Source organism: Oryza sativa, chromosome 8, assembly GCF_034140825.1.
Source record: "Oryza sativa Japonica Group chromosome 8, ASM3414082v1".
Taxonomy (NCBI): Eukaryota; Viridiplantae; Streptophyta; class Magnoliopsida; order Poales; family Poaceae; genus Oryza; species Oryza sativa.
Genome location: NC_089042.1, coordinates 22517490 through 22580603, shown reverse-complemented (window position 1 = coordinate 22580603; position 63114 = coordinate 22517490). Strand labels below are relative to the sequence as shown.

General features: G+C 45.1%; 5 protein-coding genes across 5 annotated transcripts; 1 reads left to right on the top strand and 4 right to left on the bottom strand.

Moving 5' to 3' along the window:
• Positions 1-23097: 23097 nt before the first annotated feature.
• On the top strand, positions 23098-26036 carry LOC4345755 (serine/threonine-protein kinase RIPK). The gene is made up of 4 exons (XM_015793059.3): positions 23098-23794; positions 23896-24031; positions 24255-24391; positions 24961-26036. Exons 1-4 carry the CDS (start codon positions 23357-23359, stop codon positions 25684-25686), a joined length of 1437 nt encoding a protein of 478 aa, XP_015648545.1. The 5' UTR covers positions 23098-23356; the 3' UTR covers positions 25687-26036.
• A 683-nt stretch (positions 26037-26719) lies between these two features.
• Positions 26720-27819, bottom strand: LOC107277966 (uncharacterized). Its single transcript, XM_015793061.3, has one exon. It carries the CDS (start codon positions 27363-27365, stop codon positions 26904-26906), a length of 462 nt encoding a protein of 153 aa, XP_015648547.1. The 5' UTR covers positions 27366-27819; the 3' UTR covers positions 26720-26903.
• A 4818-nt stretch (positions 27820-32637) lies between these two features.
• LOC4345754 (uncharacterized) lies at positions 32638-33413 on the bottom strand. Its single transcript, XM_015794155.3, has one exon. It carries the CDS (start codon positions 33277-33279, stop codon positions 32887-32889), a length of 393 nt encoding a protein of 130 aa, XP_015649641.1. The 5' UTR covers positions 33280-33413; the 3' UTR covers positions 32638-32886.
• Positions 33414-37708: 4295 nt separating this feature from the next.
• LOC4345753 (uncharacterized) lies at positions 37709-42652 on the bottom strand. The gene has a single exon (XM_015794042.3). The coding sequence runs from the start codon at positions 38289-38291 to the stop codon at positions 37857-37859; it is 435 nt and encodes a 144-aa protein (XP_015649528.1). The 5' UTR covers positions 38292-42652; the 3' UTR covers positions 37709-37856.
• Positions 42653-57598: 14946 nt separating this feature from the next.
• On the bottom strand, positions 57599-61220 carry LOC4345752 (guanine nucleotide-binding protein subunit gamma 4-like). The gene is made up of 5 exons (XM_015794106.3): positions 60648-61220; positions 59842-59894; positions 59213-59257; positions 59077-59121; positions 57599-58464 (listed from the first exon to the last, which is right to left on the bottom strand). The coding sequence occupies exons 1-5, from the start codon at positions 60756-60758 to the stop codon at positions 57711-57713; spliced, it is 1008 nt and encodes a 335-aa protein (XP_015649592.1). The 5' UTR covers positions 60759-61220; the 3' UTR covers positions 57599-57710.
• Between the last annotated feature and the right edge of the window lie 1894 nt (positions 61221-63114).

Below are 63114 nucleotides of genomic sequence, written 5' to 3'. Positions count from 1 at the left end.
AAATAACAAAAGTTACAGATGTAACTACAGTACATTTGAACAGTAACTGGGTTATAACTGGAATCATCCTTTGATTTTTTTTTAAAAAAAATTCAGTACTCATGCACTAACTTTTTTTTTGCCTATGACAAAATGTTCTAAATTATATTACAAATAACCTAATCATGTAGGGTCAGGTATATTGCAATCTCAAAAATCAGGAGATACACAATCAGATGGATATGAAATGAGAAGCAAAATTGTGTCTGAAGAAATGAGAAGCAAGAAGACAGTTAAAGGTGAGAATCATTCTCACCTAGCATTATGGACCATTTTTTATCTTGTCAGAAAATGTCATGTAGCAAAAATTTATATACAACAAATTAGAGATAGTAGCATGATAAATTTTTAAAGAACTATATATCTATATCCAGTTACAGTGAGAAATAACAGAAATTACATATGTAACTACAGTACATATTGACTGTAATTGGGCTTTAACTGCAATCATGCTTGAATTTCTTCAAAAAATTCAGTACTCATGCAATAGCATTAACATTTTTTTACTATTATGACTTGTTCTAAATTGTACTACAAATGATTGAAACATGCAACGCCTGATAGATTAGAAGCTCAAGCAACAGTGAATACAGAGTCAAATAGATGTCAAAGTGACAAAATTTTCTCAGAAAAATTAATAAGCAAGAAGACACTTGAAGGTCAGAACAATGGACAGATAGCATTATGCACCAAATTTGATCTTGTCAGTCATAAAATCTAGCACAATTTTGTATACATGAAAGCATGATTTTTTTTTGAAAAACTATCTATCTCCAGTTACAGTGAGAAGTAACAGAAGTTACATATGTAACTACAGTACATATTGACTGTAACTGGGATGTAACTACAATCATGCTTGAATTTCTTCAAAAAAATTTTGTCTAATATACATTATCTAAATTATATTACAAATAACCTATCTATGCAGGTTCTGTTACAATTCGATCTCAAGTAACAGTGGATACATAATCAGAGAGATCTGAAAGAGATAACATTAATTTCGTCTGATGAAAAAAGAAGCAAGAAGACAACTAAAGGTCATAATCATGATAACCTAGCATTATGGTCCATATTTGACCTTGACAGACAATTTAATCTAGCACATATATTAGAGATGGCGGCTTTGAAAAATCTAAAGACCTATCTATCTATAGTCAGTTACAGTGAGAAATAAGAAAAGTTACATATGTAACTACATTACATCTGAACTGTAACTAGGCTATAACAGCTTTCATGCTTGAATTTCTTCAAAAAAATTCAGTACTCATGCAGCAGCATTAAATATTTTCCCCTATTATAACAAGTTCTAAATTATGTTACAAATAATATAAACATGCAGGGTCTGATGGGTTACAGTCTGAAAAATCAGGGGATATGCAATCGGAGAGATATGAAAGTGACAAAATTTTGTCCAGAGAAATAAGAAGCAAGAAAACATTGAAAGGTCAGTTATCATGCTCACCTAGCATTATGCACCATAAAATGATCTTGGCAGACAATATAATCTAGCATAAAATTATATACAACAAATTAGAGATTGTAGCGTTGATAAATTTTCAAGGACTATATATCTATAGTTAGTTACAGTGAGAAATAACAAAAGTTACATATGTAACTACAATACATATAGACTGTAACTGGGCTAAAACTGCAAGCATGCTTGAATTTCTTCAAAAAATAAAGAATTTCTTCAGAAAAGGAGTCACTTTGTCACAATGGACTGAAGATTTTCCTCAAGTGAAAATCATCTTCAGACAGTGGTGTTTAACAAAGCACAACAATTAGATTAGAGCCTAGGATAAAAAAAAACAGAGCATTGTGGTCCAAACGGTCATATCTCCAGTTGTGTACAAATTTGCCCATATATTAAATTTTGTACATAATTTGCACATATCTCAAACTTCTGTGCACATATATTAAAATCACTCGACAACAAGATGTGACAAGTTAGCTGATGCAGAAGGGAATGGACCAGACAGGGTGTTGTTGTTGAGCCTCCCGATTAAATTTCACAGCAAATGAGTTAACTGACTAACAAGCTCCACACATAATTAACATGGGAACAATATTGGGATGGGACGATGGGTCATTCAGAATAAAGAAGAAAAAAAATCATACAGATATTTCAGGCATGTGAATACCTCCAGGCACCCAAGTGACCTTGGTTTTGCTACCATTGAAATGCATTAGATCAACATTAGACTGAAACCCTCCAAATTATTTTTCAGTTTGCTGAAGTATGAGATTTTAAAAAGCTCATGTCGACTGAAACTGTGCAATAGCCTGCTCCAAGATTCAAAAAATACTGACAATTCAAATAGATTTACGAGCGTGCTATCCCCTGTTCCCAATTCAGAAATAGTGCCAATTATGTTCCCAAGTTCAGAAATAGCGCCAATTCAAACAGATTTACGATTTACGAGCGATTGACAATGAACAAAAGTTCAGAAGAGAAGAAAGAGCAGATGCAACCAATAGCCCATAATTTCTCAAAGCAACAGGGACCAAGTTCAGGTATTGGCTTGCTGCTAACTCATTTAGATCAGCACTGAAAAGTTCAGAACATGTACAGGAATTTTATAAACCAAATAGTACAGTAGAATACAATCTGAAGAAAGCAGAACGCATGTAGGGGTTTGGGTTTAATTTAACCAAGCAACTCAGCATACTGGGAAATCAAACCGTACATCTCTGAAACGAAATGATTCATATGCTGCAGAAGGCAACACAAAACATACTTGGGGTTCAGTTAGCATGCATATGTAAAACGAAATTCTTCAGATGCATAAGAATTCAGATATATGCAGGGAGTTGACAGATAAATCATCTCTGAAACGAAATGCTTCACATGCAGAAAAATTCAGACTTATGCAAGGAGTTTAACAGATCAGTCAACTAATCACTGAAAGTGAAATGCAACATTCAGATAAAGTTGCAATGATGCTTCCCTACTATATTCAAATCACACATAAATCAAAGCAAAAATAATCAACTCATGAATCTGACCCCCTCCCTGAAGAAAATTCATGCAGGGATCCAAAAAATGATCAACTATCTGGGTGATTAGAAAAAACCCCTAAATCCACCTCGAATTAAACCTTTAACTCCATCAAATACCCCTGAATCCAACCCCCAACATGAACACCCCTGAAGAAAAATCGAACCAAAAATACAAAAACCCTCGTGGATTAGAAAAAAAAACATAGAACACCATCGAATCTGGTCGTTTGCAAACAATGGACTAGTAACAAAACACCCTAGACTGAACTGAATCAAACTATAACTAAAAACTTAGGGAATCCAAAACCTAAACGGATTCCAAAACTAAAACAAGTGATTATGAATCAGATCCATACGTTGGGAGCAAAAAAAATCGTCATGTATTGACCCGAATCTTCTAAACCTAGCCCTATTGACATTGAAAAAACCAAAACACAAGCTAATGATGCCAGCAAATCAGGGAAGAAACTCAAAAAACACTCTCTCTCGAGTTGTCTCCCCCAGCGAGCGCGCGCGCTCTCTCTCTCCCGCCGGGGAGCTGCTCGTGCTCTCTCTCGCCGGCGAGCTCTCTCTCTCTCGACGGAGAAAACGAGAAGAGAAAAGAAAGAGGAGAAAGAGATGTAGAGAAAGAGCGAGAATAAAGAAAGAGAGCGAGGAAACAACCAACGGTTACGGACATAATAGCGCGGAATCCAAAATTTAACATGGGTTGGCCCACATTGACTCCTAGGCCATCTGCTCACAGGCCACACGGTCTCATCCACACAGGGAAATGCACGAATCATGGCGCAAATCCTACGGATAGAAAAACGACAAATATTGGGGGTGAAAATCTGTTGACAAAGATCTAGCAAAATCGTTTGCGTTTTGATTGACGAAGATGGATTAGTTACGGGCCTGCTGCTGCGGAGGCTGAAATTTTATTCGGCCCTGGACTAATACCTATCAGCCCAAGTAAATTACCTGGAAATTGGGCCTACATAATACTGGAAGTGGGCCCTTGGTGTTTGTGCTCTAGGAGCTGCAGGCCCATATATAATTTCTCAATCCTTTTAGGCAATTAATTTCCTCCATTTGTAGCACATAACTACATGAGAAGATATGTCACGTGAACTCTATATTTAGCATAAACCTGAAAACTACCACTGAAAAAAAGTAAACGTTTAAGTTTTATTTATCTAGGATTTAAAAGTTTTACTCATAGTGACGTGAATACATTTTAGACGTTCATTTCTGTCTTCTAATATAAGGGATTTTGACATTCTGCTTGTACTGCTTGACCACACGTTTTATTTAAAAAAATTGTGCAAATATAAAAAACAAAAAAAATATGCTTAAAGTACTTTGGATAATAAAGTAAGTCACAAATAAAATAAATAATAATTTCAAAATTTTTTGAATAAGACGAATGGTTAAACAATGCAAGGAAAATACCAAAATCTCTTATATTAAGGAGCGGAGGGAGTAGTAGTTTTCAAGTTTGCGGGACATATGAAGTCTGCACTACATATTTTCCCTTGCTACATTGGTGCATATCCTGAACACACATCTTCTTTGTTTATGGCTTATTAGATTAATCTGAAAAAAATTTGGAAGGGATTATTTCCACGTGTACCATTATTTTTCTCCAAACTCTTTCAATCTCGTCAGCAATCTCTTTAGGAACGGGATTAACCGAGCAAAGCTCAGTAGGATACATTCTGCCTAGCCTAGCTATTGAGATTGACTATGTCCGTTTTCACCAATAAGAGTGTTCGATCCTATAATTGCCTACCATAATATCTTTACAAAGCTTGATTAAATTAAAGAGAGTGCAGTGATGCAAGGCCATAAAACCCAAAATGTGACCCGGCGAAAAATAAAACCCAAAATGTACATAGGCTGCAAAACCATGGAAAGGGGAGGGCACCCGGATTAAATTTACTCAAAAAGAAATATCTGTCACCATAGGATGACTGTCCCATACCTTTTCATTCCATGATGCTAATTAAGCAACTAGCTAGTTGCTATCTCGATATGTCTTGGTAGTTGGTTATCCATGCATCCAACATCACCTCTGCTAGCAGAGGCAACTTTTGAACATAAGACTGCTTTCATCACTCATCACAATTATACAATGATGGCAAAACAAAATGTTTACGTAGCAAAGGTCGTAGGAGTCTAGAAGACATGGACAGTTCTCTCATGATCTCCTTGGATAATTTTCACCGCCACCAACTTGTACTTTTAATAAGCCCTAGAGTTGATGCCATATCTGATTATCTGATGCCCCTTGAGAGTGATTTACTCGGAAATTAAGGCCAACCCATAGCAAACCTACTCTATAGACCAATTTGCAATTATTTATAGCCTGTTATCAAGATGAAGGTGTTGACACCTCATAGTTAATTAATTAGCTTGTGCAGAAGATCAACAGCACCTCAATTTTTTTCAGCTAAGTTGCTGTTTCAGAACGTTCCCTGTGCTATCAGCTCTTCTAAAAATAATCATCATTTAGCATTATTGGCTTATTGCCGCAGAACATTTTTCACGATCTCATCCTCTCTGTACGTTCCACATACACTAGCTACTAATCGCTGTCCACAGATCATTTAGACCATAATTAACCATCATTTGATAAAACATGCAACCCAGCATTTCTCTATCAACGATTATTATGCATTTCTAACAGACGGCACAGGAGACATGCCTGTCTGGATATTGTCTGAAAAATTATCACCCCCTGATTTTGTCTGACAATTATCACCACTGATTATCATTCTCACACTCCATTATTTGGATTGATAGATACGGATCCTAATAACTACAATCTACTGAGCATATTAGCTGTTCCTGTTGGTCAGGAAACTGCACGTGTAACTGCATAAGCTAAGTACGTGTGTACGTCTGTCTGTTCCAACCTGCAAATCAGCAGCTTGCTGAATTATTAACTGCAGGTGTATCTGCATAAACAAAGTGTACATTTATCTGATTCATTAACCGTTTCAGTTGCACGGGACGCTGCAATGTCGGGCAAAACACAGGCAAAGCAGAGGTAGCAGGCTTGCCGGCCATCATGGTCAGAGCTCGGAATTCTGAAGTCTGAAGATAAATAAGCATGTACGTGTCTGCAATTAACTCTTCGAGCGTGTGACCATGACTTTTTTTTTAAGTACTTGTATTTTCCATTCAGAAGATTAACTAACCTGCCTCCTGCTGAAATGTCAAAGGCAGCAGCTAGCTAGATATAGATTAATTACTCGCTGCTTTGCTTGCGTGCTACTCATTTCCAAACCAGATTAACATACAGAATAGTATATACAAGTAAGCAACAGATGCGTACGTGCTCATTATAACCTGTAATTAACCAAGCAAATTGTGAACTTCGAATATCGGTATGAAGCTGTACGTGAGAGTATGATAATCTAAGCGTGTAAGTGGTGGCAGCCAACTAACTCGCCGAGCTCTCAGCTGCGTACGATTTGACATGAAAACCACGGCCACTTATGCTCCAAACAAACCGCAGCACACATGCAAAACGAGCAGCGTGTACAAGACACTACGATGCATATGCTGATCAGCTGATATGTGTAAAATGTGTTCGTATTTAAATTTGGCAATTTGGTCTGAATATTTCTTTTTGGCAAGTTGGCAGTATAACTTGGAGATATGTTACTTCTTCAGTTCTGAAAAAACAAAGAGATGTGTACTTCAGTGTACTGCTTCGTATACATCATTTTTTAGGGTCTGTAGTTGTTGGTGACCAAGTTGCACAAAACTCTGAAACAAAAGCAAACAATTCTTAATGGGTTATCCATGCTATGGAACAACGCTAAAACCAGCCGAGAATAAGAATGAGCCATACTGATTCATATAAAATTCTGCTTAATCTGAAAGGGGAGAAGCCGTACATGCGTGTCCCACACAGAATAACTTGAGGATGGAAGAACTTTAGCCATAAGTTTCACATACATAATGCATTGCCATTCTTAATTTCAAACTGGTTTCAGATTCGTATGGTCGTCCAGTACAGTTCTCTATCGCATGGCCCTGGCGAAAGCATGAGGTATAGTTTCAAAAAAGAAAGCATGAGGTAAGTATGACCGTCAGAATGAGAGATAAAAAGATAAGTAAAATCATGGACTCCATTGACCACTCCCATCCAGTAGTTCATCTACTCCCTCCGTCCCTTAATATAAAGAATATTCACTAGTATTATTTCTCTTAATATAAAGAATATTCACTAGTATTATTGTAATGTTTGACTACTCATCATATTAAAAAAATAGTGCAAATATAAAAAACAAAACGTTGTGCTTAAAATACTTTTAGATAATAAAGTAAGTCACAAATAAAATAAATAATAATTTTAATTTTTTTTAATAAGACGAATTGTCAAACAATCGAGCATTACAAAATCTTTTATATATCTTTATATCATAGAGACGGAGAGAGTATCTCGAACGTGTTGCGTTGCCAGTTTACGTAGCATTACAAAAGGCTGACATGCATTTTTGTTGCAAAATTACTTGAACAAGAAGAATAAAAAATGCTGTCAAATCTTACGTCAGAAATGATGCATAGGTGACCTCCCTTAATACTACTTTTCAGTAGTTTTTGGACGGTTATGTTCAGGTCATTGATGACATAATTCACGTATCAATGCCATTTTTTTTATGAACCAGCATAAGTCGATGTTAATTTTATTGAATAGAGTAGAATTAAATACAATGGCCTATACAAAACTCAGAAAAACTATACAGGGATTTTAAAGGATATTTTAAAGGATAAGCTCTGAGAGACGCTTAGCGCTTGTAAGACCGTCGATGATATTTTGTTGTGCTCAAAAGACTATGGTTTCTCTTCCGCCAAATCTCCAATGATATCATGAGGATGATTAAGCGTGCTCTAGCTTGGATAAGCCTTGACAGGTGGCTAGCACTTCCCACCACATTGATGAAATACGCGTAGGCTACGATAGTATAAATAAAAATTTTCTATCGCGTAAACCAGGAACCATGCAAGTATTAGATCATAGATCGTTACCACTCGACGCGCTGCGCAGCGGAAGAAGGCGCTAAGAAGTCGAATGAACTCTCACGAAGTAGCGCGCGTCGATGTAGAGGAAGTAGTCGATCGCACCGGCTCGACCTTCTCCTCCTCGTGCATTCTTCTCGCCGTATTCCCACACCGATTAGCACCGCAAAGCAGCGGCGCCTCTACCAGTATCCACACGTACAGAGACGAAACGCCACGCGCAGATGTGCTAGCACCCGCGCGCGGCTAGGGTTTTGCTCGGGGAGGGGAGTGACGGCTAGGGTTTCTCACGTAATGCGATTCCTTAGCCAATCACACCCCTCACGAATATATAGGATCCATGACTCGGGCCTCCAAGGTCCATAGGACTCCTATTTGGATCCCTATCCGAATTAAGCTCATATTGGATCTCCATCCAATCCCCTTATTCCGGCCCATTAAACGTGCGACCCTGTAGATTCATGTACACTCTGCTGTAACCCGAAAACTACCTTTTGTTCCACGAGTCAACAGCGGCCCCTAGCAGAACGTATTGACCCACCGGGCATACATAAATATCAAATCGGTTGAACCTCTAGAGTATACTTGTATGAACCCCTTTGTCTCACGATATCGATTAAGCTCAAAGCTATATATGTGCCATCCTCTAATAGCTCAATCATTCACTCGAACCTGTGATAGTTATATAACTTGTGATTGACTCCTCAATCACCTTTGGTATGGCCATGCACTTCCATAACCTACAATATCGAAGGGCCCAGAGATATCTCTCCATAGGAGGAGCAAATCATATCTTGATTATTCATATCCCACTACATGTTTTATAGCATACCCGAAAACTACTTTTATAACTACCCAATTACGAAGTAGCGTTTATCTGTCCCTAAGTAAGCTACTACACATATTGGGAACCATAATAATCTCAGATGTAAGGATTCAACACCAACACTAAATGAGATCACTGATGACACAACACATATGGCTCTTGCAGTGTCTCATGTTGGGTCTATCCAACAACATGTGTCCACATTATTAATTTGGTATCTCTATACTATGATCCATGAGACATGATCATCAATTAATACATGTGTTCATCACTTAAATATATTTATTCCACATATGATATTTGATCGGGGATACTTTAAAAATAGTAACAAACAACATAAAGAGTCTCATGAAAGAGTCATATATTCATTAACCAATGATGAGTTATCTATTTCAAGGAACAAATCGGATAAATATGTAAACATAGTATGTGATACAATCATCTCTATGATTGCCTTTAGGGCATATCACTAACACACATATGTGTCATCGTGCTTGTTTTCTAGACAACATGATTGAGCAGTTCTCATGAGATCTAGGTCGCTAACATGTATTAGATTCTTTTTGTGTATTTGCACTCGATAAACAGGTAGAATGAGATTTCAAGGACATACCTGCATAGAGGGTAGTAGATGTTTGGTTATTTGTGGGCTGCTAGCATGTCAGAAATCCTCACTCTGTTTTGTATGACGAGCTATGCAAGTGATTTACATTTTCTTGGGGGTCTAGGGTTTCTAGATGATTGGGTCGTAGTTTGTGTTGGTGGAGCCAAAGAAATAGGCTTTGTAAGCATAATCAACCGAATACTTATCGGGGTTTGATTGTTTTCATGTTACTACCTCTGTCCCAAAATATAACAACTTTTGGCTATGAATCTGAATACATAGTTGTCTAGATTTATAGATAAAAATGCTTATATTTTAGAACGGAGGGAGTAATTATTTGGTCCGCTTGGTTTGGAATGAGTTGCACTTGCACTTGCTGGTCCAAATGTCCAATCCATTGTGAGGCCCTCGTCATTTGCAAAGTCAAGGTATTGTAGCTACCGGTTGTCTTTTACAGAGTCCTATTCTTCTTTTTATAGGCCGTGTTTAGATTTATTTTTTTACCAAAAATATCACATCGAATATTTGGACACATGCATGGAGTATTAAATGTGGATGAAAAAAAATCAGTTACACAGTTTGCATGTAAATTACGAGACAAATCTTTTGAGCCTAATTACGTCATGATTTGACAATGTGAAATTACAGTAAATATTTACTAATGATAGATTAATTAGGCTTAATAGATTCATCTCGCAATTTACATTTGGAATATGTAATTTGTTTTGTTATTAGTCTACGTTTAATACTTTAAATGTGTGTCCATATACTTAAAAAAAATTGGTCAAGAAACTAAACATAACCATAGTAGTAGAGAAATAATACGAGTTGGATTTCCATTTCTTCGGCTCCCAATTATTTTGTTTGATTGCTGGACAAGAAAATAATGGCATACGTATTACGAAAGCATACATACATTGAAAAAAGTATTTAAGCAGCTTATCTATATCGATTTATATGTACAAGTTCACATATCAGGTGACTGTAGAAATACCTGTTACTTGCACAAACATCATAGATTATGGAATTTATTTAATTTCATTCCGAAATGAGAAATTTGGTTAGGTATTAATTAATCTGCACGCTGTATTCTGACATCAGCTCTGACATGGCTGAATTACCATTAGGTCAAGCTTGTGAAAAACTCCGTGTGCCTTCTAAAAGAGGATGATTTCGACAGCTAAAACGTCCTTTCAATTCAAGGTGATGCCTTGATTATATGCAGCCGTAGAATTTGGCTCCACCAACTCGCGAATTTCTGTCCCCCTTATCCATCTTTTTCATCGGCTATTTTAGTATTTTTTTATGCCTTGTGACTTGTGAGCTGTGACTTTAATTTCCTAGTCCAGAATGCTCTAGATTTTTTTTGCTATTTGATTGTGAAGTGCGAAGACAATGACGCTAGTTAATTAGCCGCTGTCCGATGGAAATACTCTCAAGTTTTGTCCAATTAATGTCCCAACAATGGAAAAAAGTTCATTTAACAGTACGTTTCTCACCTACGTGCAGTAAAAGGTACAGCATGGAGAAACATTGGGTTTTGCTGCAGTAGTGCTAGTATTTTGTTCAGGAAAAAAAAGTCATTAATTTGTTGTCTTTGCACACCATGAAGAATGTTTAATTGGATATTACATGGTGAAATTTACCAAAATGATTTTAAAAAGCTGATATAGTTGTATGCATTAATTAAGGTTGCTAACATCTGTTGCTATTAGGAGAATGCAAAACAGGGAAGAAATCGAAATGGATCAAAATTTAATGAAGTGCCATACTCACTACTTAGGGCATGAACATGGTATGTCGTTCCAAAAGATGCCATGTAGGATTTTTAATGATGTGGAGGAAAAAGAAAGAGGATAAAGAGAATATTGTTGTTTGTTAATTAACATAAAGTCTAATAGACAACTTAATATTTAATGTGATTACCGTTTATACCACTCTAGAAGTTGTCTGTCTGTAGAATCGAATCATTAGCTATACGAATCTATTTGAGATAACTAATACGGACTATTGTGTGGATTATTTATATGTGTTTTTTATCACATGGAAAAATTATTACATCCGTTCTAAAATGTATGATGCTGTTAAGTTTTTACATAATGTTTGACCATTTCACCCTATTAAAAAAATCACTTATGTTGTTGTGACTTGTTTATCACCAAAGAAACTAGTGTAATCTTAACTTATACTTTTACATATTTATACTAAACTTTTTAATAAAATAAATTGTCAAAGGTTATATGAAAAATCAACAACGCCATATGTTTTGGAAAGAAAGGAGTATATATATTTACAACATTCATCTTAAACCACTTTCTAAGATCATGAATATGCTTTTTTCTTTTCTTGCATCTCCACTGTCCATGTTCTAAGATCATGAATATGCTTTTTTCTTTTCTTGCATCTACATAATAACTGTGGTCAATTGCTGATTTCTTCATTCTACAGGGAGTTTTACAGTTTGTGATACTAGCATTACAGTCAATCTGTAAACGAGCACAGGATAAGAAGGCTGCGTCACACGCATATATAGAAGTTTGTTTAACACACAAGTGTGCTTCACAATTAGCATCAGTAAATCAGTATGAACAAAAAATATAGGACCTCTAGTAAATACTCCTGCAAAAGCTCCTCTTAGTCTTCTATGCGTATCATGCTGTAAATTATGGTGATTTTTTTTCTTAATCAAGTGGCTGAAAGAGAACAGGGTGAATTACTACTTGGTGAATTGAGTTTGCTCTCACACCAGTAATTCAGGTTGCACTAATCTGCAAAGTTCAACAAGCATGGCAAATAGCACAGTCCACCGTATGCTGGACTATATAATATAATATTAATGGTATTATCAATGTTCGTGTCAGCATATGCTATGACATCATGGATTAGTTAGTAGCTCTCGGCCTGTAAATTAATGTTTATTCAGTATATAACTCAGAATTGTTCGCCCAACCAACCCTGAAGATCATGCATAAAGAAAATTTGGCATCTGAAGATAGAAGAAACATTCCTAAAGGAACATGGTTGATTGATGATTCTTGTTTGCTTCAAACCTTCAACAGTTCAACAAAATGAAAAACATGGTGAGACATGGTTTCTTCAGTTCTTAGGAAAAAAAAAAAGAAAGTTTGTCCAACCAACGACTCTGAACCCCCACTAATTCAAACAAAAAAGAAACATGAAGGAAGAAATTTTCATCTGAAGGTAGAAACGTTCCCAAAAGCCAACCTGTTTTCAGATATGCTTTCTACCAATCCTTGACAAATAAAAAAATCAAACATTTTTCTGAATTGGCCTCCAAGAGAGCAGGGTGAATTACTACTTGGCGTGAATTATTTGAGCTTGCTCCCACTACACTCAGGTTGCCATCACTAATCTGCAAAGTTCACCAAGCATGTAAAATTAGAAATTCTACAGTATGGCCGGACCAACGGTGGATCAATGTTTCCGTCAACATTCTATGAGATCATGGATTAGTTAGTAGCTAGCTCTCGGTTTCCAAATTGTTTATTCAGTATAACTTTGAGAATTGTTTACCAACTAACCCTGCGAGTCCAAATAAAAAAAGAACATATGCATGAACAAAATCTATCATCTGAAGATTGCTAGAAATTTTCCTAAAGGGAAATGGTAGATGGATGTTTGCTTCATACCTTCAACAGCTCATGAAAACAAAAAAAAAAAAAACGGTGAGGCATGTTTTCTTCAGTTCTTTTTTTTTTCAAAAAACAAGAAAGAAAAGAGAAAGTTTGTCCAACCACCCTGAATGTAGTTCAAACAAAAAAGAAATATGAATAAAGAATTTTCATCTGCAGGTAGAAACTTTTCCAAAAGCCAACATGCCTTGGGAAAATGGTAAGAATTCTACCAATCCTTGTCGACATAAAGTTTCAAACTCACAATACCTCCCTTGTGACTTCACATTATTTTTCATGACAAACGAATGAAAGAACAAACAGGGAAAGCAAGCAGACCAGCACCCAGCAGCAATGTTGGTAATTGCCGCACAAATCTCCACGCATGACCGTGAGGAACTCGTAACGCCCTGAGATTTTTTTAGTATTTTTTAAAACTTTTTAATTTTTTAGTTTTAAAATAAACTCTCCAAAAACTTTTTTTAAAAATATGATCCTTTTGATCACGCCAGACCATCTGATGTAGCAAAACAATATTGTCATGTCTTGTATGTCATGCCAAACAACAACGTTGTCACGCTAACTAGACCAGCATGGCCAATGTTACCATGCTAGCCAGATTGTCGTGGCAACACTGTTTCGTTACGTAAGTCTGATTGACGTGGTCAAAAGATTAATATTTGGAAATAGGTTTTATTAGAGTTTATTTTTAAATAAAAAATTTAAAAGGTTTAAAAATAAAAATATCCCGTCCTTTTATTTTAGGAAGCCATTTGGCGTGCTTTATTAATCTGCAAACATAATTACATCATTCACTAGAACGTTCAGCAAGAAAATTGGGGCCTCATCAACCCAATTACAAGAATTCTTAAACTTAAAAGCATGATTAGCTAGAACATGTACCACACAATTGGCTTCCCTATTACAATGCTCAACAAAGACTTTAACAAAATCATATATCAAAATATCTCGTCTTTAGGTGTACGGAATTCCTAACTAGGCGTTGACGTTTGCCATTCTGCATGCATCACATACTACAACTAACATATACCGTTGATGGATAAGATATGGACACATCTCCAAAACACACAGATTTCTGAAGAAAACCAGCTCGTAAGGTACCTGCGCCTCCACAACTTTGTCCTGACGAGTTCACGTGATGATTTCTCAACCGACTCAATTATACCTCCACAGTAACAGAAACCAACAGTAATAACAAGATAATACGAAAAACCAAATCGAATTCAAGTATCCAAAAACACATATACATATCGAAGAAAACCAGCTGGTAAGGTACCTGCGCCTCCACAACTTTGTCTTCACGACTTTACGGTGATGATTTCTCAATCGACTCAATTATACCTCCACAGTAACTGGGGTAACATAATCAACAGTAATAATAACAAGATAATACGAAAAACCAAATCGAATTCAAGTATCAAAAAAACACATATACATACCGAGGAGTTGAAAAGAGCATGTGAATCTGTAGCCAATTTTGACTCGAAACAATCGGTGTGGACGGACACACTCACACACACACGCTGGTCAAACTCAGAAGGCATAACGCCGCTCTGCAGATGGTCCAAACGGCTCGGACAAAAACAAGCCGCTAGCCGTCTGCACGTTGACACTGTAACGAGATTACGAGACGGCCGGGAAAAGGTCAGACAGATCCAAATTAAAATGACGTCCAGGTTAATCCAATCCATATAACCATTCCCATCACCTGGATGATATCAGAGATTCAGATAGAGTAGAGAATACAGAGAGTGCTAGTACGTGTACACACGCATGCATGGTCGTCAGGTCGGCCATGGTCAGACCAGACGCGTGGTTCTCGTGCGTGTGTGATGCACCTTCGTCTCGGCTGAGGAAGGGCAGCCATGCATACGAGCGTAGGGCCCTGCCGCCCTGCCAACTTAACGATGGATGCATTATATTCATGCGATTTTCGGATTCATGCACGTTGACAACAGTGTGTTCGATGTGTACACACGTTGAGCATGTCTGTCGAACTGAACATGCGTCGAAGCTAAATTAGCAGCCTAGCATTCCTTTTCGATCACCTTGACAGTTTGACACCTTCAGAGGTAGCCATGTACTACTATGTTGGGAGCTTCAGATAGTGCAAAAATCTGTATATTCATGACGCATAAGCAACGCAAGAAGTCAGCATATCTGAACATTTGACAAGAACACACCAGATCGAAGTAGTCATGCACTCGTATTGTTTGCGCTCCACAATGGATAAGACATGAAAAATAAGGTGGTGTTTAGATGGGAGGGAATAATTTTAGCCCTATCAATTTGGATATTTGTCACACCCCAATCTGATACCGCCGTACAACGGCACCTGACAGGAGCGTGTCGTAGGGTAAACGGCGCGAACCGCTTCCTACGAAACCGCGATCTCGGTACCAGTCCCAGGACATAGTGCTGGTACCCACGGTGACAAATATGAATCGTAGCAATCTTTAAAATAAATAGAGGACTTATTTACCTTAACTTAGGTTGCAGCTCAGACAGCCCGAGAATACAACCGACGACACGGACGAGGCGAACACCAACAACAACAGCAGCAGCGGAACCAACGGTCTAATACCCAACACCACAGGCGACGGCTGGGAACCAGGACGAAACCCTAATCTTCACTTCACCTCATCTTCAACTTCAGGGCGGAGGAACTATATATATATATATTTATATAGAGCAAGGGTGAGTACTTTCGTACTCAGCAAGTCACGGGAATTTAGGTGTTTATTGCAAGATTCGAAGAGGGGCAAGGTTGTTTTGCAAATCTTTTATTTGAAGACATTTTGAAATCACTAAGTGATTTATTTCTTTCTAAGTTTGGGCCGAAAAGAGACTTGCGTCTCGATTCGACTTTAAGAGATATTTTTCAACAGCTCATTTAGTAATGTACCGACCTCCCGGGTCAGATCATTACTTCTCGGCTCCCAGAGCCATTCCACTTGATTAATCGGCTCCCAGAGCCTTTTTCATTTTCTCGGACTCCCAGAGTCCAGCTGCCTAGCAGCACAACAATCCGCTTCCACTCGGGAAGCCTAGTCTATGATGCCCGCAGACATCCCGAATCACACAGATTCGTTTCTTGACCACTCAGGTCATCCATCTGCCACATAGGCTGATTCTGGTTACGATTCCCACACCACAACAACTTTTCACAAAGCACAGGCAAACAACTCTACGCAACGGGAACCACCTCACATCCGCCCATGACCGTGGGCACGGCTGTTCGAACAGTTAGTTAACCTCTGCAGAGGGGTACACTTTACCCACAAGACACGAACTTACTCCAGACACTGGCCGGTGTCAGAGGTTCGCGACAAAGCATTTCCCAAGCCGACCCAGGGTTACCTCATGCCACATAGAAGGATCAAATCCTCACGTAAGTATAGGCCATTTTAGGCATTCACAAATCAACTCCAACCACCTTGATCGGTATGTGAGCAAGCTTCTCGTCCTTGCCTTACCAGGAACCCGGTTTGTCCGACCCCGCCCCGGCGTTCCCAACTATTGGCATGCGAGGTTTCCCTGAATCGACTAGTTACTTAGCCAGGGTGTCCCATTCCACCTTGTGGTTGCACTTTGATTATGTTCGATGAGTTTCCCACAGGAATCGGTCCTTATATGCGAATACGGGACAGTGCCACATAGGCACAACCCCCGCATCGCGAGTTTTCACAATTCATTTTATTTTCAAACACACCGACACCACATGTCGGGTTTTGAAGGCTTCACAAACCCATTTCCCAAGTTTTCGACAAGCAACGGTGTATGTGGGATATTTGGTATACGCGCTCAGAGAGCACGAATACCGAGGTACCACAAGGGTGGAGCGACAAGGAATCAGGGTAGTACGACCTACGGAAATTAGTGCGACTACTGGGTAGGTCCGTCGGTTTGGCACGCAAACCGAGGCCAAACAAGTTAAGTGTGTGATTCTAGTAATGCAAGTTGCAAACAAAATAATAATGACTTTTTAATTATAGGGGCAATTGATCAAAGGGTGACTTGCCTTGTTCAAGGTCTTCACGAAGCTTCATGAATCTTCGAGAAAACCCGCGATCGACGAAAATCCGATAACCGCAACTATATGCAAATAATCGAAAACCTAAACAAAAGACCAAAAGAAAGATCCTATTTAGACCTATTAGTAGTGCCATTAAATAGATCTCAATTTTACGGAATTACTGGAAGCTGAACGGAGTCAATCGGAGCTACGGATCGAGGGATATGAATTTTGGAGGTCTAAATGGATTTTCTGGACAAGGAAAAGGAATTATTAATTCCCTTGGAAAAGAAAAGGAAGGAGGGATCGGATTTAGACTTCCTCGGGCGACTTAGGCGCGGCCCGAGGGATTCACAAGGCTTGGCCGGCCATTGGGCCGAGCGCGGCCACGGGGAGGCGGCCCATTAGGGCGCGCGGGGAGAGAGGGAGGCCCGACGGGGTGGGCGCGGTCCACCGCGCGGGACCCACATGGCGGTGGTTGGGTTCACGGTGGGGAGGGCGCACGCGGGGGCGGGCGCTAGGGTTTCGGGTGCGCGCGGTTCAGGCGCGGCGCGCCGGGTAGACGGATGGCGGCGGGCCCATGTGCAGCCGCACGGCTTGCCGTGGACTGCGCGCACGGGAGGGAAGACGGATGGAGGAGGCTGACTGGGCGCGACTTGACCCAGTCAAGCGGGCCCGGGGCTGAGGTGGCTGCCACGTGGACGTCACGTCGGATGGGGAAGGGAGAGGAGGCCGGGCGGCTCATCGGACGGCCCGCGGCGCGCGGCGGGATCCGGCGAACAGCGGCGAGCCGGAAGGGGCGGCTAGCACTGGCGGCAGGAGGAGGAGAAGGGGAACTCATTCCACAGCTCGGATCAGGAAGAGGACGCGCGACGACGGCCGGCGGCGGCGGCCAATCTCGCCGGCACGCCGACGTGGCCGCGCGCGAGAAGAGCGAAGGGTGCGCGGGCTCGGGCTTAGCCGAACCGGTATGGTGTTGCGACGCGCACGCGGTGACGCGTGACCCGATGGTCACCGGCGGCGCACGCACGGCGGCGTTAGGCGGCGGCGGAAGCGGCGACATGGCGCGGAGACAAAGGAGAAGGCCGACGGCCTTGGGGCAGCCAGGGGGAGGTCAAGGGGATCCCCGGGAGCGTGGCGGCGAGAGGAATCGACGCGAGAGGAGCCGACGACGGTGGATTGCGGCGCGGCAATCACCAGAGAGCAAAAGGGGAAAACACGACGAGACGACGAGGGTTCGATTCAAAGGGGTGGGAGCATCTCCGGGGTTCAAGGAATCCGTTTCCGGCGTCGGATTGGACGAAGCGGCACCGAGATTGGCTGGCGACGAGAGGCGGCCTCCGGGACAGAGCAAGAGCGCGTGGCGAGCTATGGCGAGCGGCGGCGGGCGCGGCGCATCGCGCGGCAGGAGGAGGATTATGGTGGGGAGCTCACCAACGAAGAGGAAGTAGCGTTGGCGGCGCGGTCGGTGTCACGGCGAGGTGGTCGCGACGCCGAGGCGGCACGACACCGAGAGGGCGCGGCCGGGGAAGAAGGGAGGGAGAGGTGGTGCCCGGAGCTCCTCGTCACGCGTCCACGCACGCACCGGCTCCTCCGGTGCTCGGCAACGGACGGCAACGGCGAGAGCGGGACGAGCAGCAACAAGGCGGCGACGGTGGTTCGGCGGCAATGGCGCGGTGGGTGTGAGGACTGAGGCGAGTGAAAACGAGAGAGGAAGGGGTTTGGGGTGGCTTGGTTTTATAGCGGAGGCGAGGTCGGTTTGGGGAGGGGAGAACTGACCTTGGCGGTCAAGTGCTCGGCTGGCGGTAGCGGCGGTTTCGTGGGCGGTGCGAAAGCGGCGACGGCGTGGATGCGTTGAGTGGCGAAGGCGGTGGATCGAGCGGCGGAAATCGAACTGCTGGAGCGCGGGCTGGCGCGGTCAAGGAGATGAGGCGGGTGGCGCGAGCGGTCAAGCGGCGCAGAGGTGGTGACGCCGGCAGTGGTCGGGAAAGGGAAAAAGAAGGGGAAAAAGGGGCTTGGTCCCTTGCCATAATGAGGAGCGGGAGAGTGAGGAGGAGGAGGAGAGGGAGAGCAGCTGCTTCTCCCACTCTTGGACGGGTGCGGCGTGGAGTGGCGGGGGCCATGGATGACGTCGACGATGACGGCGGCGGTCGGTTTGGCATGGAGCGGGGGCAAGGCGGCAGCGCATGGCGTCGGCGGCGACCGGCCAGTCGGCCACCTCGCGAGGTGCGCGCGGGAATGGACGAAGGCGGTGGAGGTTTTGGGCGGCGACGGCGGGAAATCGGCACCGAGGAGAGGGAGATCGAACGAGAGAGAGAGAAACATAGAGAGAGAGGAGGAAGACGAGAGAGCGAGAGAAACAGAGAGAGCGAGCGACGGCTCTCTCTCGGCTCGCATGCGTGCAACGCACGTGCGAGGGGGAAAGATGATGGGCTGGGAGGGGAGATGGGCCGATGGAGGAAAATCGGTCCATCCAAAAATACAGGGAGGTAAAGTAGACTTTTACAGAGAAAACTGATTTGGATAGAATTGGAGTGATTTAGGGTTTGGATTCGAATTCAAATTTGATATTCGAACTCGAGGGTTTAGGGATGTATCAAGGGAAACTCAAGGAGAAGTCATGGAAAAGATTCAAAAGGAATACTTGGGTATTTGTTCTCGGGAACATAGGGTGGAGTCAAGGAAAGGATTCGAGGCAGGATTTGAATAATTCTGGATTCGTAGAAGTATTTGGCGAGGATTCAAAGGAAGGATTTGAATTTCAGAATTTGATTTCAGAGACTCGAATCGGAAAAGGAATTTGGATGAGGGGGAGGATTTTGATTTCGATGAGAGGGAACAACGAGATTAAATTGGGATCCTTGGCACAACTTAGACTCTCACACAAAGAACGAAAATTTTCGCAATTAGGATTTTGCCGAGTTAGTTTTTAACGACTCACGAAAAGCGGAGCGTTACAATATTTGGACGCTAATTAGGAATATTAAACATAGATTAATAATAATAAAGCTAATTGCATAAATGAGAGCTAATTCGCGAGACGATTTTTTTAAAGCAAAAGTAATCCATAAGTAGCACATATTTACTGTAGCATCACATAGGTTAATCATGGATTAATTAGGCTCAATAAATTCGTCTCGCAAATTAGTATAGGGTTATGGAATGGATTTTATCATTAGCCTATGTTTAATACTTATAATTAGTGTTCCAACTTTCGACGTGATAGGGACTAAAATTAGTCCCCTGAATCCAAACACCACATAAACAAATAAAGTAAAAAACAATTTATGTGTAAACAACTCTTGTACTTATATTTTTAACGATTAAAAGCCAATATAAAAATTAAACTTCGATAAAAAAATTCAAAATCAACTCAAATATTAGATTTCAAATTGTTGCGGCTAATAATAAGATAACAAAAAAAAAAGAAAAACAGAGCAATATTATTGTGGTGGCCGGTGGTCGGCACGTCGTCACTCGCTCGCCAGATCTCAGGTGTGGGTAGGAGATGGAGCGAGCCGCCCCCATGCCCCGAATTCGAAATGGAGAGATGCACGGAATCTCTCCCCTCTTGTCAGCATCGTCACCGTTTGCGCTTGATATCTGAGCCATCCGTTCCTCATCGGACGGCCGTGACCTCCTCCTCTTCGCGAAAGCAGAGACGGATCTCTCCTTTTTTCCCTTTTGCTGCCGCCGACGCCCACGCATCGAGCCATGCACCCCACGTCGTAGGCGTGCTCTGCTTTTCCCCCCCATCTCTCGAACCCATCGACGACGCGGCGGCCATGGCTCTCGTGCCCGGCGATCTTTTCAGACATGCAGCTCAAATTGTACAGTTACAAGCATACACTCCTCCTGTACAAATTGTATTGTACAGTTACAATGCATCCACTATCCAAGGTCGGTTCAAAGTCGTTGTGCCAGCTGCTACGGCTCACAGAGTCACAGTATAATCCATCCATTTTTGCAGAGAAATAGTAGTAGTAGAAGAAAAGTATTAGGACGGTGGCAGGTCAATCCGCTTACCGCATCCAATGCGTTAATGCTGCCGTCAAGAAATGAGGGAATAATATTCACTATTATCATCTTTTCTGAAAAAATGAAAACGAGAGAGATAACTGTGATAAAAAGAAAACAGAGCTGAAATGCTGAGAAATTTCCATGCAGTCCTAACGAGACAAACAGAAAAGGAGCATTAGCTATATACGCGGAGTGTTTCTTCGCTCATTTTCTCCTAATCCTCTTTCTTGCCCCGTAAGAACAACATGCTCTGCTGCTTCCTTTTTTATCGGAGCTGCTGATCTCATTCTGTCAGAGTTTAGGAACCAGGAGAGTAAACTAATCTTACGGTCCAAGAACAGGACGGCACGGTCCGGGAATAATCTAATCCAAGCCTGAGAGGAACATTCTTTATCGGCGAACGTGCGAGGCTGTGTCGCGGATAAACAAATCGATCAGGAAACAGAAAAGAAGCTCAACTGAATTTAAACACGACAGCTAGGCTGAACACCGGGTTAGCAAACAGCTCAGATTGATGCTTCCTTCCAGCTTGCGTATTTTCCTAAGCAGGGTTTAAATTACAAAACTATCATAATTTATGCGCCTTGATCTGCAGCGCAGGACAGGATGGTTCCCATCTCCTGTAAATTCCAGCAGAGATTTTGTCTGCATCCTGTACGGTTGTTCGGAGCGTGCGGTTCAGTTTCAGTTCAGAACTGCCTATCACAGTATCATCTCATCTCGATCGACTGCAATTGCATAATTGCATTTCACTCGTGCGTGGAAGGATCATGGAGATTAAATTAAAACGAGAATGGTGAGCCAGAACATTGTGGGAGGAACTGCGGCTGGAATCAGATTCCTTTTGCTGCAGATCTACCTGCTTCAGGTAGCAACCAGATGCAGCTCATGGCTTCACCTCCTTTGCATCCGCTGCTTTGCCTCCCAAAACAACTCTGGTTTTAGCATCCCCAGTCTGACCACTCCCAGTTAGCCTAAAAGGAAAAAAAGAAAAGCAGAAACACCCAACTAGAAGCAACATATAAAGAATGAAATACTTTGCACGAAATTTTTCACATGATCCAAGCACTTGGAATTGCTTAATCTGTTATAATCAGTTTAGTATCAGCATGGAGCACGCTGGATTAATTCCGCTATAAGCAACCCTCCCAAGAACTCACTTGTTTTACAAGTATGTCAGCGTCACGTTTAAGCAGAGAGTAAGAAACAGTGACGCACGCAGAGAATTCCATTCCAACCCCAAAAATAGAACAGAAAAATTGCTACCTTCCGTGGCAAGGAAGAAATGACCAAACCCACAGTGCCAGTACATGCGGTGAAAAGCAGCCGAGACTGTACGAGATCGGTCTAATAAAAGAATGATTTTTCACCGTTCTACAGGTCTGAAAGAATGAATTTTCAAAATTCAAAAAGAAAAAAAAGAGAGAATGATTTTTCATCGTTTCTACATGGAACCAGCGAGGATTTTTTTTAATCTTTTGAACTTTTATTTTTTTCAATTTTAAAAATAGACCTTTTCAAAACTTCTTTCTATAATCCGAACCAATCGACGTGATATGGCAAAACAATACTGACACGCTACACGCAGTGGACATGATAGTTTTATTCTGTCATGCCAGCAAGGATGGCGTGGCCACGCCCGTCAAATCGGCGTGACCAAATAACGCGGAGTGACAATGTTGTTTTTTTACACCAGTTCGGCTAGCGTAGCCCAAAAGGTTAATATCTTGAAAATACGTTTTGAAAAATGTTTATTTTTAAAACTAAAAATTAAAAAGTTCAAAGAAAAAAAAATTCAACCATCAATGCAGCAGCGGAAACAGTAATAGTACTCTCTGCCAACTTACCAAGTTGCTGCGGGGGACTCACCCACTCCGCTTTTTTTGAGTCGTTTCGTGGCCGGTTTTGACGCCGTTTTCCGCAGCCCTCGGCGTCGCCGTCCGTGCGTGGTTTCGTGCCGCGCGACACGGTCAAGGCACAAGCCACAGCCACAGCGCCTACATATCTCGCCATTGCCGGTGCAGACGCTTCCTCAACTCTGTCCTCTCTTCTTCTTCTTCTTTACAAGCTCTGGTACTCGCTGTCTCCGTCTCTGCATTTCGGTCTCTGGCTCTCTGCTGCTTCGTGTTCGTGGGCGATTGGTTTTTCTTGGCTTCTTGTTCATCTTGGATTTGATCGATTCGATGGCTGAGTTGCGGACGTCGTGGAAGTCGATGCTCTGCTGCGTCGGCGGCGGCGGGGTGGCCGGCGTTGAGGACGACGTGCCGCCGGAGAGGAGGAGGGTCAGAGGGGGTGGTCACCACCAGCGGCTGCTGTCGTCGTCGTCGTCGGCGTCGTCGGCGTCGAGGGTGTCGCTGTCGAGCCTGAGCTCGACGGGGACCCTCACGCCGGAGGACCTGTCGCTGACGCTGTCGGGCTCGAACCTGTACGCCTTCACCTACGCCGAGATGAGGGCCGTCACCGGCGGCTTCTCCCGCGCCAACTACCTCGGCTCCGGCGGGTTCGGCCCCGTGTACAAGGGCCGCGCCGACGACGGCCTCCGCCCCGGCCTCGCCGCGCAGGCCGTCGCCGTCAAGTACCTCGACCTCGACTGCGGCACGCAGGGCCACAGGGAGTGGCTGGTACGTCACTCTCCACCTCATGCGTTCCTTCCGCCATTGTTGGGCTAGCTCGAGCTTTAGCTCACCGTGCTAATTAATCTACGAACCTTTCTTTCTTGCAGGCTGAGGTGTTCTTCCTTGGTCAGTTGAGGCACAAGAATCTCGTCAAGCTGATCGGCTACTGCTACGAGGACGAACACCGGATGCTGGTGTACGAGTACATGAGCAACGGGAGCTTGGAGAAGCATCTCTTCAAAAGTAAGCACACGAGAATAATTACCAACTGTTGAATCTTTTCTTCTTTTTTTTTACCCCCGTCGCAATCGTCAATAGAATCCGGGAGATTACTGGTGTTTATACGCGAGTGGTTAACCGAATCATTTGCGCTTAGAGCGCGCTTACGCCATCGCTGAAGTTTCAGCTCTGAAAAAATTCCGGGGAAGACTTTAGCTGACGCTGAACCGTCCTCCTGTCCGTGCAGGTCTCGATGGCGCCATGCCATGGATGAGGAGGATGCAGACCGCCGTCGGCGCGGCGAAGGGGCTCGCCTTCCTCCACGACGCCGACACGCCGGTCATCTACCGTGACTTCAAGGCATCCAACATCCTCCTCGACTCGGTGAGCACCATCCCGTTCTTGATTCCACTGTGTACTTTTCGCAGTCATTTCACTCGAGTGCAGTAGAAATTTCAGTCGTTAAAGGAAAAAAAAAACTACCATGTCCTGAGAGCGAAAATTCAAACTGCCGTGAAAAATTTTACTAACTTTCAGACCATTTTTCGCTTCTTATTTCTGAAAATTTTGATGGGATACCACTTGTCAAGTTATCAAGTCTAGATTTGACTGTCAAAGTCTGCGTGCCACACGTTCCAAAATCGTTGGCTGGGTGTGTGGGTTCGTTAGACATGATTGCAACTTGGAAGGTTCTTGGATGGCCCAACCTTCAGGGTTCAGAGATCCCAGCTCATGCTGTCTTCTCTAGGAATAGATGGCTACACAGCACCTAATAAAAATCCATCCCTAGCATCATATCCGTACAGAATCATTATGCCAGTTAATGGCACTGGCCGACTGGCGTGATTACTAGCATGATACTGACAGAAACATTGTCGTCTGTCTCCTGCATGTCATTGTAATTGTCAACTGTGATCCCTGCCTAACCCGATCTCTGATTCATTTGATTTCAGGACTTCAACACCAAGCTTTCCGACTTTGGGCTTGCCAAGGATGGGCCGCAGGGCGACGCGACCCATGTCACGACGCGTGTCATGGGGACAAACGGGTATGCAGCGCCCGAGTACATCATGACAGGGCACCTGACCGACAAGAGCGATGTGTATAGTTTTGGTGTGGTACTACTGGAGCTATTATCGGGTCGGCACTCGGTGGACCGCTCTCGTCGCCATAGGGAGCAAAGTCTGGTGGATTGGACAAGAAAGTACCTCAAGAAGCCCGACCAGTTGCACCGGGTCGTCATGGACCCAGCCATGGAGGGCCAATACTCCTACAAAGGGGCCCAAGAGGCTGCTTTGGTAGCCTACAAGTGCTTGAGCCCATCACCAAAGTCCAGGCCCAGCATGAGGGAGGTGGTCAAGGCCCTAGAGCCCATATTGGACATGAATGACTACCTCCAAATTGGTACATTTGTGTTCACCGTCGTTGTGGAAGATAACAAGAAGGACGATGTGACCAAAACCAAGCAAGTAGATGGTGAGAACAAGGTTGACATGAGGATCGAGGCGACAGTGGAAGAGAAGCACCAGAGTCACCATGATCGATACCGGCAGAAGAACCCAAACTCTGCAATCCATGCTGACATCGTGCTGCAACGCGACGGCTCCATCGGATCGTACACCACCTCGCTCAGGCGGCACAGAAGGACACCGAGCTATCTCAAGGAGAGGGGTGCCTAGAATTTCATGGTCAGACCTAAGAGGGGAAGATATAGGAGTAATATTAATTAGGGGAAACAAAAGGATCTGTACATAACTAAGCTAGATCTTAGAGGTGTTGTGATACAAGACACACAACACCACATTGGTTTTTTGTGTGGGATTTATTCATTTTATTGATAGTGTTCTGTTATTGGCCGTAATGTGCCAATAATGTGATGAGAATCCTGATTGTGGATTTTTCATCGTGGTTAATCAAGAGCGAAGATAGAATTGGCCAATGGTTGCCTGCTATTTTGCCTTGAAAACCTTGTTTGGTCTTACTGGCATGGTAATAAAAAGGAATAAAAAGGTGTGCCTTGCCTTGGACAGCATAATCTCTTAACTTAATTAGATCTTTGTACCTGCGGCCGCCACAGCCACTGCTTTGGGCTTCAACCGAGGGTGATTTGCATGGGCCTAATTCTTAATGGGCCTAACTCACAGGTTCGATCAAAACATGGGTTCTCCAGCACCGTCCGATAATGCTTCTGCAATCCTGATCGACTAGGAAAAGTATGTTATGCCAGCCAGGCAATGATTTTACGTTAGAGACCCCTTCATGAGGATGATTCATCGTTTCAACCCTCCCATAATTGGGAGTCTTGGATAACATCTTCGTACCCGTCCGATCACTATTCGGCGGCCCAGAATCGATGGTTGACTTGATAAGATCATTTTCCGTCAAGGACCCTCTACTGACGTGTTCTTCTTCTTCTTCTTTTTCTTTTTCTTTTTCTTTTTCTGATGACCTAAAGCCGTTGTATGTCGATCGGTCAACGCCATTGATCGAGAAGCTGATCACGATTCTAATAGAAGAAATTCTCACAAAGAGCAGACAAAATATCTCAAGAACCATCGGCTCTATCTTTTGGCTTATGCTTATAAACCAAAATTTAAATTTTCAACCTTAAATTTAGAGTTGATTTTGGGATTTTTTTTCATCGTAGTTTATTTTACAGCCTTTGTTTTGAATCGCTAAGAACACGTATATAAAAGTTTTATTTACAAATTATTTTCCGTTTGCAAATATACCGTTTCGTTTATTCCGTCAATTAGCCACGATGGAGTCTACATTAGCACGCCGCAGCTCTGACAAAATTGAATCTACCTTCGTACATTATTATGTACTCAAATCGATTCAAATCCATTTACAGCTATCGGCATTGCATCCAAGCAGTAAAAAAAATGTGTTATAATTATCCCCTCGAAAGATTAGAATCCAACCCCCGTATCAACTTGAAGTAAATTATTTTGATACAAAAGTGGACAATATTGAGGCCAAACTGGAGAGTCCCACAGGTGAAGACCTTGGTGAGCCAGACCAGCCACGCCGCCATCGCCGCCGGCGCCGAGGAGGAGGCCACGTGAAAAGCCAGGAGCGCCACGCCGAGGACGGCGGTGGCGAAGCTGGCCATCTGGTACCACATCTGCTCCACGTCGCCGCCGGCCTCGCCGCGGAAGCAGCGCCGGCGGAGGCCGCCGCCGCCGCCGCCGCCGTCGTCGCAGGCCAGGCACCACCACAGGTAGGACGGCGCGACGAGGCCGTTGATGGCGACGAACAGCGCCGACTTCGCCACGGGGAGGGCCGCCTGCACGGCCGGCTGCGGCCGCGGCTCGCGCGGCGGCTCCAACTGGAGGAAGTCGATGACGGCCGCCATGGCTGGCTGCTGGTGATCGATCGAGGTAGGACAGTTCGGGTTCTTGGTGTGTTCTTGCTTGTGATTTGTGAATTGGCGGCACACACAGCGCGGGGTGAGCTCGTATATGTTGGTTGGGTTGGGTTGGTTCCAGTTTCGTCAGGTCAAGTCGTCGTCTACGGTGAGGTCACCGGCGAGACCGAGCTAGCCGAGGTGACGATCGACTCTGGCAGCCGCGCGTGGAGATCGACGGGGACGACGTGGTTTATCCGCGTGGGACGCTGCTCCATTTGGTTCGTTACGGTCCTACGGGGACGCGGTTAGTGACTAACCGGGTCATTACTCAGGTCAATGGTTTTCTCTGAGTATGTGAGTGTTTATGCTACTAGATGTCCCTTTTGAATCTGCTGAAGATGTAACTGCGTGCAGATAAAATAAGAAAATAACGTATGATTAATTGAGTTATAATTATTTAAACCTGAAAAATAGATTTTATTTAAGTAACTTGTAGTTTTCGCATGACATGTATAATTAGATGACGTTTCGGACAAACAATTTGCAAAGAAAATAAACTACATTGGAGTAACTTTTATACTACTATGAAACAAGGAAAAAAAAGTGACTCCAAATGTAGCTCCAATCATAAATTTGCTTCAGTTGTAAAGAACAACCCAGGAAGTGAACATACCAAACATGGTTAAAATAAATATACCAACGTTGTAAAGAACATTAATCCATTCGTATACAAATATAATCAATTTCCTCATAGTTTGAACATAAATTAATGTTCAAAATGAAACAATTTGAGCCTAATCACATCACAACAGCACGACAAAGAGTTATGCAAAGACGAGGACAGGGTTATCATGCAAAGACGGGTGGATAATATAAGACGTGATGGACCACGTTTTGAGGCAAAGGTAAAAGGCATTGATCCAATGCTGGAAGGTCCCAACCGTGGCGACCTTGGCGAGCCCGACGAGCCACCTAGCAACGGTGGCCAGGGCCTGCGACTGCGTCGACCGGCCGGGCACTGCCGTCGAGAATGCCATGTCTCCGACGAGGAGGGCCAGCCCGAGCACGGCGGTGACGAGGTTGGCCAGGTCGAAGCACCTCTGCTCCGCCACGCCGTCCTGGAAGAAGCACCGGCCGCCGTCGTCGCAGGGGCAGCTGCTGAGGTAGGACGGCGAGACGATCAGCCCGTTGCCGGCGACGAGCAGCGCCAGCTGCGCCACCCGTAGGTCGCCCACCGGCTGCGCTCCCGGCGGCCCCGGCCAGATGAACGCCATGGTGGATCGGCGGACAGGGGAGAAACAACTAGAGGTTTTCGGGCTAGCTCCACAATGAAGTGGGCTAGACGATATGGGTTTCAAGTCTCACCTCTTCTCCTTCCCTAATATCTGCTCTGCTCGAATTGTTGGCTGTTGATGAGTTGCTTTGTGAAGTGGCAGAGGAGCTGTGGAGGCGCTCATTTATAAGCATCGCCATGAACGGTTTGGTTCCGCTTGGGATGGGGATCGGGGAGTTTTCCTGGCTGAGTAGACGCGTGGAACGGGTGTCGATCCGTTGGATTCGGTGGTTCGTGTCGGGTCGTCATGACGCGGCTAAGTTTCCGTCTCTGTGGCATCGCACCGGCGAGGCCCAAGTAAAGACCGTTCACTCTCGAGCAATGAAAATCTTAACTACTTAACAAATTTACAACTTATTGATGTGAAAAAAAACGAATGAATGAAAGAAATGCTTAACTCTAGTGCATATCCTAAACTTTGATTACATGCAGATGTGCTAGTCAATTTGATTATGTAACAACAATATATATATAGTTATGATCAAATAACCGATTGGTTGACAAGCCGATGTAATGGTACTTAGCCGATGTCGATAAGGCTTTAAATAATCGGCTATATGTTCAATGTATATTCCGATGCTTAGATAAGCAATGAAAGAACTTGAACAAATAATCCAAGAGTCGATGATGATATAATGAAGTAATGATCCAATCGGCTAAAATCAACTTGTATATAATCCTTATAAGCCAGTGCAATATTGAGACAACTCATCGGCTGAAAACCCTGATGCTACCTTTATCGTCAACCAAAGAGCAAGTTAGTTCTTACAATTCCAAGTACGACTAATGCAGTACTAAGTATAAAAGAAAGTATAAGATCTAAACAACCAAGCCTTTCATTGTTTTTCAGAGTGGTCATGTCTTAAATTTAACTAAGACAATAAAACCATCAACAATAAATTTAACATATTATATAAGCGGCTAACCCTCCAATGAAACATTAGCATGAACATATCAGCTTGACAAGACTTTGATTATTAACAACAATTTAGTAGGTAGAACCTAATCGATGCAACACGAGATTGCATATAATAATCTAATACTCAATGAGCCGATAAATTTGTCTAATATGATGGATCTAACAAATCTATTTAAAACAACATTGTGATTGTAGAGATATATAGGCTAAGACATAAAATCAGACCTAATCGAGACAGTCCCAACTAAACCGATGTGTCTCTAAACACAATGCTATTAAAATAGAATCGAAACATCAGGTAGGCAAATATATCGACCGAACTAGAACGATCTAAGAGATCGAAGCGATGTAGCCTTGAACAACACCAATGTAGCCGATATATTCACCAGGGCCAACGGAACATAGGGCTTACCCCTTCGCCGGAGATCGAAGTCAATGCAGCCCGCGTCAGGTGCTAAGTTCCGTCAGTGATAATAAATAAATACATTGGAAAAGAGGGTGGCGATACGCCGGGAGTAGTTATATTGATCGAGGATAGATCACAATGACCCTGTATATACATATTTATACTCATGGGTAGATACTAGTCCATATTGGACACGACGCATGTTTCCTAAATACAAAAGAAAATATACAAGTACTAATCGGATACTAGATAAAACTTTCTAAAGATAAAGGAAATTTACTAAATCCTACGTAATTAATAGATAGAATTAAACTGCCACGGCATAGTCTTCATGATTCTTTCTTGAACTCATACTCTTCTGGATAAGCTTTCCATCAGTTGATTGTGCTCTTTCCTTAACCGAATCCACTAAATAATTTTACCAAAAGTTGACGTTAACACAACTTTTCGTTCATCACTCATTTTTTGGTCCGTAAGTCCGATCCAACGATGACCTCCGTTCCACACACGCGAGTAACACATCGTGTAAGGGTGGATAAAGCACAAATTCAAAAATAAATACAAAATCCAATCGGACAATTCATCAAAAGAGAAAAGGAATATGAAGAATAATAAAAAAACGCACAAATTTTATCTTAAATCTTCGTCATCGCCTGATTCTCCCGCGGGAAGCCGCCGTCGCCGCCGGATCCACTCGTGGGAAGCCGCGGGAGGGCACCGCCACCACCGCCGCTCGCGGTAGGGAAGGGCGCTGCCCCACGCGGTCGCGGTGGGGGAAGGCAATGCCGCTACTCACAGGGAGGAGGGCACTGCGGCAACACGTGGTAGGGAAGGGCGCCGCCACGGCCGCTCACGGTGGAGGAATGTGCCACTGAGAGGAAGGAGAATGAATTAGGGTTTAGGATTCAACAGTGCAATGCTTTATCTAAATCACGAGTGATCCTAACCGTTCGATCGAATCCGGTGGCTCTCAGCGCTCCTACGCCGACTTGGGCCATGGCCACTTGGGCCCTGTTCACTTAACATGCCATGATGTGAAAAAGAGATATTTGAGCCGTCCTTCTAAATATGGGCCTAATTACGTTTTATTTATTCTCAATCGATTTAAACTGTTTCTGCATTAAAAATTGCTAAAATTTGAAATAGTTTTTTCTTCTCCAAATTAAACTATTTATAGCTAAATGGAGTAAAAAAATGTAATTATTTATTTGTCATGATATATAATTTAAATTTAAACTAAAAATTAATAATATTAATTATTTTTTAATTCTGTATGGACTCTAGATTCTTCTTCCAGTATTCCTATTTTTTTAATTCTGAAATTTTATTATTCCTAATTGTATTTCTATATGAACTCTAATCTCATCTATCAATATTTCTTATTTTTAAATTCCGAATTTAATTTCTTTTCTTAAATTGTATTCAACAAAAAAAATAAAAAATAGGAATACTTTGTATTATGTTGTATTACTTACATAGAGAGATTAGTCTATCCAGCTCAGGTAATTTTTTCCTTGCAAAAGATTTGTTCTATGCAGGTATTCGATCGGACACTACACATATATAACATGATTTTTTTAAAAAAAGGAAAAAAAGAGTCCTTGTCTTAAATGAGTTCTCCTTATTTTTTTATTATACTCTAATTAATATGAGAATTTCTAGTTCTTGGAGAGCTAACGTGGAGGCTAATTTTTTCTATTACTTTATTAAGTTAATAGGTTAATAGATAGATAGATCATTACCATAACATTAGTTTTTTTCCGTTCTAACGCACATGCATTTTTTATAGTAAGTAACAATATTTTTAAGGTAATAATAGAATCCGTTCCCACCTTTACTCTAAATAAGATTAAACCAATTATCATAAAATTTAGAGGACAAATAACTGCTAACTATAAAATTACAACTTGATTACAACAACTTGATTACAAATCCATTCTTCCTATATAATTGGAACCCACTAAGTGCAATGATTGCTATAAAGAAGATCTCTCAGCTAGCCACGTCATCAGAATCATCTCAGCCATTAGATCAACGTGTCTTTGACCATTAGATCAACTAACCTCCGATGCTAATAGAAATAAATCAGGCCTGATCAACTCCCCTACACAGAATGTGAGACAATGCAAGACACCTGCTGATTGTCGCACCTGAACCCATTCTGCGTGACGTGATATTGTCTCAAGACTAAATCATGGTTCTCGATGTTTTTAGTCATCAGAACATTTTGCATACATCTTCGCAGCCATCCAGTAGTATCTCAGTACAATAAAACACAAGTCAGTTTGGGAATATAGCTGGGTTGCTTTGCTCATTGAATCGCATATGTTCGATACACATTGAAATGAAAAATGGACGTTTAGGCACAATTTTATGTCAGCGTCATGAATCTGCCCCCTTTTTTCATGCAAGTTTGTTCACATCTTATGTCAACATTATGATCCATTTTATATATTTTTAGAAAATTTTCCACTATGCCCGGCGCAAAGCGCGGGGTATCAACTAGTAACTATTAAGAATACCGCCACCATAAGACATAGCTATGACTGGCGTCGTTATTTCATCCAACGGCTTATAAGTTGCTCCCTCTAACCTCCGTTTCCATAATATAGCGTAGTCGTTACAAGCAGTACAAGTGCTTTCGTTAACATTATGAGCCGATTAGCCCACCAGCAACTAAATAATTGTTTGTACAGAGACTGTAATATGCAATATTCATTGTACAGGTGTACACAGTACACCACCTCATGTTAATATCCATCTGATCCAGTCACTGAAATACATAGTGGTTTTGGTTTTTGGACGCAAAGAATGAAAGAATCACATCATATCAGCACGACAGAAGAGAGTTGCAAGGACGAGAAGCTAATTAGTATCTGATGCACAACATTTTCAGGCACAAGCAGAAAACATAGACCCAAAGCTGGAGGGTCCCAACCGTGGCGAGCTTGGCGAGGCTGACAATCCACCGCGCAGCAACAGTGACCGAGGCCACCTGCGGCCGGAACGCCGCCGCCGAGAAGAATGCCATCTGGCCGAGCACGAGGGCCAGCCCGAGCATGGCGGTGACGAGGTTGGCCAGGTGCAAGCACCTCTCCCCAGCGCCGTCGACGAAGCACGGGCCGTCGTCGTCGCAGCAGCGGCGGAGGTAGGACGACGGCGAGATGAACCCGTTGCCGGCGACGAGCAGCGCCAACTTCGCCACCTGCAGGTCGCCCACCGGCTGCGCTCCCGGCGGCCCAGGCCAGAAGAAGGAGGCCATGGTGGATCGGCCAGGAACGGAGACTACTCTGCTCTACTTCTTTTAATAATGAAAAGTTGTAAAACCCGGCTTCTACACCAACGGAGTGTACGATCTGCTATCTGTTCAAAGCTTCAAATTGTTGGCTGTCGAGTTAAGTTGCTTGTGAAGTGGCAGCGGAGGCGCTCGTTTATATGCATCACATATGTAGGGTTTTGGTTCGCTTGGGAGTTGGGAATCGGCGAGTTTTCCTGCCCGCGTAGACGCGTGGAACGGGTGCCGATCCGTTGCGCGGTGGTTCGTGTCAGGTCGTCGCGTATGTAAATGTTTGGAGAGGCCCTCGTTATGCGCTACAGGTTTCCATCTCTGTGGCTGTGTGTCATCGCACCGGCGAGTGAGTTAAACAAACTTCCGCATTCTATTCTAGTACTACAAATTTACGAATGAGTGTAAAATTTAATATTAGGTTTATTTAATATATAACACTATTTAGTTCATGAAAAATTTTATAATTCTTGAGAAATTAGCTAAAGGTACTAAGATTTTAGACTAAAAATTTTGGTACTTCGAGATAACTAATAACTGAAGATACCAAATTTTACACTAGAAAATATAATATCTCCTATTACCATATGAAGGACACCCTTAGTTCATAAAAAAAATTGGAGGGAGGTTACCCGTGCGTTGCACCATGGGTTGGATTTTGGGAGATTTTCTTTAAGCGGTTCATTTAAAATGAGAGTGAGCGTTTTTTTAAGAAGGAAGAGTATGGTTATGCTTTTAAAGTAGTTAAAAAATACATATAATTATGATGCTCCATATAACATACATACCTAAACATAATAATAGCATTCTAGTTACTAATTAATAGCACTTGTCAACAACTAATCTTACCATTTTAATTACTAATTAATAGCAAAACATGCTAATATCATTAATCATATTCTAATCAACTCACTAATCATGTACTAATCAACATCCTAAAGAAGGTGGATGGCTTCATCCGCCCAAAAAACCGGATCCCTTCATCCAGTATGTTGAGTAAATATTTCCTTTTCTAGACCGCCCCATCCACACTGTTCTTAGGGTGGATCTAGCATGGGGTTAACGGGTCTCGAGCCCCCACTACTGGCTCGAATACTATGGGAACCCCCACTAAATTTTTTAGCTATATGTAGATGGAAAGAAAGGCTATAACTTTATCTAGTTTGTTTAGACTCTCCCGCTATATCTTCCTAATCCGCTACTACCTGCCCTCTAACTAAACACCCCAATAAAATGGATAGCCATCTCCCATCTAGTCCCATTTACCTAACCAAACACACCATTAGACTCATGAAAATTTATTTATAGAATAAAAAGTCAAGAAACACAATGCATGATGAGCTATGATTACATCTCCCTCGGGAATAATAACAAGTCCTTTTTTAACAGGACAGCCAAACTTTTGATATACATGGGGAAATATTAGAACAACTGAGCATGGCTGGGAAATTGTCTTGCAGATTTTGCCATGTTATCTGTCAGTGTGTTAATTTCTCAGGAGATCCATTGTGCGTGTGTTTAGTTGGGGAAAAAGAAATTTTTGGGTGTCACATCGAACGTTTGACCGGATGTCGGAAGGGGTTTTCGGATACGGATGAAAAAACTAATTTCAGAACTCGCCTGGAAACCGTTTGACGAATCTTTTGATACTAATTAAGCCGTCATTAGCACATGTGGGTTACACTTATAGCTAATCATAGACTAATTAGGCTTAAAAGGTTCGTCTCGCGATTTCCCCCATAACTGTGCAATTAGTTTTTCTTTTTATCTATATTTAATACTTCATGCATATATCTAAAGATTTGATGTGATATTTTTGGGAAAAATTTTTGGGGAACTAGACGGGCCCTGAATCTTGTGATCCTCGCCAGTTGCTCCAGCCGCGCCACCGGTGGGTGGGTCGCCCATCTTGGTCAGCGGCCCCGGCCAAGATGAAGTCCAGGTGACCAGGTCCACAGTGTAATCGGACATTCGGGCACTCTGAACCGTACTCTCTGCTTCAACTTGTTGCTCGCGTGTAGCAGCTGGAACCGGTCGTTCTGGTTCACTGGGGTCGTCGGAACGCGGCTAAGTTTCCGTCCCGCGGTGCCCGGGAGAGCCGAGTCGGGAGTCGCGGGAGCAAAAAGTTTCGTTTAGTCGCTAGTACTTGGTTCGTTTTGGAGACGCTCGCTCGTAGCCACTTATTTGGGTTTTTTTCCAGTTTGTGTGTTGGCGCGTCCCACGCACCGGGAGCAATCAATCGCACCATTCTGGATTCTGGACCTGTTCAATCGCCGGTGCTGGGTTGTACTGAAGACCCCGGGTTCTTAAGGGCAGGGTTTCCCATTCGTTTTGACCGGGGTTACTGCACCCCTGCCGTAGGACGATTACCGCGGTAATCGCACGTTAACCACACAAAAATCGTGTAGAACCTCTTTTTTTTTCATGCAGAACCTTTTCTAAGTAAATTTCACATGACTACATTTTCAGTTGTTCAAGTTGTAGAAAATTACATATATTTTAACACTTAACACTTAACTACATATATTTTGATATTAAAGTTTCATAAAACTACACTATTAGAGAATGGATCCACCCGCGAGATGATGTGCGGTTGTTTCACCTAGGATGCGAACTTGAGTGCTTCATCCGAGGTCGAACATTCACGATGCCACGTCCGCATTGTAAATATATGTAGATAAACAATCACGTCGTCTTGCAGGTGGATTCGTTCGTTGATAGTATAGTTTTGTGAAACTTCAATACTAAAATATATGTAGTTAAGTGATAAGTGTTAAAATATGTACATTGTTATACAAGTTGGACAATAAAACATGTAGTTTTGTGAATTTTACTCTTCTTTTTAAGAGAGAGGAAATTTTAAGCACAAAATCAACCGTTCAAAACCATGAAAAGGAATAAGCCTAGCTACTTCTAAAGAGCAATTTTACGGTCCTTGAGAATGTACCATGAGGTACCACTTTTTCAATTGTAAATTTGGTAAATTTTGCACTAAATTTTTGGTACATCTTGGTACCTTCTCAAGAACCGTAGAATTACTCCTTCTAAAAACACTAAAGGAAGGGAAAAGTAGAAGATTAAGAAAATACGTAAAACAATATGAGTCATTAGAGTATAATTAATTGAGTATTAATTATTTCAAAAGTGAAAAATGGATAATACCATATTTAAATCCACTTTCCTATATATTTTTTTAAAAAAATACCTTTTAACCGTTCAATATCTGCGCACGCGAAAAACGATGCACTATTTTTTCTCACGGTGCTTCAAATGAAAGCAGCCTTAGGCTACAATACTATGAAACTGTCATGTAAGGTATTTGGTAGAGTTTTATTTTTATCTAAGTTCAAACATTTTTTTTCATGTAATTTAGTAAGTTTTTATTAGTTATAAGTTTATCTCATGCAGTTTTGTAATTCTTTTTATAGGTTAGAATAGTTTATTGTTTAATCTTTTAGGAGAAATTGCATAAATCATTATAATTGTCACCCTGTTTTGAGATTCCATCGCATAACCCATTGTGTTGGAAAAACCACTCTACCCTCGCCCTCTCCCTGACACATGAGTAACTGATTCGGTCCATTTTTTACTTGAATCCCGGCGGACCATATCAACTAAGCCAAGCTAGGTAGTGTGGTTTGTGGTGAGTCCGACTTAAGCATTTGGGTAATTTTGGCCTCACAATATTTGATGGGTGGGCTTTTGCGACAAAATAGGTTATGGGGTGGTTTATGTAATTTTGTCAATCTTTTAGTAGAAACAGATTTTGTTTGCATAAGTAGGTATTGATAACAACCAGTGGATTATATCTAAGAGGTGAGAATTGTGATTAAAGTTTTTGAAAATTTTCCATGTGCTTAAAATCTAGACACTCCCATAATTTATAACGGAGTTAGCATAGAACTACATATTTAGCCATAATATAACAAAGCGGCAAATTTAGCACTAATTTTATTTGCCAAACAACGTATATTTTAGAAGTTTTACTAGGATAACTATGGCATGATTTAACCTTTAAAATATGTGGATTTACATATTGTTTTTAAATTCATAGTTTTACATTGCTGTGCAAATATTGCTTTTTGTTTGCCATTCCCTTCTAACCTACATGTCATATTCTACCTGTCATATCATGGAGCATATACTTCAATCATCGAATAGAAAAACCGATAATTTGCCCTGAGAAAAAGTGGAAAGCTAACAGCGAAACTTATATTGTCCGAAAGGCGAAAGTGTTCGCTGACAGGAACGCGCCACAAGCGTTCGCTCCCACATTAGCATTCCCGAGACATGGACGCCGTGCGCACGGTTTCCTGGTTCCGAAGAGGGATTCTAATCATCAAAATGGATGTATTACATGTTAACATAGTTATTAAATTCGATTATAGAAATCGATTTCTTCAAGTTATATAAAAATAATAAATTAAATTTTAATTAATATACGCAAATGAACATTGAATGCCATTCTCGCATTGAAGTTCATCAATCTTTTTACAACGTGAATAAAAAAGCCTCAAGAAAAACAAAGGAGAAATGGCCTTCGGTTCCTCGCCTCATTGTTTCAGCCTCACGAGCTTGATAAAGATGCAGAAGTCATGCGCGAACGCGGTCACCGCGATGGTCTCCGTGAACCTGGTCAGGTGTTCGACCATCACCTGGACAAGCGGCGACACGGCGGCGAGCGGCGGCATCACCACCACCGCGACGCCGCCGACGACCATGCCGAGGAAGAGCGCCGCGCAGTTGAGCCACAGCGCCCTCCCCTCCACCCTGACGTCGGGGCAGTACTGCTCGCCGCCGGCGCCGCACTGCAGCGACACCAGCAGCATCAGCCCGGCGACGGCCACCGACACCGCGCACTTGGCGGCGCGCGCCGGCTCGGCGGAGTTGTCGGCGAGGAGGTCCCGCGCCATCGGCGGCAGCGCGAAGGGGACGTACCTGGACAGGAGCGCGATGATTGCGAAGGCGAGGAAGAACGGCACGTCCATTGATTGTTGCTAATTAAATCTAGAACTTAATTAGCAGCTTAGCTCATAGTAATATATATCAGATCGATCGAGTTCTTGATGCAAGATGCAATCGCGTAGGGTAGAAGAGATGGCGAGGCATGAGTGGACTTGGACACGGTCGTCGTCGTCGTCGCCGCGATGGAGCTTTCATCTGTGGCATGCAGCCTCGCAGCAAGCTCGCCGGTTTGGTTGGTGTCATATAATATGGTGTACAGTGTAGACTATGCTTTGAAACTTTTTTTGCTGCTGAAAAAGTTACTGTGATTAATTATCAGTAATTGCTAATTAATTAATGTTGCGTTGCATCTGATTTGTCACACTATATACGACTGAAACAGCAAATTGACTTGAATGCGATTTGCTAAATGGTGAATCGAGCGTTGACCTCGACAGTTGACTCTCAACGTAACGCGGATGAAGTTAAAGAACTCGTCACAGTACATGATGCAATCTGAAGAGGATAAATGATTGGGCCTCAATTAGTGCACGCCATGGACTAAGCCTGCACATCGCACTTTAAATTAAGTATATTATTCCAACTTACTTCCAAACTACTCCCTATATCTCGAAATGAGTCCAACTCTAGGGATGCATTACCATGTTTAAATTCATCCCTAGAGTTCGACTTTTTTTTGATAGAGAGAATATTTAATGTGTGATATGATATTAAGCAAAAATGAATCGAGTACGGCCGCTTGGAGGGGAGGTGGCATGTCGAATTGTGGATGCCACATAGTAGGTTTGGTGGTGCAAAGATCATGTCCATTTGATAGACTGTTCAGTAGATTATTGTCACACCCCAATTCGGCACTGCCATACAACGGCACCTGACAGGAGCGTGTCGTAGAAAAAACGGCGTGAACCGCTTCTTACGAATCCGCGATTACAGTACCAGTCCCAGGACATAGTGCTGGTACCCACGATGAAAAATATGAATCATTGCAATCCTTAAAATAAATAAAGGACTTATTTACCTTAACTTAGGTTGCAGCTCAGAACAGCCCGAGAATGCAACCGACGACGCGGACGAGGAAAACACCAACAACAGCAGCAGCAGCGGAACCAACGGACTAACACCCAACACCACAGGCGACGGCTGGGAACCAGGACGAAACCCTAATCTTCACTTCACTTTATCTTCTCTTCAGGGCGGAGGAACTATATATATTTATATAGAGCAAGGGTGAGTACTTTCGTACTCAGCAAGTCACGGGAATTTAGGTGTTTGATGCAAGCTTGGAAGAGAGGCAAGGTTGTTTTGGTAAATCTTTTGTTTGAAATCATTTTGAAATCACTAAGTGATTTATTTCTTTTTAAGTTCGGGTCGAAAAGAGACTTGCGTATCAAATTTCAACAACTCAATTGATAATGTACCAACCTCCCGGGTCAGATCATTACTTCTCGGCTCCCAGAGCCATTTCACTTGATTAAATCGGCTCCCAGAGCCTTTTTCATTTTCTTGGACTCCCAGAGTCCAGCTGCCCAGCAGCACAACAATCCGCTTCCACTCGGGAAGCCTAGTCTATGATGCCCGCAGACATCCCGAATCACATAGATTCGTTTCTGACCACTCAGGTCATCCATCTGCCACATAGGCTGATTCTGGTTACGATTCCCACACCACAACAACTTTTCACCAAGCACAAGCAAACAAATCTACGCAACGGGAACCACCTTACATCCGCCCATTACCGTGGGCACGGCTGTTCGAACAGTAAGTTAACCTCTGCAGAGGGGTACACTTTACCCATAAGATACGAACTTATTCCAAACACCCATCGGTATCGGAGGTTCGCAACAAAGCCTTTCCCAAGCCGACCCAGGGTTACCTCATGCCACATAGAAGAATCAAATCCTCACATAAATATAGGCCATTTTAGTTTTCACAAATCAAACTCCAACCACCTTGATCGGTAATCTGGCAAGCTTCGCGTTCTTGCCTTACCAGGAACCCGGGTTGGCTCCAACTGACCCCGCCCCGGCGTTCCCAACTATTGGCATGCGAGGTTTCCCTGAACCGACTAGTTACTTAGCTAGGGTGTCCCATACCACCTTGTGGTTGCACTTTGTTATGCTTGATGAGTTTCACACAGGAATCGGTCCTTATATGCGAATACGGGACAGCGCCACGCAGGCACCACCCCCGCATCGCGAGTTTTCACAATTCATTTTATTTTTAAACACACCGACACCATATGTCGGGTTTTCAAGGCTTCTCAAACCCATTTCCCAATTTTTCGACAATCAACGGTGTATATGAGGTATTAGGTATACGCGCTCAGAGAGCACGGATACCGAGGTACCACAAGAGTGGAGCGACAAAGAATTAGGGTAGTACAGCCTACAGGAATTTGTGCGACTACTGGGTAGGTCCATCGGATTGGCACGCAAACCGAGGCCAAGCAAGTTAAGTGTGTGATTCTACTAATGCAAGTTGAAAACAAAACAATAATGAGTTTCCAATTATAGGAGCAAATGATCAAACGGTGACTTGCCTTGCTCAAGGTCTTCACGAAGCTTCACGAATCTTCGAGAAATCCCACGATCGACAAAAATCCGGTAACCGCAACTATACGCAAACAATCAAAACCTAAACAAAAGACCAAGAAAAGGATCCTATTTAGACTAAATAATAGTGCCATTAAATAGATCTCGATTTTACGGGAATACTGGAAGTGGAACGGGGTTAATCAGAATTACGGATCGGGAGATATGAATTTTGGGAGTTTAATTGGAATTTCTGGACAAGGAAATGATTTGTCGAAATTTTTTTGGAATGCGGGCAATGATTTATGAATTTTATGGAAAAGAGTATTCTCAAGAATATTCTTTTATCACTCATTGACATGTGGGACCAACATATGGTGAGAGAGAGGTGAATTGGGAGGGAGCAGATATAGACTTTTGGTCACTGTGTTTGGGAAAGGAGCAAAGATGGACTTTAGCTTTTGGGTGGGGGTACTGGGCTCGGCATGAGGGAGTATAAGTGGACTTTGGTCGATTGGACCGGGGGAGCAGCGCAGCCCAACGGCTGGCGAGGCCGAGAGGGGGGGGGGCTGGCTGACGGGGCGTCAGCTTGACCCGGTCAAGCCCACGTGGACAGCCACGTTGGATGGAGGAAAGGGAGGGGAGGCCGGGCGGCCGATCTGACGGCTGGCGGCGAGCGGTGCATACCGGCGAGCGGCGGCGAACCGGGAGGGGCGGCGTGCACCGGAAGCAAGCGGGGATCAAGGGGAGCTAATTCAACGGTGCGGATGAGGGAGAGGCGGCGCGGCGGCGGCTGGCGACGGCGGCCGTGCGGCGGCGGGATGGGTGGCACGGCGCGGGCGCGGCCGCGGCGGCGCACCGGGGAGGCTCGAGAGGGCTCGGGGGTGGTGGCGGCGCCGGGAATCGGCGAGAGACCGGCCGGCGGCGGCGCGCGACGGCGCACGGCGGCGGCGGAAGCAGAGCTACGGCGGGGCGGCACAACACTGAGTGGGGCGTCGCCGGGAAAACAGAGAGGGGGCGCGAGAAGTTACGGGAGGACGACGACGAGCTGGTTAGACGAGAGAGAAGGGCCGACGACGGCGCGCGACTGCTCGGTGGCGGACGCAGCACCGCGTGTGGTACGAGGAGGAAGAAGGCGGCGATGCGGAAACAGAGCGCACGGCGAGCTACGCGAGTGCGGGGACAGCGAAAAAGGAAGCCGAGGAGCTCACCGACGGGAGGAACGGTGTCGGCGGCGAGTTGGGGATAGGAAGGGATGGAAGGCGGAGGGTAGCACGCGACCGAGCGGCGGCGCACGGCGGATGACGCCGAGGCGGCGCGGCGTCGAGGCGTGTGCGCCGGGGAAGGAGAGATGGAGTGCGGCGATGGGGCGGCGCAGAGCTCCTCGTCGACTCCTCGTGCGCACGTCGGCACGCGCGACGGCGGAGGAAGGGCGACAATGGCGCGGCGGCAGAGGGAAGTAAAACGGGAAGAAAAGAGGGGGAGCTCGGGCTTGGGTTTTATAGGTGAGGAGGAGAGGTCGGTTTAGAGGAGGGAAACCGACCTTGGCGGTTGAGCGCTCGGCTGGCGCTCGGCGGGCGGTCACGAGCGGGAGCGGCGTTTTCGTGGGCTGCGCGAAACGTGGCGACGGCGAGGATGCAAAGGGGCGGTGGAGGCGGTGGATCGTGCGGCGGGAATTGAATCACGGGCGCGGGAGCATCGGCGTGGCGCGGTCAAGGTGGGGGCACAGGCGTGGCAGGACGTTGTCGGCGTCCTCTGCTTCCGCGCGCAAGAAGACAAGGGCGAGAGGAGAGAGGCCGGGTTTAGAAGGGAAAAAGTGAGGGAGGACGGTGGAAAGGGAAGCCTCTCCCTTCCGTTTTGGGCCGCGGGCAGGCGAGGCGCGTGGGAGCGGCGTCCTTGCCAGTCGGCCATGCGCGCGAGAAACGGCAGCGCGGTTGGGATTTTGGGCGGCGTCGGCGGGAGTCAATGAGAGAGAGAGAGAGAGATAGAGGGTGAGAGAGAGCGAGGAAGAAGGAGAGAGCGAGCGCACACGCGCAACGCACGTGCGAGGGGGAGGAGGAGGAGCGGCTGAGAGGAGATGGGCCGAGGAGAAAACGGCCCACAAAAATTCGAGGGAGGCAAAATAGACTTTTTCGGAGGAGATTAATTCGAAGAGAATTTGAACTTGGAATTTGACTTAGATTTCGGAATTGGGATCTGGATGAGAGGAAGGAGTCGACGGAGGATTCAAGATGGGGTTTTGGATATTTTGGATCTGGGGAAGTATTCGGCGATGATTCAAAGAGAGGGATAGAATTTCAGAGTTTGATTTGGAGACATGAGTCGGAAGAGGAATTTCGAGGAGGCAATTTTTGATGGTGACGAGAGGGATCAAGGACGGATTTGAATTGAGATCTTGGCACAACTTAGATTCGCACACAAAGAACGGAAATTTTCGCATATAAAATTTTGCCGAATTAGTTTTTAACGTCTCACGAAAAGCGGAGCGTTACAATTATCCGGATTATCTACTTATTTACAAAAATAAATCAAACATATTTAAAAATAGCATTAAAATGTTATATATAAGTAGAAGAAAGTTTTTTTAAGAAAATATTTTTCAAAGCGCAAAAACAAATAATCCAACGAATATTTTTTTTAAAAAACGAGGCACGAGTTTTTCTTATATTGGGGCAATTTTTGGGTTCCTTTTGAGTTCTTCAAGACTAAATGGAACCTCCATGATACACCAGTGATTTTCATGATACATCGATCCCCATATGATAACAATAAAAACATACTCAAAAGCTTGTGGGTTTGTTTGCCACAATCTGACCATTTCTGAACAGTGCAGAGTCCATTGCCACAGTTATAGACTTACATTTTTTTTGCACTAAATGTGCTCTATTTGTCACTCTTATCTTCTAGCCAAAATATATTTTCTTAAGTGAACCGTATGAAAGGATCCTACAATATTACTACAGTATATAAGTAGTTATGTAGTATTTACATGTAAAAAGTGTAAAATCTCCCACAAATACATAATCAATTTTACTATCATAGCATCCGAAGTGCTAGGGTATTCTAATCCTAGTTTTTAATCCTAAATGGTTTGAAGAAGAGTAAATGGCACCCACGGTACAACAACTTAGCGGGTGGGTGCGATATAGTGAAAAACTTGAGAATTGAACGTTCGAGTGCAGCAACTTGACAAGTGGGTGCGCATTCTAGTATAAGAACTTGGCAATTTACTATTTTGTTGAATCAACTTAGCTAAGCATATGCTAGATGAGTTTTTTTCATTATGTCAATATGCCATTACATAGCAACTCTACAGATATTATCTTATAATATTGAATTTAATCTTTAAGAATTATACTGCCCATCCAATTTACATCCAATTACCTTTAAGAATTTTTGTTTTCTTCACCTTCCCAAAATCTCAACCAAAATATAATAATTTCTACATCCAGTTTAATTGACTTTCGGTGGTAAAAATATAAATATACTTATATGCAAATCCACGCTAGTATATTGTCAAAATAAGTACTTAAAATTGAATATGTATAAAAAAAGTGCTCCAAATAATTAAGTTGTCACATAACTTCTTAACTTATTGTATTAAAATCGTATATATCTTGTAAGTTATTGCATTTATGCGATCACTTATAAAGTTCTTGTACTAAATTGCACTTACCTATCAAGTTGTTACACCAGAACGCTCATTTCTTAAGTTCTTGTATCAAATTACACCCACTTGCCAAGTTGATGCACCGTGTGTGCAATTTACTCTTTGAAGAATTTGGGATTTGGCTTGAGTGCAGTGAGTCCAAAATAAAGCATATTGCTTTTGTTGTTTCTTGTTTAGGATCCTAACAAGAAGGCACCGGGGTATGATGCATTTGTTACTACTGGATGGTCTAGTTGGAACAAAAAGTTTGGATCAAATAATCATGTGGGGGATGTCAATAGTGCTCATAACCAATCAAACGAGAGATTGTGATGCCTTGTTGTCACAAGACCAGCACATTTATGTTGCACTGAAAAGACAATGTGATACTGACAAGATTCAATGTTGCTCGATTGTTATTGAAGCAAGGGTTGCCTTTTCAGGTCACGACGAATCTGTATCATCCATGAATAAAGGGAATTTCAAGGAATTTCACGACTATACAGCTCAACGCAATCTAGCACTAGTATGGTGACAACTGACAACACATAATGCTCCTGGTAATAATCTGATGGTGTCTTTAGAGACTCAAAACAATATAGTTCACTGTTTTGCAGCTGAAATGTTCTATTCTTGATAAAATTGGGCATGATGTATTTTGCTTGCTAGTTGATGAGTTGAGGGATGTATCTTGCAAAGAAAAAATGGCAATGGTTATGCGATATGTAGACAAACAAGAATTTGTTAAAGAGAGATTTGTCGGCCTTGTTCATGTTAAAGAGACCGATGGAGCCAAATCTCTTAGCTCACTGTTTTGGTGTTTCTCTTAAACATCTCAACGCACAAAGAAACACGGTGTACAAGAACAAGAACATTTTTCTTCGCTATCTTTTCTTATCTTCGTAAGCCTTGAGTGAACCAATGACCTCCTCCGTGGCGCTTGTGTTCATGCTCCCAAAGAATGTTAGACAATATGGTTTAGATATGCATGGTTGAGTTTTATCTCTCTAAACCTAGATCCTTATCCTCCCGATTCTGTTGCTATAACTCGGTAGAGTGGTTATGGACAGGCATATATATGTACGCACTCCGTGATTAATCCAATCTACGTTGAGTTCCTTCGTTTCATATGGTATCAGATACGGTATCGCTTCCGCTCCACACCTAAACCCTATCACTGCTTCCCTATGGCGCCCGAAAACACATCGACGGTGCCCATTCCCGATGCAACCTCCGCTGCGATCGACGAGGCTGTCAAAGCCGTCGCCGACGCCGTGCGTAACTCCTTCACCCCCTCCTCCGGCTCTGACGTCGACCCCACCACTGGAGAAGCGGTCGTCGCCGCCGCTGCTCGGCGCGCATCCAAGGCCGCCCACGACGCGCTCTCCACTGCCCTCGCGTCCTTCCTCTCCACCACGTCTTCGTCGGCCATGTCAACCTCGGATGGTGCCCCGCGCATCCCTGCCTCCACCGCGCCGGCCACTACCGCCCCGGCGTCCACCGCTCCTTTCTCTGTTCCCCCCGGCGCTCCATCTATACCACCGGCGCTGGAACAACTCTTCACCGCGGCACGTCTCGCTACTGGACTAGGCGCCTGCGGCAACTACGACGACACGGCGCCCATCTTCCCGGCTTCCCCGGTGACTTCATCCCTATCGCGCCAACTCGTCCCGCCGCACCACCTCTCAACAACGAGGCCCGCAACGCCCTGCACGCGCAGGCTGTTGGTGTACTGAACGTCAAGGCGCTCGTCCCCATCACCCTTGACGTCGGCGCCACCAACTTCACAAGATGGCGCGGCCTCTTCCTCGTGGCCCTTGGCAAATACGCCTTGACGGATCACGTTATCTCCGACAACTACTTTCCCGATCGCGCCGACTGGCTCCAGATGGATTGTGTCGTACTTGGGTGGCTCTACAGCTCCATCTCCGCTGATCTCCTTCAAGAGGTGATGACCCACGTCGCCACTGCCCGGTCGGTGTCGCGCGCTCTCGAGCTCCAATTCCTGGGCAACAGCGAACGCCGTGCTCTCACCCTCGAGACCGAGTTCCGCATGCTACATCAAGGCGACCTCTCCATCACAGACTATTGCTGCAAGATGAAGGCCATGGCGGACACTCTCGGCGACCTCGGCTATCCCGTTCGGGATCGCTCTCTCGTCCTCGCCACACTAAACGGTTTGAATTGCAAATATGATCATATGCAAACCCTAATCACCATGCAGCGTCCGTTCCCGAGCTTCGCCGACATGCGCTCTCAGCTCTTGCTCGAGGAGCTCTCCAAGGCCGGACGTCCCACCAGCTCCTCCACCGTCCTGCTTGCGGGTGCCTCCAAGCCGGCTAACAACGTCAACCCGGCATACTCTACCAGGTTTGGCGCCGGGAACCAAGGCGGCGGAAACGGATCTACCGGCGGTGGGAACGGCAACTCCCGCAATCGCCGGCGTCGCGGCGGCGGCGGTAGCGGCAGCGGCAACAATGGCGGCAACACCGGCGCCAGCGTCGGCACCAACCAAGGCGGCACTGCACCACGCCCTCCACGGAACCAGGCCGGCGCGTGGCCCACTCCCCACAATCCGTAGGTCGGCACAATTCACATGTGGCCGGGCCCACTGGGTCGTGGTGTTCTTGGACCAAGACCAGCCGGGGCTCCCTTCGTTGCACTGGCCGGACCGACTGGCGGCCCACCACCGGCTCTCCAAGCCTCGCCGGCCTATCCAACACAGTGGCTGGGAGGGCCACCTCCTTACCAGGTCGCGCCGGCTCCATCTGGCCCAAGCCAGCCAGCCACCCTTGCTTGGCCGGCGCCCACAAGATGGTTTCAAGGAGCTCCTTCGCAATGCGATCAAGCCTCCCTCGCTGGCGCATTCAACACTGCCACTCTCCAACAGTCGTCCTCGAATGATTGGTATATGGATACAGGTGCCACTGCACACATGACCTCTGACGCCGGTATCCTCTCCTTTACCCACCCTCCCACTTCCCGCGACCCTTCCCATATAATTGTTGGCAATGGCTCTTCTATTCCTATTACCTCTGTCGGTCATACTAACATACAACATAAACATAGCACCTTTACTCTTAGAGATATCTTGTGTTCTCCTGCCATCATTAAGAACCTTATATCTGTTCGTCATTTTGTCGTTGATAATTGGTGCTCTGTCGAATTTGACCCCTTTGGCTTTACTGTGAAGGATCTACATACCAGGACCGTGATCGCCAAATACAATAGCTCCGGCCCGCTGTATGCCCTCCACCATGCCTTGCCTGCACCTCCTTCGTCATCTCCACCGGCCGCCTACACTGCTACCACTACCTCCGGCACCTTGTGGCATCGTCGTCTCGGTCATCTTGGCTTAGACGCCCTCGCTCGCCTCAGCACCATCATTCTCGTCTCCAAAGATGGGCTCTCTGGCCTGTGCCACGCCTGCCAGCTTGGCCGCCACATCCGCCTTCCTTATACCACTTCCTTTACTAGAGCTTCTGCCAATTTCGAACTTCTATATTGTGATTTGTGGATATCTCCAGTTGTTAGCGTTTCGGGTTACAAATATTATCTAGTTATTCTTGATGATTGTTCTCACTTTGTGTGAACCTTTCCCCTGCGCTTCAAGTCTGACATGTTTACCACGCTATCACACTTCTTTGCCTATGTCAAAACCCAATTCTCCACCAACATTTGCAGCATCCAGTGCGACAACGGCCGCGAGTTCGACAACATTTCGGCCCGCACCTTCTTCCTCACCAACGGTGTCACCATGCGGATGTCTTGCCCCCACATGTCTCCCCAAAACGGTAAAGCCGAGCGCATCCTTCGTTCCATTAACAACATTGTGCGCTCCCTCCTTTTTCAGGCTAGCCTTCCCGGCACCTTTTAGGTTGAGGCCCTTCACACAGCCACCTACCTTATCAACAGACACCCCACCAAGACGCTTCAACACCACACCCCATTGTTTGCCCTCTATGGTGTACACCCCTCCTATGCACATCTTCGCGTATTCGGTTGCAAGTGCTATCCTCACCTTTCCGCCATAGCCCCACATAAGCTCTCGCCCCGATCCACCATGTGCATCTTTCTTGGCTATCCACTACACCATAAAGGATATCGGTGTCTTGACCCTTCCACCAATAGGGTCATCATTTCACATCATGTTGTATTTGATGAGCATTCTTTTGCATATGCTAACATTTCTTCTCCAAGCAGTGCTGATGAGCTCGACTTTTTGGAGGATTTTCTGCTCCTACACAGGCACCAATTGGAAGAAGACACGCTGTGCCTGGCGCTGGCGCCAGCTCCCCTGCTGCACCATCCTCACCGGCCGCCAGCCCACTCACGACAGCTTCCGGCCCGTCAAGCATCGCCAGGCCGCCTCCCCCAACCCGTCAGCACAAAGCGGGTTGGCCGACTCCCCTGGGTTGGTCCACTGTCGCGTCCCAAAGCGACCCTAAAATATATCCTTTAAATTATGCTTAGAATAATTAAAATCCGTGTGAAAGCCTCCAACAATTAAAATGTGCAAAGTTAAAAGCCAAATAAGGCTTAGAGGATTTTTGTAAATTTCCTAAAATCCTAAAATGCGTAAATAAATTTTAGTGGAATTTTCAGAGCACAAATAATAATTATTAAGAAATAAACAAAGTTGAAAAGGTTTTATAAAAAGAAAAACCCTAAAAATCCCCCTTCCCTCTCTTGGGCCGAATCCGGCCCATCTCCCTCCCCCTCTCTCCTCTCCCCCGCGGCCCATCCGGCCTCTCTCCGCGCGCGCGCCGCTGACGGGCGGGCCCGCTCACCACCCTCGCTGACGGGTGGGGCCCACCCGTCATCCCCTTCCTCCCGCCGCTCCCGCCGCCTCCCCCGCGCCCTAGCGCCGCCGCCGCCGCGAATCCCGCCGCCTCCCGCCGTCCCCGCGTGCAATAAAGTGGGGGAAATCACTCCCCGTGATCCCCTCTCCCTTTCCCCCCATTTTTCCCTCTCTCTCTAGCGTTCAAACGGGCGGATTTGCCCCCGCAAATCTCGCCGGCGCCATTGATGGTGGCCGGACCTCCCGCGCCGGTTTCCTTCCCCTCCGGCCGCTCTCTCCCCCTTCCAACCCTATTTAAACCCTTCCCGCGCCTCCCTCGCCCGTTTCCGCCCCTTGCCGCACCGTCTCCCCGCCGGAATCGAGCTCACGCCGTCGCCCTCTCTCTCCTCCGTGGCCGACGACCTCCGGCCGGCCTTCTCCGCTCGCCGGGACCGTCTCCCGCCCCGGCGTCGCCTCCTCCGGCTTCGCCGCACCGCCGTCGACCCCGTCCACCCCTCGCCGAGTCCGCCGACCGCCGGAACGCCGTCGACCCCGTCGACCCGAGCCGTGCCGCCGTCTTCCTCCGCTCCGGCCGCCTTTTTCGTCGTCACCGTCGACCTAGGGTGAGCCGTGGACCACCACCTCTTTTCCCCCTTCCCTTCCCCTCTCTCGGCCGCCGCTCCGCCGTGCCTATGGCCGCCGCCGGCGACCATAGGGGCGCGGGCACCGCCTCCCGCCGGCCGCGCCGAGTGGCCGCCTTCGGGCGCGCCGATTGGCCGCCGCGTGGGGCCCGGCCGTCAGCCGCCCACGCCCTCGGGTGCGGCTGACGCGTGGGGCCCGCGGCGCCGGCCGGTGCGAGCCCGGGTGCGCCCGGTCCACCGTGGACCATGAGGCTGCCGCGTGGGCCCCACTCCCGTGGTCCCGGTCCGCGCGCCTCCTCCCCTCGGCTGACGCAATAAACCCTTTTTAAATTAAAATTTAAATGAAGAAATTCGCAAATATTCATTTAAATAGCATATAAACTTCAAATGGCCATAACTTGGCCATTTGAACTCGGAATTGGTCCGTTCAAGTCTCTAATTTTTCCTTAAGAAGTCAAGAACCCATTTTTGTGCTTTGTTCCTACTTGTTATATGGAGTTTATTGGAGTAAAAGCACTTTTATTTTCCGTTGGTCGTGTATACGTTGCAGCTTCGGAAGATCCACTCTTCGTGGAGGTTGAAGCCAATGTTTGGGAAAGCGAGCAAGGCAAGTCACATCATCCTTGAACATATTGCATCCCAGTTTATAAAATTATTTTGATTTAAATTATTGCATTATCGCTTTACTTAAATGCCCGCGTTATCACTGTTTTATTTAGCCATGCCTATTTACCTTTGTTATGACCTTATTATTATTGTTATTGATATTATTACCTTGTTCACCCTAGATTAAACAAAACCCCAACTAGTGGACACTCTACTCATGGTACCACTAGTATGATTTTAGGTAGATGCTTCGCTGGTTAGTTAGGCAACATTAGGTGGTTTTACAACTCTAGACTGTGGGAATATTCTCATCACCTGGACACTATGGAATGGTTGGATTATTGTGGAATCGGATTCACACCTCCCCCTCTATTCAAAACCCTCAAAATGGTTTTAGGCTGGGCTCGGGGTGCATGGTTTTGATAGTAGCACCTCGGCCATATAAGGACCGGTCTTCGGGCCTCTGTTGCAAAGCACTACCGTACTTCCACATGTCTAGTGGGTAAGGCTTAGTTTGTGGCTCAGTCTGGTTATAAACAAAAGTACACGGATGGAGATGGACGAAGTCGGGGGTCGATGGACATCTCTAAGGCAAATGAACGCTACACGAGCTGCGGCCCGGTAGTCGAGATGTCATGGCACAGGGCCGGTGTCCTGCTGCTAGGGGCTCAGTCCTGCCTACCTGTCCCGGGGGTTCCGGCCGTAGGTGCGGTTGGGTCGTTACTCTTGTTTATGGCTAGGATGGGTTGGAAACTATGTCATGTCTTCTGTCCGTATACCGTGGTGGTATGTGGCACGTGGTTACACGTGAGGAAGATGTGTCTTGTGGGTAAAGATGTACACCTCTGATCAGAGTATAATCTATTCGAATAGTCGCGCCCTCGGTTATGGGCAAGCCGAGCAATGTACCCAAGTTAGTGTTTTTAATTCTTAAAACCTGCTTAACAACTAAAATGTGGAATGGTTGGCCTGGGTTGGCTTGGGACGAGTTAGGACCCAGGGTTGGGTTGCCAGTTCGGTCTGAATCATCGTGGGCCTTGGGTTAAGGCAGGTTCGTGTGGGTTCACGGCCTTGATTAATAATCTTGTATAGCTCTAGGACCGTGTTTACAAAGTAGCTTTGAGCAACTAAGTGACTTTTAATGCTGTTTACTGCAAACCCTAACCCCCCCTATATTATGGCTCCCTTGTACTCCCTTGCATTTATTCTGCACTTGTGGGTGTGTCTTGTTGAGTACGGTGGTTGTACTCAGTCTTGCTCAATTTTTCCCAAACCCAGAAGAGGAGCCCCTGGATGATGAAGGCTTTGGTGTCTAGCTCGTGCCTGCCGTCAAGCGCATGTGGTCGTCGCCCTAGTCTTCCGCTGTTTCCCATTTGTCTTTGTGTGTGCTGGGCCTTCGCCGCCCATGTAATAAAGTAACTATTTACGCTTCCGCTTGATAAACTCTGAAATGTATCAACTTTTGGTGTACCTTGCCTCCTGGGACAAGGAATAATACACGCACGTAAGGAACGCCCGTTGGGTTATTTCCGGTCGTGACATCCACTCATCCGGTTCGGCCCACTCACCTGGGTCGACCCACTCGCCTAGGCCGGCCTCTTCCCCCGGCTCGGCCTCCTCACCTGCGACGGCTCGCTCGACAACTACGGCAATCCCATCGCCACCAGTGCCATGGTTTGCTGCGGTGCCCACCCGACCCCGGTCGGTGCGCGTGCAAATCGCTCCTCCACCGCCCTCCACTACGGCACCGCTCGTGATCAATGATCACACCATGACCACAAGTGGCAAAGCCGGTCTGCGCAAGCCTGTCCAGCGACTGAACCTTCATGCCTCGATGCTATCTCCAGTCCCACACACCTACCGAGCTGCCCTCGCCGACCCATACTGGCAAACAGCCATGGAAGAGGAGTTCACTGCTCTCACCGCCAACCGCACATGGGACTTGGTGCCCCGACCATCCAGCGCCAATGTCGTCACCGGCAAGTGGATCTTCAAGCACAAGTTCCAATTTGACGGCACACTTGACAGATACAAGGCTCGGTGGGTTCTTCGCGGTTTCATTCAGCGCCCCGGCATCTGTCACATCCTGATTTTCGTTTCAGGATTTATAAATTATTTAATAAATTAATAATAGAATTTATATTAAATGATCTTTAATTTACAAGTGAAGTTAAATGTGGGAAATAAAATTTCCTAAATATAAAGCATGGATGGATTTAATTTTTATTAAATTCTCCATGATTAAGTCAACTCTCTGAAATTTTCTCGGATTTTTCAGAGCTCAATTCCTAAATGATACAAAGAATAGTTCAGTAATTATTTGATCAATAATGATTTAATTATATTTGTTAAGAGCTTTTCTTATTTAAAAATCCTTAAATTATAAATTGTTGTTTAAAAGGAATTATTAGAAATGATCTTAAAAGCCTAAAAGAGAAGATCTAATTTTAATTTGTGAAATCTCAATATAAAATGGGGCCAGATAAAATTTCATTAAATACTTTGCTTAATTCTATAATTCCTAGATTTTTCTGGGATTTATTTGAGCTAAGGAAGTATTTTTAATAAATGGAATTGCATTTCATGAATAATTTAAATTGAAAAAGGTTTTAAAAGTCTCTTTTGGCTTTGGGCCGAAAGTCGGCCCAAAACCCCTCTCTTTCTCTCTCTCTCCGGCCCAGTCGGCCCAGCCAGTCCGAGCTGCCGCTCTCCTCTCTCTCTCGCTGTCGCTGACAGGTGGGCCCCACCTGTCGGACTTGTCTTCCTCCTCCGGCCGCCGCCGCCCGAACCCTAGCCGAGCCGCGTCCGAGCCGCCGCCGTCTCCTTCCAAATCCGATCGATTCTTTCCTTCTCCGGTGAAATCTTTTGAGGGGAAATGATCTTCTCGATCTCCTCTTCCTTTTCTCTTTTGGAATCATCGTCTCAATCGCTTTGGAAGTTCGTGGATTCGAGGTCGAATCGGATCGGTTTCTTTCCTCCGAACCCCGAGCTTTCCATCCCGTCGCCGGTCGCCGTGGGCCTTCGCCGCTGCCTTCCAACCCCTTTAAAAGGATCCCCGGTGTCTCCTCTACCCGCCGCCTCCCTCGCCTTCGTCTCTCGCCGTCGGAAGCGCCCTAGCGCCGTGTGACCTAGCGCCGCCGTCGTCGCCGCCGCTTCAGCCGTGCGCCGCCGCCGTTCCGGTCGTCGTCGTCGCTCGGGGAGGTCGCCATCGTGGTCGCCGGCGCCATCCGTTGCTCTTCCGCCGTTGTTTTGGTCACCGGTGAGTTCGCCGCGTCGCCCTCTACCCGTTGGTGTCCTCCGTTTGCATCGTCACGCCGTCGTTCGCCGGCGAGCTTGCGCTCCCGAGCCGCCGCCGGTGCTGACGTCATCGCTGACGTCGTTGCTGACGTTATCGTTGCTGTTCCCCGTGGCCCGGTCGTGGACCGATCGATCTCGGCCATCCGTTTTGGATAAGATCGATCTCGGCCGTCCGTTCCCGTGAACCGCTGCCGTGCACCCGGTCCACCGCAAACCCGACCCGCTGACGCAATAATTCCCTTTTTCTTTTCAAAAATAATTCATTATTGCGTCATAATTCAATTAAAATCTATATAAGTGTTTTAATCCGATTTAATCTTTAAAAATTCATAACTAATTCATTGTAACTCAGTTTAATGTGGTTCAAGTTGCAAAAGTTGTATAAAATAAAGATCTACATATTAAAATTGTCCATAAATTGAATTAAATTTATTTAATTCTTTTTAAATGGGCTTTAATTAGATTTAATCTTGTAAAATTCATAATAAATTCATATGAAGTCAGAATGAGGCCGTTCAAGTCTCATAATTCATCTAAAATTATGATCTACATGTTTGTTTACTTTATATGTATTGTTTATTTGGTTTTTATTAGTCTTTTTCTTCGTTTTGCGTGTTAGCTTGTCGTTTCCGTCGTTGCGAAGGTTCGTGAGTGCGTCAGGAGTGTTCAGAAGATTAATTGAAGACCGATTATTGCAAGGCAAGTCACACAGATCCTAAACACAATCCTTTGAGCATGTTGATCCTATATTTAAATTCTCTATTTATTTCAACTGTGCATTTATTTTCGAATGTCACTGGGTGGTGTGAATCTCTTCCTTTGTTATGGCCAATTTGCATTGATTACTTTATTCCTTGATACCTTGGGTTATTATAATTGGACTAGTTGAGCTTTATATATATTGGTTCAACTAGATATTAGATATAATTGCTTAGCCATGCTTAGAAACATTAGCACACTATTGGGATAACTTATGACTCACTATTATTTAATGATGGCTTAATGATAGTTCACGATGGTCAATCGTGATTGGTTAATTAATTACTTGCCAACTAAAATATGATTAATGGTGGGTTGTGAGCACATGGTTTTGAGAGTCGTGCTCATGACAATTAAGGACCGGTTCGCGAGCTACTGTTGTGAAACATTAACCGTGCCAACCACAAGCCAGCATGGGCAACGGCTTTACCTTTTGTATAACATAGTTCATTGCGGAGCACCAGACTGAGAAGTGGCGGAGATAAGCCCACGGGGGTCGCTGGGGAGTCCATGCCTCTGGTTTTTGAGGGGGTGATTATGATCCAGGAATGGTGCACTGTGGTGAGTTGTGTTGTGCGAAGGGTATTGTCACGATTTCCCCCTTTGCAGTGCCGTGGTGGTACTTCGGGGCATGGCAACATGTGTGAAATCGTGTCTTGTGGGTACAGTGGTACACCTCTGGCCAGAGTAAAACTATTCGAATAGCCGTGCCCGCGGTTATGGGCGGGTTGAGCAATGTTTTTCGTGATTAGTCTCACACCTCTCACAATAATTATGGATGTTATAACTGGTAATAATTTGTTTAGCTCCTGGTTTGGAGTTAGATCTGTACAGCCGGGTATGGTTGTTCAGGATGGTTGGGCCTGTACAGCATGGGTGTGCTGTTCAGTGTTGATTAAAATTTCTGATTAATTACTCTACTGTTTTACTACTCTTAACTCTTTGCTAAGTGCTGCTTTCGCAAATGAGCCTATATTATGCCATCCTTTGTTATCCTTGTGCACTTGCATATTTGCTGTGTGGCTTGCTGAGTATGTCATATGCTCACCTTGCAATAATCAATCAACCTCAGTTGAAGAAAAAGGATCCAGAAGGAGAAGACGTTTGGCTTATACCCCAGTTGAGCTGCCTGTGGGAGTGGAGCCGGAGCTTCGCTAGATTTTATTTTTCCGCTGCAGTTTTCTTCATGATGAGGACTAAGTGCCTCATAAGTAAGTATTTATCGTTTTAGTTAATTTGATGAATCTGTATATTAAATTGTCAGTTTGTGTACCTCGGCTAATTCCTGGACAAGGATTTTATGCACAAATAAGTTCGGAAATTACTAGTGAATTTCCGGGCGTGACAGCATCGACTTTGATGAGACGTTTAGTCCGGTTGTCAAACCGGCCACCGTCCGCACTGTACTTAGCCTAGCAGTCTCTCACGATTGGCCAATACACCAGCTTGATGTCAAGAATGCTTTCCTTCATGGCACCCTCCAGGAGACAGTCTACTGCATTCAGCCTCCCGGCTTCGTCGACCCCACACGACTTGACATGGTTTGCCGCCTGAACAAATCGCTCTATGGTCTCAAGCAGGCACCTCGGGCATGGTACAGCAGATTTGCTACTTTTTTGCTGTCCATTGGCTTCACTGAGGCCAAGTCCGACACATCCCTGTTTGTCCTTCATCGCGACTCTGGCACAATATACCTGCTTCTCTATATCGATGACATCGTGCTCACTACCTCCTCTGCTCAGCTCCTCCAGTGGACCATCTCATCCCTGCAGTCCGAGTTCTCCATGAAGGATCTTGGTGCTCTCTTGGTGCTCTTCATCACTTCCTTGGTGTCACCGTCGCTCGCAGGGACACCGGCTTGTTTTTGCATCAGCGGCAGTACAGTCTTGATATCCTGGAGCGTGCTGGCATGACAGATTGCAAGCCGTGCGCCACTCCTGTGGATACATGTGCCAAGTTATCTTCGACCAACGGTCCACTAGTGGCAGATCCTACAGATTATCGCAGTCTTGCAGGAGCACTTCAGTACCTCACTTTCACCAGACCAGATATTTCGTATGCGGTCCAGCAGGTGTGCTTACACATGCATGATCCTCGCGAGGTCTATCTCACCGCTCTCAAAAGGATTTTGCGATATGTCCGAGGTACAATTGATCTTGGTCTCCATATTCAGCGTTCTCAGGCCACTGACCTTGTTGTCTATTCTGACGCTGATTGGACCGGCTGTCCAAACACTCGCAAGTCCACATCCGGTTATGCAGTTTTTCTCGGTGACAACCTTGTGTCATGGTCATCCAAGCGCCAGAACACTGTCTCTCGCTCGAGTGCTGAAGCTGAGTATCGCGCTGTGGCAAATGCGGTTGCCAAAGCCAGCTGGTTGCGCCAACTTCTCCATGAGCTGCATTCCCCGCCGTCTAAAGCCAACTTGGTGTATTGTGATAATGTGAGCGCAGTTTATCTCTCCTCCAATCCAGTACAGCATCAACGAACGAAGCATGTCAAGATCGATCTACACTTCGTGCGTGACAAGGTTGCTCTAGGTGTTGTCCAGGTGTTGCATGTTCCAACTTCATCACAGTATGCGGACATCTTCACCAAAGGTCTTCCCTCTCTTGTCTTCATCGAGTTTCGCTCCAGTCTCAACGTTCGCTCCATCGACGTTGCGACTGCGGGGGGTGTTAGACAATATGGTTTAGATATGCATGGTTGAGTTTTATCTCTCTAAGCCTAGATCCTTATCCTCCCGATTCTGTTGCTATAAATCGGTAGAGTGGTTATGGACAGGCATATATATGTACGCACTACGTGATTAATCCAATCTACGTTGAGTTCCTCCATCTCACAAAGAACTCAATGGTCGTTGCGATGTTGATGAACTTGTCAAATACGACTCGCAGCAACTTCTTGATGACGGATTGAGATCCTCTACAATCAAATGCAGAGTGCTTTTATCACTGACATGTGAGACCGCGTGCCAGTGACGCATGACTTCAACTGCAGAGCATTCTGATCCCTTGACGACATACTTTTGTATGTATATGATGCCTTGGGTTTGGGACACGAGTTATTTTCGTTCTCGATTCGCCCTTGCATATACCATATGAGTTTTACTCAAATCCAATGTTCTAACAAGCACAAAAAGAATAGTACAAAACCATACTGTAGTTTAACGATCTACTTCAGCATAAGCATCCGCCGGCACAGCACGGATTGCCACACGACGGGCGGCTGCACCCATCTTTGCACCTCGGGCAGGAGCACGAGCAGCCGCAGGAGCACTCGGGGCACGACGGCGCCGGCGTCGCGCCTCCGAGGCAGCAAGGCCTGCCGCAGCAGCACGCCGACGATCCCTTCCCGCCGCCGCAGCAGCAGCAGCAGGAAGGCTCCCCCTCGCAGCACGACGACTGGCACTTGCAGCAGGACGGCTGCCCCTTGCAGCACGACGACCGGCAGCTCAGCCACCGCCGGAGCAGAGCCAGGCAGCCGACGCACGGCGCCGCGCAGGACGAGCACTTGGGGCAGCAGCCGCCGCCGCAGGACGAGCACCCCGTGCCGCAGCCGCTGCAGCTCGGCTTGCAGCCGCCGGCGCAGCTGCTACAGCACCGCGTGCAGGACGAGCACGAGCACTTGCAGCTGGAGCAGCAGTCGCTGGGCGGACAGCAGCCGCCGCCGCCGCCACACAACGGTCGGCAGTGGCCGCAGCCTGTGCAGCCGCAGCTGGGAAGGCTGCAGGTGCAGCAATCGCTGCTGCAGCAGCTGCAGTTGGATTTGCAGCAGCACGAAGAAGGGGCCTTGAGGCAGCCGCAGCTCGGTCTACAGCACGATGTGTCGCAGCAGGAGCAGCAAGAACAACTGAAGCAGCTCGGTTTCTTGGGCTTTGGGAGGCACCGGCACCAACAGCAGAGGCATAACAAGCAGTTGCACAATTTCGATCTGATAAAAAACAACAGGTTTAAGATCTTTTAGTCTTTCCAAGGGAGCGTTGAAACAGCATGTCATTTGCAAGAAGTTCAGAACGAAAAAAAAGGCGGTATTTGTCGTGTAAATAGCGCTGCAGTTCTGGGAACAGTATTGGCTCCACAAAAAGACTGCGAAAATTGCTTTGATGCCACCATAACTGATGTCAGATATCCTGACTTTTTTCATCAAAAGAAGGCAGTACTCCGAGTTATCATGTAGTATTAAAGTGTGACATTTCTGACAAATCACTTTGTTGGTGTATTGAGGTTCTACAAATTGAGTGAGCATTTGATAAAATGGGCTAATAAGGTGAAATTCAGTTCGGGCATTTGACAGGAACAGAAACAAGTAGGAGTATGAGTCTTAACAGTGTTGACTGTTGAACTAGTTTATTCAGCAACAAACTGAAACCAGCATATTGTCATACTTTGCCCTATGAGTGTTACCTACTTATTCACTAATGGCTTGAATTTAATAAACTCTCAAATTATAAACAACAATATATTCCCTCGGTTTAAACAGCAAAGCTTTTAGAATGTTTTTATCCGTACACCCAAAAGCATGGACAAGGGAAGAGTAAGGGACCTGATCCACCGATAGAGGCTGCAAGATCTGTGTTTCCTTTTGTTTCTGGAATAAATAAGGCACAGGGAGAACACTGATCAGCAAACTTTGAAAAAAGAAACTCTGAAATGCAAAACATAAATCAATATATTCATACATTGGTATAAGCGGATCCGACTTTGCACCAACAAATTCGTTGACACTGCCAAATGTGATAATATAGCATTAGTATCTTTGTAATCGACAATGGCATTTGAACGTTACATAGTACAGTTCCAAAAGGAGCAAAATTGAAATGTAGGTCATGCATGAACAGTTCACATGTTGACTGTTGGACCACCAGGTCAGAAGTTACTAGCAGAGATTATTATTGGCATTCAAGAAAATCGAAAAGTATAGTAAATGTCGCAATTCATGTGGGCCACTTTCTTTTTTTTCAAAAAAAAAATAAGTTTGAGGAATGTGTCAGGATTCAGCAAATAAAAAGAACACAATGGAAAAAATTCTAATTTTTAGTGCTCTCCTCGGAAAAAGAATTGTCTTGTTTATCAATAAGACCACTACAAATCAAAGAAACAACAACACTAATGACTCAAACACTACTGACATTCAGAGTAGCTGTGATTAAATGGCATTTGAGCCTGAAAGGCTGAGACTAGATCACTAGAATGAACAAGAACTTGCTAGTTGCCCATCCGAGCGAAACACCAGCACTGCCGGCGACAAGATTTGCAGAGAGAAGCGAGGCTAATGAGGAAAGCAGAAAGGAGAGGATAGGGCGCATACTCTTTGCAACACCTCGAGACCGGCTGAATCCGTTCAAGTCCCTGTAGCTCTTGCTGCAAAAAGGGAGCCCCCAGTCAGGCCGAGGCACATGCACATGGCTTCCACAGACCTATACACAGTCCTGCTCCATGTGCCATGAATGGAAGCAGTAAAGAACACGAGCAATGCGCAGCAGCAGCAGCAGCGTCTCTACCTACTGATTGCCATTGCCAGGTGATGTCACGCTCAAGAGAAGCAGAAATCTGAAAGTAGAGTTCTTTTTATTTTTAATTATCAATTGCAGGTACTCCCCCATACCCCTATAGTTCCAGAATTCATCAGACTTTACGCATGATGCAATGTAATGAGGAGACTTCGGAAGTACTACTCCTATACTGCACTTGCTTTGCAATTCTGAAATGCCTGATGTTGCAGGGGGAAAAAATACATATTGCAGTAGAACTCTACTACTACTACTACTCCAGAAGTAAAATGGCATTGGTTCATGGCTGCCCATTGTTCTTGTTCTCTCTGCAAGAAGACGGCAGTAGGGGCAGCCATGACAGCCGCACGTACTGCTAGTACAACATGGGAGCCTGTCGCGCATCGGTTGTCGCGACAGAGCGAGCTCTCGCCTCGCTTCCGTCGCGAAACCCCAAACCGATGAGCTCTCCACATCAACTTTTTTCCCCGGAGATTTCCTCTCTCTCTCTCTCTCTCTCTCTCTGTCTCTCCACTCCATAGGAAGAACAAAAAAAAATGCACGCTTTTCTTCATCACTGTGAAAGAAAGCGAGGTGACATGACGGGGAAGTGAAGTGAGGTCACCTCGAGGAAGCCGACCTCCCGGTTGAGGATCTGCATCTCCAGCTGCAGCCGCCGCCGGCCGCACAGGTCCGGGTACCTCGGCGGCGACTTGGGCCTCGGCGCCTCCCCCATCTCAACCCAACTTATCCACCGGAGACGCAAGACAACCACCCTCAGCGCCGCGAGCGAGCGAGCGAGAGAGCTAGCTACCCTGCAGGCTACAGCTGCGTAGCTAAGGTGGGCGAGGAGAGCGGCGACCGACGGCCCGCGCTACGGTGAGCTCGGCTGCAGGGCCACGTACGTACGTACGTACGTACGCACGCTCGCCACCGGCAGGGGGCGGGGGCGGGGGCGTCGGCTCGGCGAATGGTGTGGATGGTGGTGGCGACGCGCGCGGCGTTGGGTTGGGGGTTTAAATGCTGGCGCAGTGGCGCATCGCGCGCGCGCGCACGGGAGGAGGACGCGGAAGGCGAGGCGCTGCGAGTGCACGTTGTTGCGTACGCCCACTCTGCTCTGCTCTGGTGTGGTGGTGTGTGTGGCTCGGGGTTGGGCGCCGCAGACTCTCTCGCGGGCGCGCGGTGGGCGTGGGTTTTTCTGCGTGCGCGGGGGCGCGGGGGTGCGGGTGCGGGGGGAGATGGGATGTGCGGCCGTGTCGCGGTTGGCAGTCGTACGAGACAATGTTCAGTCGTGTCATCATCGCTACGCAGAATCGCAGACGGGTGGCCCCCGCCCGGGCGGACGCGTCACGGCGTCAGCTATAGGGGGAAGGGAAAGTAGTAGGACGGGGACGGAACGACGATTGATCCAGCCGTAGCGGCTTTTTCACCGATTGATTCATCACTGCTCTAAGTTCCTTTTTATTTTTCACTCAGGTCCTTTCTGTCCGGTATGTTATGTGTTTATTCTTTAATACTTTTTATAAGGATTGTTAGGCTGTGTTCTTTTTTTTTCCCAACTCCACCCCACTCATTTACAGTGTACGTGTTTTTTAAACGGCTAAAAGACGTGTGTTTTGAAAAAAAATGATTTAAAATACCATATTAATCCATTTTTCAAGTTTATTTTGTTAATACTTAATTAATCATGTGCTGATGAACTGCTCCGTTTTCTGTGTAGGAGGAAAACGTTCCCAACACACCCAACGAACACAACCTTAATCATCAACTACTTCAAGAGTTCTACGAATATCACCCTCTTTTTGGGATTTGTGTTTGAATTCATATTAGAGCAAGTTTAATAGTATAGCTAACTGCTGTCTCCAAATCATCTATAATCAACTTAATAGCCAATTCATACAATAGTTACATATAAATATATACCACGCAATTAATATCTGGTCCCACATGTCATACACACATGCATCTTGGAGTCCATGCTACAGCTGCATACAAATCTGTAGCCCGCTGCTCTTATCTCTCATCTTTTATCTCCTCGAAATATGTTTGTAGCTGGTTTATAGTCTGCTATTGTATCTACTCTTTATCATTCACATTGTTTGATACTTTGAGGGAAGCCCGCATAAGATGGTGTTGTTTCTAGGCTAGGGAAAGCCAATATGTACGAGAGTTGTTAGAGCTAAAAAATCAATCTAGATTTGGTAATACAATTGGATGTTAATGGTATTAAGGATGGTTAGTAGGAAAAATCATCGGAGACGATGAAGAAAGAAGGTTGAAGCAGAACATTGTGTGAACTTATTCATCAACAGTGACACGGAATGATACTACTGATGCTAGCAAAGGTTAGTGGGATTTGTGTGCCGACAAGTTCATGACTAATTAGGCAACCAGTGTTTTGGCTTCCAAGGAACACGGATCCTCTGAGGCTCTGACTTCTATAATCTAAGTCAAAGCCATACAATACCCGCTCACTCATCACCCGTTTCAATCCAAGTGTTGATGCTTTATTTCCTTTCTTCCCTTAATTCTCTATGGGTATGAGGTGAAGTGAGAATAAGGCCGTGACAGTTGAGGCACCAAGTAGGACGAAATCAGTGGCAACGAGAGAAGCCAAGGCACGCACAAGATGTTCTCGGGACAGAATGGGAATGGTTAGGATATGGATCTAGCCTAAAACGTTTCAAATGAGTTTATTGAACCATGGTTTAATAGGGTCAATCCATCATGAGTCTATTATATAAATAGGTTATCCATGGATATCAAAATGGATCATCTACGCTCCTAATAGATAAAAAAAAACTCTTATTGCATGCATGTAAAACTCGGGTCCAAAATTTTTAAACTCGCGTTCACATTATAAAGCCTTATCAAATTTAATTGAATTTTATAGAGATGATTTATTATATGGAGAAGCAACTTTGTTCAAATTTTAAGTCATTTAGACATGTGAGGCCCACGATACATTACTAAGATTCAAAAATTATAGTTACCATCCTCCTAACATCAATTGAGGAGATCCAACGATGCCATACGCCGTAGGATGGTCCGAATAGAGGTGACAGAGGCGCCGACAAAGATCTAGGTGGTAG

Coding starts and splice junctions, on each gene's coding strand:
- LOC4345755 (XM_015793059.3), top strand. CDS start 23,357: ATGGCTGAGTTGCGGACGTCGTGGAAGTCGATGCTCTGCTGCGTCGGC. Junction 23,795..23,895: donor AGGGCCACAGGGAGTGGCTG/GTACGTCACTCT, acceptor TCTTTCTTGCAG/GCTGAGGTGTTCTTCCTTGG. Junction 24,032..24,254: donor GGAGAAGCATCTCTTCAAAA/GTAAGCACACGA, acceptor CTGTCCGTGCAG/GTCTCGATGGCGCCATGCCA.
- LOC107277966 (XM_015793061.3), bottom strand. CDS start 27,365: ATGGCGGCCGTCATCGACTTCCTCCAGTTGGAGCCGCCGCGCGAGCCG.
- LOC4345754 (XM_015794155.3), bottom strand. CDS start 33,279: ATGGCCTCCTTCTTCTGGCCTGGGCCGCCGGGAGCGCAGCCGGTGGGC.
- LOC4345753 (XM_015794042.3), bottom strand. CDS start 38,291: ATGGACGTGCCGTTCTTCCTCGCCTTCGCAATCATCGCGCTCCTGTCC.
- LOC4345752 (XM_015794106.3), bottom strand. CDS start 60,758: ATGGGGGAGGCGCCGAGGCCCAAGTCGCCGCCGAGGTACCCGGACCTG. Junction 59,895..60,647: donor GGGAGGTCGGCTTCCTCGAG/GTGACCTCACTT, acceptor CCCTTTTTGCAG/CAAGAGCTACAGGGACTTGA. Junction 58,465..59,076: donor AGCCTCTATCGGTGGATCAG/GTCCCTTACTCT, acceptor GTTTTTTATCAG/ATCGAAATTGTGCAACTGCT.